The sequence below is a fragment of the Sapajus apella genome, unplaced genomic scaffold, assembly GCF_009761245.1.
Source record: "Sapajus apella isolate SASKATOON/1434 unplaced genomic scaffold, GSC_monkey_1.0 scaffold56, whole genome shotgun sequence".
In the NCBI taxonomy this organism is placed as follows: domain Eukaryota; kingdom Metazoa; phylum Chordata; class Mammalia; order Primates; family Cebidae; genus Sapajus; species Sapajus apella.
Window position 1 is genome coordinate 14,931,436 of NW_022436996.1, and position 71,701 is coordinate 15,003,136.

The 71,701-nt window shown below is 42.2% G+C and overlaps 1 protein-coding gene and 4 gene segments (V, D, J or C); all 5 read right to left on the reverse strand.

Moving 5' to 3' along the window:
- LOC116527966 overlaps positions 1-937 on the reverse strand; it is a 5,563-nt gene extending 4,626 nt beyond the window's left edge. Inside the window, 1 exon segment of the C gene segment in view lies at positions 162-937. Coding sequence covers positions 162-399 — 238 coding nt within the window.
- A 12,090-nt stretch (positions 938-13,027) lies between these two features.
- PRSS2 (serine protease 2) lies at positions 13,028-16,662 on the reverse strand. The gene is made up of 5 exons (XM_032245199.1): positions 16,545-16,662; positions 15,359-15,518; positions 14,053-14,306; positions 13,519-13,655; positions 13,028-13,232 (listed from the first exon to the last, which is right to left on the reverse strand). Exons 1-5 carry the CDS (start codon positions 16,582-16,584, stop codon positions 13,080-13,082), a joined length of 744 nt encoding a protein of 247 aa, XP_032101090.1. The 5' UTR covers positions 16,585-16,662; the 3' UTR covers positions 13,028-13,079.
- A 7,992-nt stretch (positions 16,663-24,654) lies between these two features.
- On the reverse strand, positions 24,655-26,301 carry LOC116527994. The segment is given in 2 exon segments: positions 24,655-25,536; positions 25,822-26,301. Coding segments are annotated over 2 exon segments (378 nt in total).
- A 16,016-nt stretch (positions 26,302-42,317) lies between these two features.
- LOC116527980 lies at positions 42,318-45,203 on the reverse strand. The segment is given in 2 exon segments: positions 42,318-44,364; positions 44,513-45,203. Coding segments are annotated over 2 exon segments (507 nt in total).
- A 23,956-nt stretch (positions 45,204-69,159) lies between these two features.
- Positions 69,160-70,231, reverse strand: LOC116527977. The segment is given in 2 exon segments: positions 69,160-69,844; positions 69,983-70,231. Coding segments are annotated over 2 exon segments (516 nt in total).
- Between the last annotated feature and the right edge of the window lie 1,470 nt (positions 70,232-71,701).

Consider the following 71,701-nt stretch of genomic DNA (forward strand, 5'->3'; position numbering starts at 1 on the left):
GACTCAACTAAGACACACCGAAAGGGAAGGCAGGCACAGCTCAGTGGAACCCCACGGGGTAAGAGACTTTACTCAATCTCCCTCCACCAGCGCCGGGAGGAGAAGCAGAAAACTCTGCCTCCAAAGGACAATGGCCCTACCACCCTGGTGCTGCAACTTACCTAGGACGGAGAGTCGAGTCCCATCTCCAAAATGCTGTGCCTGATTGTTACACAGTGATAATGAGTGTGGCAAACCCCAGAGGAACTGCTGCAGGCCCTTCCTTCCAGAAGCTGCTTTCTCACAGAACTCCTGGGGACCTCGCCACATGCTCCACTGACCCACATTTTCTGAGCTTTTCTCGGCTGTGTTCTCAGTTTCTGCCCTCCCCAAGGAGCCCTCCGGGAACTCCGACCTCATGATACACTATTCCCAAAGAAGTCTTTTACATACCTAAGACAGAGAGCTGGGTTCCACTGCCAAAAAACAGCTTGTCATTAGTTGCACAACATTAAAGACTGGGAGGAAAACTGCCACCTGCTGCCTTCCACTCCTGCCTCCCCAAGTCCACCTGCCAGGTCCTCTCCTGCTCCTTAGTAGAATTTTAACCCCGGGAGGTAGAGGGTGGTACAACCCAAAATGCGGTGATTAGGCCCCGTGTGATCCCCCAAGTTCCCTCCTCTGTGTCCTTTCTGTGTGAGGGAGAAAAATAGCAGGACCATGGTGGTAAGGTCAGACGGGCACCCTTCCAGGAGACAGGAGATGCTCAAGGTGACCCCTTCCAAGCTGACCTCCCATCTCTCAGTAGAGAAAACTAACTAGACACAGGCAGTCTATGAAACAGTGGAGAGGGACGCTGTCCCCTCCTTGTCTGCCTCATAGGTCTTCCTGATAAAAATACACTTTAGCCTAAGCCCCAGAGACAAGGCTCCATCTGGATTCCAGCCCCTTTTGGCAAGTTCCCAGCTGTCCAGCCTTGACTTACTCACCTACAACAGTAAGCCGACTTCCCTCTCCAAAATATACGGTGTTTCCAGAACACAGTCTCCCAGGGCCACTTCAAAACCTCCCAGTCTCTGCTGAGCACAGCTGGGATTCAGGCAGAGGGTGGGAGTTCATGGAACTCTTCCCTCACAGAGACACCAGCTCTGCTTCCAGCCCTCTGCGTTCCCTTCCAGAGCTTGCCCAAGACCCGGGCAGGTGACAGAAAGAGACACAGAGTGGCCTCCTATAAAATCCAGCACAGGAATGTACAAAGAATCCTCAGAAAACCTCTTTCAGTGAAGCAGATAGAGAGGTGTTGTGGCTTGTTAATTACCTATTAATGCACCTATTATTAATTAGGCTTTCTCTGGGCTCCCCTATCTCAGGGAACTATGAAGAGTGGCATCCTTCCCTTCCCTTTTCTGTCCCATCATCCTGGGCTCAGCGCTGACTCTGCTCAGAGCCTCTGGGAAGCTGGGGTGGATTTGCCCTCACAAGGAGCCTCCTCTGAACTCAATCCCGGGACTTGAGATGACATCTCCCTCAATCTGGCCCCAGTTCTCTTTGACATTTCCCAGGACAGAGTCCTCCCTCATCGCACCCCTCCTAGAGACCCCCAGCCTTACCTACAACCGTTAACTTGGTTCCTGAACCGAAGGTGTAGTCATAGTTAGCACATAAGAATACAGCCACTCTAAAAAGGCCACTTTGAACCCACTTTTCCCTATGATAGATCTGCAAAAGTACCTGAAAAATGTCTTACCTACAACTGTGAGTTTGGTGCCTTCTCCAAAGAAAGCTTCAGTGTTCACACAGTGACAAGGGTCAAGGTGCAAATTACATTTGAGGCATAGAGGGAGGAGAGGGCCCTGGCTAGGGTCGTGGTCACTGAGATTAGAAATCTCCTCCTGTGCTTTATGGGTATGGCACAGAACACGTTCGACGTTTGCTTTTCAGGACCATGGAGAATGACAGAGTCCATCCACAGGGACCTAGGTCCCTTTCTCAAAGGATGCCCCATTCAAATGCTCCCTCTCTGAGGGTCCATCGAAAGGGAAAGGGTGTGGCCTGCAGAGGAGGGCAGGGGCCCAGAGCCTGTGGCTTCATCCATAGCTACCCATGGCTTCTTCCCGAGTCCTCTGGAGAGCTGGTCACCTCCAGTGCACCATCCCTCTGACCTTGTCCCCATTCTGTGGGGATCGGGACCCTCCCTGAGTCCTCCACTTGTGAGGTCTCTGAGGCATTCTTCTTATGTCTGAGTTTTCTCTGCCTGGGAAGCTTTAGTTCTGATCTGAACCATCCTTGTCCACGGTCTTGGTCTGACATGTGGTCAGGAGGGAGGCAGAGGCATTCTGAACCAAATTGCATTAAGACCTGTGACCCAGGAAGAAGGAAGAGGAACTCTGGGAGCTGGAACCACCAGTGAGGTTTTTGTAAAGGTTTCCCATAGAATTGAATCATTGTGGCCCCCCTGTCCCCACAATGTTACAGCTTTGTACAAAAACAGCCCCTCCCATGAGTCCGCCCCCCAGAGCCTGGGAGAAACCACCAGAGCAGCTGCTCCTTTGAGAGGAGTGGGGGGTGGGTGACATCACCCCCATTGTGCAAGTTGATGGTGGGGTATGGCCCAGGCCAGGGGCTTCCTCCTCACTTCCAGGCACTGTCCTCAGGATGTTCTGAGCTCCTTAGAGCTGGGTGTCTTTGTAAGGCTGTTTGCTGAAGGGGCTGGTCTTCCCCAGTACCCACCCCTCTCCAAGCTGTCGTCATGTTGGGGCACCTCCCTGTCGAGAAGCCACGGCCCCCATTGTCACTACCTGGCCCTACCCAGAGGGCGTTCATCACTCAAAGGATTTCAAGCTATGACTTAAAATCCAGAAAAAGAAAAAAAGACAAGCTTCATTGCATAATGATGACATACTTGCATGATAAAATATAAACAGAATCAAAATATACATGACAATCTGGGAAAAATATTCGCAGTTCTCGCCATCAGGGCTAATCTCCTCAACATATGGTGAACTCCTAGAAATCAATAAGAAAATAAGCAGCCCAACAAAAATGGGCAACGAGCAAATTGTTCAGAGAAAAATAAATCCAAACAGTACCTATCAGGAAAACAAATCACAATAATAAATGTAAAATTAAAAAAAAATTCATCAAAATACCCGTTTCACTAATTTGACTGAAAGTTGAATTATATGCCTATCAGTAAAGTCCTGGATAAATAAACTGTGATACGTTCACATAATGGAGTAATATTCAACGCTAAAAAAGAATGAAAATATTTTGTATTGCTATGGAAAGTTCTCCATGATACATTATGAATCAGAAAAGAGGAAGTCACAGAATAGCATAACTAAATGTCAGCTTTGTCTAACAGAGTGGGGAAAAGAAATACCCTTTTGTATTTACTTGACTTTAGATGCAGAAACACTGTAAATATACAACAGAAACTGACAAGACTGATGACCTATTACGAATGAGTGTAGTAAACTGAGTGCAGTGGCTCACGCCTGTAATCCCAGCACTTTGGAAGGCCAAGCAGGACAGATCGCCTGAGGTCAGGAGTTCGAGACCAGCCTGGCCAATATGGCGAAACCCCAACTCCAATAAAAGTCCAAAAAAAAAAAAAAATTAGCTGGGCATGATGGCAGATGCTTGTAATCCCAGTCAGCTACTTGGGAGGCTGAGGCAGTAGAATCACTTGAACCCAAGAGGTGGAGGTTGCAGTGAGCCAAGATCATGCCATCTCACTCCAGCCTGGGCGACAGAGTGAGACTCCATCTCAAAACAACAAAACAAAACAAAACAAAAAAAGTCGATTGCTTTCATCCATTGGAATGTGTCAAAGCCTCTTCCCAGTACCTTTCCTAATTGAAGTACATAGTTTATTTTGATCTATTTCTGCATGTTTTCCTGGTTCACTCACCCCGTTTACCTATCAACAATTCATCCTCTAAGCGTCTTTCAATCACCTAGTGGGGGCCCTCATCCTGACTGCCTTATGAGCAATAATGCCACTCTGTCTTGGCATCATGGTTTTTAAAAATTCCGATGGAGTTTGTCCAGTGTTGCCTCTCTGGACGGTATACCCAAGCGCACATGCGGCATTTTTTTTCCACAAAAGCCCGGAAGACCAGTTAGGCAGGTATCAAGTTGGGCTCACTCATCCACGTGGGCAGCAGGGGGCAGCCTTTCCTTATTTTTTAGACCTAAGTAACTGCAATCTGGGCTCTGCCACTGGAGGGGGCGAGAAGAATGCGCAGCGCGTGGTGGGGCGAGGACGGGAAGGAAGCAGGGTTACTCCTGCGCCTCGGTGTCGGGGGCGGACACGCAAAGAACATTTTACACGTGCCATTCTTGAAAGCTTTCCAGCGTGTTCATTTCAACCTAAATTCCTTCTGGTGGTGGTCTCAGTTGAGGAACTCAAATCCGAAGAGGCTAAAATGAGTTGCCCAATGATGAAACAGCAGAGCTGACACCGCGCCCCCAAGACTCCTTAAACTCAGGGGATGCCGCCACTGTGAAGTCCGCCTCCTGCGGCCAGACTGCCCGGCTCCCAGCAGCCTCGTAGCGTGGCTAAACCTCTTAAACTCTGTCTCTTTTGTCTGTGAGTTGGGAACACTAATGAGAGCTACCTCACGGGGTTGTGAAAATTGCACCAGATAGTGCATGTCGCGGTTAATCATGGTGCCAGAAGAGTCAGTCAAAATGTTAGTGGCTGAGGCTGGGCGCGGTGGCTCACGCACGTAATCCCAGAACTTTGGGAGGCCGAGGTGGGCGGATCACCTGAGGTCAGGAGTTCGAGGCAAGCCCGACTAACATGGTGAAACCCCGTTTCTACTGAAAATACAAAAAATTAGTCAGGGGTGGTGGCACGCACCTTTAATCCCAGCTAGTCGGGAGGCTGAGGCAGGAGAATTGCTTGAACCAGGGAGGCGGAGCTTGCAATGAGGCAAGATTGCGCCACTGCACTCCTGCTTGGGCAATAGGAGCGAAAGTTCGTAAAAAAAGAAAGAAAAGAAAGGAAGAAAGGAAGGAAAAAAGAAAATAGAAAAGAGAGAAAGAAAGAAAAGAAAGATGTTAGTGACTTTTCAGAGAGATGCTATAACTGCTCAATAGGTTCACTTTGCCTGCCGTGTAGACAGAGTCCATTTATGAAGACAGGGGAATTGCCATAAAGAAAGAGTGATTCACGCAGAGTTTTAAAGGATAATTTGGTGGGTGCAGGGGAAAGCATTGAGTTGGGAGTGCTCATCAGTTGTGTTGGAGATGAAACCCCTCCTGTTTTCTTGTCAGTTTCTGAGTGTGGGCCGCAAGACCAGATGAGCTAGTTTATCCACCTGGGTGGAACCAGTTGATCCGTGGACCTTAGAGTCTGCAATATATCTCAAGCACTGATCTGAGGTTTTACAATAGTGATATTAACCCCAGGAACAATTTGGGGAGGTTTGGAATCTTGCAGGCTCCAGCTGCATGACTCCTAAACCACAATTACTAATCTTTTGGCAAGTTTGTTAGTTTTATAAAGGCAGTCTAGTCTTTAGGCAAAAAAGGGATTTGTTTTGGGGAAATACTGTTATCATCTTTGTTTCAAACTATAAACTAAGTTCTTCCCAAAGTTAGTTCAGCCTACACTCAGGAAGGAATAAGGACAGCTTAGAGGTTAAAAGCAAGGTGGAGTTGGTTGGGTCAGATCTCTTTCACTGTCTCAGTTATAATTTTGCAATGGCGGTTTTAATACTGGTGTAGAGATGGCTTTATCATACCCATTCTCAAGTTTTCAGCAGGCATCAGAAGACCTGGAAGATGTGTTTGAATGCAGGTTGCCAGCTGGGTGTGGTGGCTTGTGCCTGTAATCCCAGCACTTTGGGAGGCCAAGGGGTGAGCAGATCACTTTAGCCTAGGAGTTTGAGACCTGCCTGAGCAACACAGTGAGATCGCCATCTCTACAAATAATAATAACATTAGCTGGGTTTGTGGTGTGTGCCTGTGGTCCCAGCTACTTTGGAGGCTGGGCTGGGAGGATCCCTTGAGCTTGAAAGATCAAGGCTGCAGTGAGCAGTGATCATGTCATTGCACTTCAGCTCCGGCAACAGAGAAAGATCCTATCTCAAAAAAAAAAAAAAAAAAAATGCTGTTTGTTGGGCCCTGTCCCAGGATAGCTGACTCAGTGGGTCTGTGGTAGGGCCTAGCTTTTACATGTCTCGTAAATTCCCAGGTGATTTTGGTGTTCTGGCTTAGGGACCACTCTTTGAGAGCCATTCCTCTGGAAGGGTCTTTCTTATCTCAGCACATTTCCCTCCAGTCCTACTCCATGTTTACTCCTCCACTCACTGCGTGCTTATTACAGCCCATGCTTTGCTTGATCACTGGAGATGCCAGGATACATAAGACAAGACATCCCTCTTCGAGGAGCACAGTCAATTGCCCAGATGGACACATCCATTGCACCTGAGCACCTGAGCAGGACTAGGACAGAGGTAAGCAGAGAGAGGAGGAGGACTCCTGCCTCAGACCCGAGGGCGGGGCAGCAGCGCCAGACCCAAGGGAGGTAGGGACAAGGAAAAATCAGGAAGACTTTCTGAAAAGGGTGAAGGGGAGGTTGGGAAGGGCTTCCTGTCTGAGGGTGCCATAGTGTCCAGAGACAGAGGCTGGAGGCACATGGCTTGTTGGGTGACCATCAGGGTTTCTGAGCAGGGGAGGGGATGAGGAGGAGAGTGGTGAAGAGGCATGAGGCTGGGAGTGGAGGCAGGGGTGGAGCACCCTCCATTTCCATAAGGAGCTTGGATTCTAGTTTGATCACTGTGGGAGGTTACAGCGATGCCATGACCAGGAGCTCTCTGAGAGCAGTCGTCTTGCAGGGAGGTGCAGGGAGGCAGGGAATGGGTGATGCTGATGGGGCTGGAGAGACGTCAAAGGTCAGAGCTGATGGGCTTTTCATCGCTTCGGACATAGTCGTAGCAGGATGTGAGGTGGGGCACAGAGAGCGTGGGCTTTGAAGCCAGGCAAATGAGGAGTCAACCCCAGACCTACCATCTGCTGGGCGTAGGATGTGGGTAAACTAATAAGCCTCTCTGAACCTGTTTTCTTATCTGTACTGCTAGATTATTAACTACTCTGGAGGGGAGAGGAAACTAAATGGGGAAATGTCTATGCATAGGAATAGTGTATACATGTTGGTATTATTACATGGGAGGAAGAAAATGCCAGCTTCTCAGGAGCACGAGGAATGGAGATTTATCTTCTCTCCTCCAGACACATGAGCCCGTTGTCGGGCAACAGGGCCAGCAGGATCACCTCCAAGCAGGACATCAGCTTGCGGGGAGCACAGGCTGGGTGAGCAGGAGCCATGTGGAGAGGGGCCTCCAGGGAAGTTGAGGCCATCAGTGCTGGCCTTCCCCTGCACGTGTTTGCTCTGGGCACAGAGAGGATCCTGTGTAGTCAAAAGTGGCAGTGACATGTTGCCAAGCATGCCAGTGTGTCACACATCAGCACATGTGGAGCCCACACAATTGCCAAGGCCAAGAAACCTCTTTAAGATCACTGTCCTGGTGGGTAGAGGAGGAGAGGAAGGAGGAGGAGGTGGCCGTGCTGTGATGGAGGTGCAGGAGCAGGAGGGGCTTGCAGAGGAGAGACTTGGGGCGGTCTGTGTGTGGAGGGGCGTCGTGTGTGGTGTTCCTGGTCCTCCAGGTGCTGCCCAGCCCCTGTCAGTCAGGGGTAAAACCCCGTGGGATAAGCCTGTGTGGTACCAACGACCACACCACGCTATATCTGTGACACAGGGCACTGCTGTGGCTCTGGTGGCTCTAGCTGGCATGGGCCACCATCATTCAGCATTCTCCTGAGCTGCTGCTTTGTCTGCTGCCAGCGCTGAGCCGAGCACCGCCTTCAGACCAGGCAGGAGCAACAAGAAATCAATCCAGTCACCTGTAGAAGCACATGATTACTCAGCACTGCCATTTTATTTTCAGGGTTTTTGCCAAACTATTTACTACCTTGTTATGAGGGAGTGGTTTCCCGACTTCTAACTCTTCCCCGACCATATAGTGACTTCCAGCTATGGCATGTGGCTCTGCAGGTGGCAGTGCCCCTGGGGTTCCCAGGGAGCCCAGAGCAGCCCCTTGTCTGGGCCCAGCAGAAGCAGCACAAGACCCCCAAGCATCTGACCCTGGGGCCTCTGACACCAGCTGACCCAGCGGCCACCTAAGACCCGGGAATGGAGCCCTGTGGCTCTGTGGCCAGCCTGGAGGAATTGGACCCAGGGGCCTTCCAGGGAAAAATTTAGGATATAAGGTGGAGCTGCTGAAAGAGTACAGCTCTGAGTGTGACAGAGTATCCCCACCCTTCCCTGCTCCCCTTCCCCCCAAGCAAAGAGAAGATGCCTGGAGACATCACAGCTTCACAGGTGACCCAGGCACCAAAATGTGTGTGTGCGTGCAACTAGGGCCAACATGACAGTGGCCCCAAAGCATTTAACGCGCTCATCGGGGATGCCCTGGATGGCTCCCTGGACTTCTGTGACTGCCCTGGGCAGTCTCCTGATGATGAGGAGGAAGGCCCCTGCAAGGAGCAAGCTTGAGAGTCTGGCACTGCACCTGCCATGGCCCCCCAGTGCCTGCTGCTGAGCACCATGGATGAGCAGGACTCTCCCATCTCCAGAGCAGCAGCTCCCCAGCCAGAGGCTGCCCTTCCTGCACCCAAGACCTTGGCAAAGCAGCCGGGCCAGGAAACAAACATGAGAGTAGCTTTCCATGACTTTCAGAGAAAGTGGTGCAGCCGCTTTGTCTTTTTTTTCGCCTCTCCTATCCTGCATTTTTCTCCGTCTCCAGGTACAGTTTGGGAGGTGGATGCCTCTCCCCACACAAAAGCATTTGGGGTTCATTCCTGATACCACTTCATCCCCATTTCCCCCATTTAAAGTCAGGCCTCACCTACCTGTTTGGGTCAGAGAGATGTGTGTTTTAAAAGCCTTGAGGAAGGAGTCAGGGACTGTGCCCTGAGATGATTATTGGTGAAGTGGATTTATGCTTAATTTCAGTTTAAGAGAAAGTTGCTGTGTCTCAGCCTAGGACAGGCAGCCCGTTAGGGCCCTGGGTGATAAGGGAAGCCCACAGAGGCCCAGGGTTTGTCACCTGTGGCTGCCAGTGTCTGCAGAGCCAGAATTGAGCTAATTCTGAAAAAGGAGAGAGCTGATGGGCAGTTGTATGGTAGGTTGCTATGGTGCTTGTTGATCTCTCAAATTCCAGGTTACAAGATCCATGCATCCTTGACGGGCCCCTTCCCAGCAGGCTCTGGTGGCTACAGACTGGTTCAAGTGTGGAAGATCATACCACTTTACCTTTGGTTTTTCTTTGAAAAACAAACAATGAAAGACAGATGGAAACCAGAACTCTACCAGTGGGCAGGCCAGAATTCGCTTCTGGAAAAGGGATATTTGTAGCTCTTCTCCGCAGTGGCCTTCAAAGAGCTTGGCTACAGAATGGCCATTACTAAAAATTTAAATAATAGAAGCTACTGGTGAGGCTGCACAGAAAAGGGAACACTTACACATTGTTGGCAAGGATGTAAATTAGTTCATGGAAAAATTAATGCAGAAAGCAGTTTGAAGATTTCTCAAATAATTTAAAACAGAACTACCATTCCACCCAGCAATCCCTTTACTGGGCATACACCCAAAGGGAAATAATTGTTCCACCAAAGAGACATGCACAGTTGCGTGTTCGTCACAGCACTATTTGCAGTAGCAAAGACATGGAATCAACTAGGTGGCCATCAATGGTGGATTGGATAAAGGAAATGTGGTTCCTATACACCATGGAACACTATGTAGCCATGAAAAGAATGAAATCATGCCCCTTGCAGCAACATGCATGGAGCTGGAGACCACAATCATAAGCAAATTAACATAGGAACAGAGAACCAAATACCACATGTTCTCATGTGTAAGTGGGAGCTAAGCCTTGGGTCCACATGGATATAAAGACGGGAATAATATACACTGTGGCTACTTGGGGGAAGAGAGAAGGAGGGTGGAAAGGGCTGAAAAACTGCCTATTGTAACTATGCTCACTGCCCGAGTGATGAGATCATTTGTACTCCAAGCCTCATGCGTATATACTCATGTATCACACAATATACCCGTGTAACAGACCTGCATATGTACCCCCTGAATCTATAAAGTTGAAATTATTATTTTTTTTAATGGAGCTTGGGGCAGAAGCGGTGGCTCACACCTGTAATCCCAGCATTTTGGATCACTTGAGGTAAGGAGTTCAAAACCATCTTGACCAACATGGTGAAACCCTGTCTGTATTAAAAATACAAAAAAAAAAAAAAATTAGCTGGGCATGGTGGTGGGTGCCTGTAGTCCCAGCTACTTGGGAGTCTGAGGCAGAGAATTGCTTCACCCCAAGAGGCGGAGGTTGCAGTGAGCAAAGATCGTGCCGCTGCATTCCAGCCTGGATGTAGTTGAGCCAGGAGGAGTTGTTTTGTGTGAAGGCTGAGGTGGGGCTCTTCGGAGCCTCTGTGAGCAGGAGGCCCTAAGCCATGGCGGTGGACAGAGCTGCAGCTTTCTGCCTCTTTGCCCTTTGGTCTGGACCGACAGGTGACCAGTACCAGCCTCCGTCCCGAGCACACATTTTACAGGGCTTCCCATCTCAAAGTTCCATGTGAGCAAAAGGACTGGGAAAGCTGTGTGGCCTGAGAAATGGCAACCCCATGGCCTGGCTCTCACACGACATTTTGTCTTGGATTTTGAATAAGCATTTTTTTGCTTGTTTTGTGTTTTTGGTGGTGGTGGTGGTTTATTTTAAATGGATCTCTTGGAAGAAATCCCTCGGTTACCTGTGATTTTCATACCGTTTCTGCCGGCAACCCTTCTGAGTGGGGCAACTCACTTTTCTGTGTAAAGAGTCCAAGTGGCCCAGGTAGGAGGTGGAAGCAGCTGTCCGGAAGGCCTGTGGGATCCCTGTGTCTGCCTCTTGGCCTCAGGTAACCAGCTGGGCTTTGATAGGAATGATCTGAATGGAGACAGAAAACAGTAGAAACTAACACTCCCCGTCCAGCTCTGTTTATGTGACGCATTTGGTTCTTCCCTTGACTCTTAACTGATGATGATATTCAGACGAGGCACTGACATTATGGTAAGAAAGGGAAAAAATGTATCTGTTTGTCTGTCTATCTGTTTGGATATATATCTCCAAAAGCAGACAAATTCAAGGCTGTAAGGTAGGCTACGGTCTGCATTTGGCTTCCATAAAAACAAAATCCACGTTGAACAAAGTGATGTTTGTACACAGTGACTTTCTGGGTGGCCTGTGTGCATCTGTCCATCGTGTGCCAGCCCCAAGCCCTGCTTTCCTCTGAAGATAATGAGTAGTAGCCATGTCCCACACAAACCACACATCTGGAGCCCCGAGGGCCCTCTCAAGGTAACTGATCTTACACGCTTACTGTTTACCAGACAAGTGCCTGATGCTTGGGTGTATTCTACAGCCTGGGGCCTGCAGTTCCCTGTGTTTGCCGGGAATACTGTGCTCCCCGCAGAGGTTTTACTCTACCCATCACTGCAATTCGCATGCTGCTCTGTGGACACTTGGAGGCCTGTGCTCTGTTCCCTGTAACTGAAAATGTGCTGTGAACCCATCTGTCTTTCTTGGCTGCACCTGGCCCTTGGTACCAGCTCCCAGGGGTGTTCATAACCACTTGGGACACGAGGTGAAAGTGAGATTCCAGAGAGAAGCTTGCTTGGATCTTTGGTGACAAGCTTGGATGAGCCATGGCCCCAACATGGGCCCTGCTTAGAATTGGCAGAGGAGGCTTCGGCAGCGCCACAGATGCCACGGGTCCTGCCTCCCTCTGCTGCGTCCAGCGAGTGCAAGCAAGGTGATGTGTGGTCACAGTGGCTGGATAGTGTCACGGCCCTCAGGTGTCTTTCCTTCCACCTCTTTTTTGAGATGGAGTCTTGCTCTGTTGCCAGGCTGGAGTGCAGTGGCATGATCTCTGATCACTACAACCTCTGCCTCCAGGGCTCAAGCAATTCTCCTGCCTCAGCCTCCTGAGTATCTGGGATTATAGGCATGCGCCACCAAACCCAGCTAATTTTTGTAATTTTAGTAGAGATGAGGTTTCACTATGTTGGTCAGGATGGTCTTGATCCCTTGACCTCGTGATCTGCCTGCCTTGGCCTCCCAAAGTGCTTGGAATACAGGTGTGAGCCACTGTACTTGGCCTCCTTCTACCTTTTTTAAAAGAGTCCCAAATAACTCACTTGAAGGGTCTCTAAGGCAAGCAAGTTTTACAAAAATGAATCCTTCCTCAGTTAATTGATCAAATGGATAAATCCAGGCCCTCTCCACTTTCTTTCCCTGGCTAGAGTGGGGAGCTGGCATTAGCTGTGGGATTCACTGCGGTGTCCTAACCCCAAAGGCAAAGAAGACAAAAATGCACCATGCAGAGCTGGGCTTAATTCCCAAGTCGCAGTCTGGCTCCCACTGCAGTAGGGGGAACATCTCTCTAGCCTGCTTACAGAGATGGAACTAGGGAATTGAGGGAAGACTTGGGGGCCAGGGGGATTTACTTGAGTCTGATTTTGCAGGTGAATAGGAAGGGAGGGCTTGGCTGAGAGTTTGGTGTCGACACATTCCTGGGAGAGGCTCGTCATCACCATCAACATTTGTCATTATTGTATTTTAAGCAATAAGATTCAGCTGGTCAGATTTTGGGGGCTGCCTTGAGGATGCTGACACATTTTCTGTGCTGTGATTGTTCTGAAGGCAGAGTAGCTCTCACTGCTGTGAGAAGCCCAAATTAAAATCAATCCCCCACAAAAGACCACCTTTCTGAAACACACTTTCCTCTAGAAATCAGCCCCCCTTTCCCCCAAGTTTCTTATTACTTTTGGATTCCATCTCTTTGTATGTGCTAATCTGGTGTATCATGGAATGTATTTTGGGAGCTGAGGGCTCTGTTTATCTTTAAGGGGGACAGTCCCATCTGACCTCAGATTGGAGGATACTTTCTAGTGTGAAGGAGCATGAGGGAACAGGCACAGACACAGTCAGTGACAGCAGGGTCACTTTATTGCTATGGGGACTACAGAGGGACCAGGGGCTTTAGCTGTTGGCAGCGATGGTTTCCTCAATCCAGTCCACATAGTTGCAGACTTTGGTGTAGACTCCAGGCTTGTTCTTCTGGGCACAGCCATAGCCCCAGGAGACAACTCCTTGGAGTTCTCCGTTGCAGACCACAGGGCCACCAGAGTCACCCTGGGGAGAAGAGACAAGTTGTATGAAGAAAGAGATGGAGGAGGATATAGCCACATTCACTCTGAACCTTCAAAGACCCCTTTCCAGCCAGCTCGTGCTTCTCACGATGGCCCATTCTCTGTTCTTCCTAAGTACACAGCATGCACCCCCAAGGGAGCCTTCCTCACTTCTTCATGGGGCACTGCAGGGAGCCTCCTCAGCCCTGCCACCTTGGGAGTTCAAATCTCCTTCCTGGGTGGGGCCTGGGTATCGGTGGGAACCTCGGCATGGGAAGGGGTCAAATCACCTGGCAGGAATCCTTGCCTCCCTCGAGGAAGCCCACGCAGATCATGTTTTCGGTAATCTGTCCAGGGTAGGAGGCTTCACACTGAGCCTGGCTCAGCACAGGAGCGTCCAGGCACTGCAGCACGTCTGGGTAGTCGGCTGTGAAGACCAGGAAGAGATTGAGGAAAGCAGAAATGTGGGTCAGGCCAGAGAAGGAGACAGGAATCTAGGATGGAACCCTGAGGGCTGTCCCTGGGGAGGACTCCGAAAACGTAAGTCCCGGCAAGAGACTCTGGCTTTTAGTTCCCAGAATCATTGTTGAACCCCCCCCCCAAGAGGAGATCATAGCAAGTTCTCTATTTGACCTGTCTTTTGATTTTAGGAGCCAAGTCTTTGAGACCTTGCATCTCTCTGGTACCCAGTGCAAAGCCTGTGTGTAATGAGCACTAGCAATGTGTCTGAATCCCAGAGGCAAAAGGATTCGAGTTAAGGGGCACGCTTGGTTCTAGAAAGTGTGAGGATGGAGGGAAGTAGAAGGACAAAGAGTCCCACTCACCTCCAGAGCTCGCAGTGTTGCCCCAGCCCGAGATGAGGCACTGGGTGCCAGTGGCTGCACAGGCGTTGGGCAGAGAGATGGTGGACACTCGGGAATTGATGACAGCAGGCGAGGAGAGCTTGATCAGCATTATATCATTGTCCAGTTTCCAGCTGTTGTATTTGGGGTGGCGGATGACCTTGGCCGAGTTGATGAACTGCTCATTCCCCTCCTGGACTTCAATGTTGTGCTCTCCCAGTCTCACTTGGATGCGGCTGATGGGCAGGGCAGGCATGGTGAAGACCTTCTCCCACTGCCAGGGCACTCACCCCACCTTCCCCAGGGTCCTCAAGCTCCCTGCTCATGGAAAGCTCTGGAGGCAGGGGGTGGGGTGTGTGGCCATATCACATGCGTAGTAGAGGGATGTGGGTCAGTGCAGGTGTGAGACCCAAGATCTTTCTGCTTCAGAGGTTGGTGGTGATGGAGTAGGGAGGAGGCAAAGGGATCCCACCAGACGCTACTTCTCAAGCCGGCTTCCTAGCCTCTTCCCCACAACCCCCACAGGCACTAGCACTGTGGGCACCAGGAGCTCCTTGAAGTTTTCCCAGCATTCTTCACCCCATGCCTTTGCTAAGTGTGCACAGCACCTGTTCCTCCCTCACTCCCTTCTCTGTCTGGTGAGCACCACCCTTTTGTGTAATCTAATCCAGTGGTAGCCACAGCATCAGCATCTCTTGGGAACTTGTTTAGAAATGTCAATTCTTGGTCCTTACCCACACCTGCTGATCAGAACCTTGGAGATGGGACCCAGTGATTTGTGCTTTAACAAGCCTGCAAGTGGTTTTGATGCCTACTCAGGTTTGAGAGTCCTTGGTGCAGGCAGTGTGCCTCAGCTCTCTCTCTACACTTTACAGTTACCAGAGGTAAAATGTTAAACACTCACTGATATTAGCATCCTCTTCCTGAAAATTGAGTTAATTGCCCTGAGATAGGACACAGGCATCAGTATTTTTAAAAATACTTAGGTGGCTTTAATGTGTGGCTAACCAGCAAAATGTACTTGCCTGCTTTTCTTATAGCTCTTACCACCCCAAGATCATCCCTGCCTGTTTTTATGCCCGTAGCCCTCGCTGTTTCATGAATTTGCCTGGGTGTGAGAGGTTCCTGTCTTGTGTTCACTTTCTGCTCAGGAGAGTCAGCTGCTGTCAAGTTTCCTTCTCCACCACCTCCCATCCATCTTACCCAACCTCAGTGCTCCCCTGGGCTGAACCCAAGCTCTCCCAGGGGGCCTGGCTGGGAGTTTTGCAGTCAGGGGCCCCACACTTACGACTTGTAGCAGTGAGCTGCTGACACCACCCACTGATCGCCGATGAGGGAGCCACCGCAGAAGTGGTAGCCAGAGTTCAGGGACACCTGGTAGGGGACAGAATTCTCCTCGCAGGTGTAGCCCCCAACGATCTTGTCATCATCGTCAAAGGGGAAAGCAACTGGAGTGGAGATGGGAAGGGAGAAACCAAGTCAGTAGCATGTTAGGGTGGCACTCCCAGCCTGTGGTTGCTTCCAGCTAATTAGAAATCCTTAACAAGCACAGTGAGGCTAGGCAGGGGAGGAAGAACTGCTACCCCCTCATGAGCATCATGGGATGTGGCTCCCAAGTCTCTGTGTCTTCAGGGTACATAGCTAGGTACCCTGCGGGGGCTTGGATCTCTCCTGGGGTCACCAGGCTGAGGACACAAGGAATGTCCTCACAGTGCTTCCGGTGGGATAGGAGTTAGGATGTGGTTATCTCACCTACTGAGTGCTTCTCTCTCTTATTCATCACCTGTGTACTCCCCCTGGCTATCTGAGCCCCAGATTGTCAGGATATTCTGGCCAAACTAGGAAACCCCCTGGTTGCATAGACCTGGCCATGACCAGCTTCCCCACAGCTCAGATCTCTGCAGTGGAGTCAGAGTTGAGGGCAGCCCCCAGGCTCACTTCAGCAGAACAAAGGTAGACCTTGTTATGGGCCAATAGAACAGCAATTCTTAACCTTGGCTGCATGCCTGGAAATGTTAAAAATCACCTGGGAAGCTTAAAAGCCCAGGACACAGGCTGCACCCCAGATAAATGAAGTTAGAATTTCTAGAGTTGAGTCTCTGGCATGAGTAATTGTCAACCTCCCCAGGTGCATTCAAGGTTAAGAGTAGCTGTAGAGGTGCTATTCTGGTGCTGTGGGAGCCAAGCCTGAAGCCTGCTGCTTCATTTTGTTGGCCAGCCCCACCTGGTCTCTCTTCCCAGCTTCTCCAATCACATCTCGGATATGGATGAACGGCAGCGTGGGAGTAAAATCAGGGAGAAGATGAAACAGGTGAGGCTTAAAGAGAGTCCAGGGAGGATGAGAAGGAGAGATGCCAGATGGAGGAAATAGGATATCAGAGCATAGGCAAAATAGGAGAGGTGGCAAGAATGGTAGGACACGTGTCTGCCAGGAAAGGGGGTGGGTGGGGCCTGAGGCAGGGCATGAAACTCACCAGCAGCTCCCACAAAGGCAAGGATCAGGAGTGGATTCATGGTGGTAGAATGTGACTGACTGGTGGTGGAGGGCTGTCTTTATACCTGCCGAGGATCGGGAGAGGAGGTGTCTGTGAGGTGAGGGTCACCGCTCCTCCCAGCACAAACACACCTGCAGCTTTCCCCTTCTCAGGGTCTTGCATCAGCTTGGCTATGTTTGGCCACTCTGTGGGTTTGTGATTCACAGGTGATAAGGAAACTTGCCTTCGGAGGGCTGAGAGGGAGACCAGCTGTTTCCTGGAAGGATGCTGGGACAGGGAAGGCAGGGGAAGCCAAGCCCCAGATCACACAGCTGGGCTTTGTTAGGGTGAGGAGATGAGAGTTAGGAGGGAGAATGGCCTGGCTGTTTAGGAATATTTTTAACTATTGGGGATTTATTTAATGTACTTTAAGGAAGGGCAAGCGCTGGTGGCAAGCTTGGCTTTTCAGTGTCCTGGAGCCCCCATGAGAGGAGCGAAGTCTTATCTAAGGCGCATTCCTGTGAATATAAAGACGCTTCTCTCCTGTCACTGTGCAGGAAGGGCAAATCCAAGGCTTTGGGGAATGAGAATTCCAACACAGAGGGATAAGAAGGGAGACACAGCATTCCATAGGATTCTGGACTTCCAGATGGCTCTCCTTCCTACAAAGGCTTAAGGATGGGAAGTGTTTCAAAGAAGGAGGGGCACAGTTTAGGTAGGAGCTTACTCAGTGCATCTGGAGGGTGGAAAACCAATGGTGCATGCCTCCCCTTCTTCAATGTGAAGACATTTGTCTCTCTCATGTGCATCCTGTCATGGATTCTCTGTGCAGCCTCACGGTTGCCCTGGCAACCTGCACACAGGGTGATGCAAACTGATCCACCTGCTCAGGGCTGACAACCTGAACCCGAATGACATGCCCCAAATCAAATGTCAGAGTTTGGAATATGGTAAATCTGGGTTACGATCTGATTTGAGAATCAGCAGGATGTAGAGATTTTAGCACATGGTAAACGAGTCACATATTGAGTTCAATAACAAAGACGTGGAGGGGTGGGTCTAGAATTTTCCATTTTAGATGCAGTGAGATTATGCTGGGCTCAGTATGAAGCGCATCTTCCCAGAGAATATACTGATTTTGGCCCTACCAGTCAAATAATTGTGTGATTGACTGAGGCACATCCTGGCAGAGCAGTGTGGAGATGTGTATTCTGTCTGCACTCGAGTCTAATGATGTAAGAAAAGGAGGAGCTTCCTTATGAGGGTGCTTTCCCTCCTCAGCAACTCTGAGCTCAGGTAGGTGATGGACAGGAGTGAGCAAAGTTCATGATTGAATTTTTTGAAAGGTAAAAGAAGCAGGGGTGTTCCGGAGATGGTGAACAAAGTGAGAAAAGCTCAGAAACTTGGTGGTGAAATTAGACATGGCCAGGGGGCTAAAGGGAGGAAGTAAATGGAAACCAGAGGGAATTGAGAAAATGCCAAAGTGGGGCCCATGGAGTTGGGAGGACACACACTTCAGGTTCAGCTCCTGGCATGACCGCCGAGCCAGGAGACCTACTGCTCAGAGACCCCCTCTGCACCCAGTACCCCCTCTAATCACTAATGGGCTCATACCCAACTCTGCTATACTTAGACGGTGCATGATGCCTGACAGCTTTATAAGAGTTTTCACATAAGCAACAGTGGTACATTGCTTTTTATTTATGCTGAGTTTCACAGTTTATCTTCCCACAAACATGCTAATTATGATTTGTGCAGAGCAAAATTATTTCTATTTATAGAGGAAGAGACTGAGATTCAGAAGGGTTCTGTCTCGCCCAAGAACACAGATCTTGGCAGAGCTGACCATAGGCCAACAGAAGCTATGGAGAGTGTTGTGAAGTGTGAGAATTGCTGTAAGTGAAATCGAAAAGGAGGTTTATTGAGGATCAAGGCAGAGGTCTCCAGAGGACAAACTGTACATTTTTTCTTTATTTTGCCTTTTTTTTTTTTTTTTTTGGAGACAGAGTCTTGCTTTGATGCCAGGCACCAGGCTAGAATGCAGTGGCATGATCTTGGCTCACTGCAACCTCCACCTCCCAGATTCAAGCAATTCTCCTGCCTCAGCCTCCCTGTAGCTGGGACTACAGGTGCACATCACCATGCCCAGCTAATTTTTTTGTATTTTTAGTAGAGATGGGGTTTCACCATATTGGTCAGGCTGGTCTTGAACTCCTGACCTCGTGATCCTCCTGCCTTGGCCTCCCAAAGTGCTGGGATTATAGGCGTGAGCCACTGCGCCCAGCTGGAAAAGAGGATTTTTGGATCAGTGCTTGTGGCTTTGACCCTCTGTCTGAAGGGAAACACTCAAGAATATGAGAATTTTCTGTATATACAGCTTGAAGACTAGACTTCTCCAGTATTTTACACTCTTCCTTTAACTATCGCAGTAGTCTGAGGTCAACTTCCTTCAAAAAGGAATGACTTTACAGACAAAGAAAATAGCTACAGGTAGAGACTGTTACCGTATATTTTAGACTCAGAGTGTAGGATAAGTTCAGATCCAGCTGCCCAAGCTCAATTTGGAGGACATGCCATTCTGGGTGCTGTTCATTCGGAACTGTAGATTTGTTGGTCTCCTTCTCCAAGACATCTTTCTGGCTTATATTTAGTACAGAGCATACAAACCACTGTTCTTCAATTATGATAACAGTGAATCATTTCTGTGTGCTTACTATATATGATATAACTTACTATACACCATATAACTTACTATATAGCTTGTAACTCATGTAAGTTAAGAATTTTTTTTCATTTTACCATCGCAATCACCTATGAGATTGTCCATTTTACAGATGATCAAATGAGCTTTCTGGAGCTGAAGTGACTTGCTCAAGGCCACACAGCCAGTAGGTTGTAAAGATGGGATGTAAGTATGGTGGTCAGAGTCTAGGACATACTTGCTCGGCCATAGGGCATTCCGCTTCGCCTCCTTTGAGTTGATCACTGGTGCAGCCTCACTGAGGAGGTAGGCAGCAGATATTGTTCTCTCCTTTTTACAGGTGAGCAATCTAAAGTTCAAAGGTCAAGGGACGTCTCCAGGGTCACTTGTCTAAGGAAAGCAGAGATCATACTAGAACCTTCCCTATTCAAAGTTCATTCCCCTTCATTTTGCTACATAGTTGAGTCTTTCAGACCTCCTAGTAGTCTGAAAAGTGTTAGATTCCAAATTTACTTTTTTAAAAAAATGCTTTCTTCTCCAAATCCCACCAGATCTTTCTCCTAAACTGTTATTCATCTCCTCCTTGGGTTCTGGTATTCTTTATCATTCTCTAACTGGATTGTCAGATTCTAGGCTGTCTTCCCTGCGAACTTCCAGCTCCTGTCCTCATCCATTATATATATTTTTAAGCTACTTAGAAATTTCCCCCATGGCACAATTTCTCTTTATCCAATAAAGAATTGTTTTCATTACTATCTCATCCCAGGAATCACTGAATCTGGAGTGTGAAAGGAGTGCTCTGTGTGATTCAGAAAAGTCTGACTTGTAAGATGGAGGCACAGAGAATGAGTGGGTCAAGACTGATCAGCTAAAGGGAGAAGCGCAGTCCTCCGCGCCTGCCTCCCGCCCCTTCTCTTTCCTGCCCCCCACTCCTCCTCCTGTCTGCCCAGCTGCTCCCCACCTTGAATCCATGGAATACATGCAAATTTCATGCCCAGAGGAAAGTTTATAGTTCTGTTTATTCTTCAGGCTTCCGTATATCAGTAAATGGGGAAGCCTCTAGCACTTGAGACTAAACCTAAACTATTTTAAGGATAGATTGATTGCTGTAATATAATGGTGAGTCTTTCTGTTCACATTTCAGCTACTCCTTGACCATTCTCCCTTGTTTGGCCTATTAGAGCTGCTAAAGTGAGTCCAGGCTCTCTTAGGAAGCAGAAGAAAGCCAGGACAGAGTGCAGGAGAAACACACACGTAGGCTCTTATTATTGTAACATCTAGGATCTGTTTCATGATACTCAGAGTTTAATATATGATGTGTGTATTTATTTTTCTAAATTAGACTAGCTCTAGTTTGAGGCCCACAAGCTAGGTTTGGTGATAAATCCAGTCCATTGGGTTCCTTCTACTCATTTAGCTTATAAAAAGTCTAAACTGTGTCATCCATTTGGAAGGCAGTCAGCGGGTCAGTCATTTCCTCAAGATCATCTTGCCCAGGAGGACATTCAAAAGGCTCCCAAGGCTCAGAACTGAGTGCTCCATCCACACAGGCACCAACACAATTCCAGTGGAGAACCTTCCACCCCAGAGCCGCTGTGGTTGAGCAGGTTCTGCACTTTTCCTCTCTCTAGAACCTGTATCATCTGTTCCATTTCCCAGTCTTGAGTAAGGCAGCAGAGGGGGTTGGCACATGTAATATGTGCCTTTCTATTCAAATATAAAGCTTGTTATCTACAGCCCTCCTTCAGTGCTGTAAAATGCTGGAACTTATTCCTCCTATCTAGCTGTAATTTTGTGTCCCTTAATCTTTTCTTATCCTTCCTCCCAACTAAAGCATACATTTAAAACAAGAATAAGAAATACAAAGTTTGAAGTGCTCATTCCTTTCCTGTTAGAATAATCTAGTTAATTTTTTATGGGCTTAGATTATCTAAACTCAAATGCCTTTGTAGAGTTTTCCTCCAGGGAAATCCACTGCAGCTGTATAAATTTTCCTCTTTTTTTTCATATTTATTGATGCACAAATATTGACTGAGTTCTTGCAGTGATATTCCAGGAGTTGTTCCAGGCTATTTGGAAGCAGCAATGAAGAAGATGGAAAAGGTTCTTGTTTTCAGGGCATTTGCGTGTGCATGTGGGTGCATTTATGCACGTGTGAGGAGGTATAGAAATGGGATGCACATACATTGTTTTCAGTAAATGATGAGTATATACTACTAAAATAGGATAAAGTGGTAATATAATATAGGATGACTGCTGAAGTGCTGTTATGTAGGGTGATCAGGAAGGGTCTCTTTGGGGAGTTGGCCTTGTTAACACCTGAGTAAAAAGGAACCAGCCATTTGCAGGTAGAGTTAGGAGGGCTTTCATAACTTCCTTCTGAGTCTATAACAGAAATAATTCAACACACACAGCCAATTGCTATTTAAAATTACATAACCCTGTCATCTAGCCTATGGATATATACCTTGTCATGGGTTTTGATTGTATGAAGGATGGTCATCAGTATATTGAACTATTTTTATTAAAGTTAATGTAAAATATTTTTGACATGAAATGGCATTCGTGAAATATTGTTGGGTTAAGGGACTAAATTCTAAAACTATGTATTGTATGATCTAATTTTATTAATTGAGTGATTTTGACTTTTTAATTTTGATAATATGCATATTTTATAATAATGTGAATTTTTTATGTAATTAAAATAGCTAAAAGAAAAGCAATTGTAATAATAAAATTTTCTGAGAAAGGGCCATACTTATTCTTGAGGAAGGAATTGATAATGGTAAAATACGTTTTTACAGTGAGAAATACATTTAGGTAGGAACTACATTATTTGCTTATTTTATATCTGTGCTTCTTATACAGATAATTGCATCGCTTTCTTATTTAAAAAAAACCCCTTCATTAAAAAGCTTGCTATTATTCTTATTTTCTAGAGAAATTAAGGCGTAGAGAAATTGTGTAACTTGTTAAGGTTACACCTGGAGTTAAAGCAGAAGAACCAAGTTTTAAACTTAGGTTTCTCTCTTGACAAAGTTCAAGTTCCTAGCCACAGTGCTTTACTGCTGTTAAAGAGACTATTTTGTAATATGGGAAGGTGCTTCATAATCCAAGGCTTCACTACAGGTAAATTTCTCAACTTCATATGGTAATGGGAGCATGAGGCAGGAAGGTAAGCTAGCACCGCACCCATGACATAAAACGGGTGTACGTATACATTCCTGTGACCTGGAGAATTAGTGCACATGGAAACTGGAGAAGGCCCATGGGACCTTACATGAACAAGGAACTAGATAGGAATCACTCCTTTATAAAGCTAGGTACACAAAGAGCTACACTGTTAGTGAGAGGACGAGCTAGAAAACTAATCATAGAAGCAGTTAACAAAGTCTGATCTTGGCTTTGGGTGAAGGATTTAAAAAAATTTTCTCTGAATATTCATGGTCACTGAATAGTCAGCCAATTGGGGTTTGAGACAGATATTCTATGACCAAGAAGATGTGTATTGAGAATTACAAAATAAAATTATATTAGGTCTGTAGCACCCCAATTTCTTGACAGAGGCGAGCATGAATATTTCCTAGAAAACCCACTTTCACTCCAGTATTTAAAGAATTCTGAAAGATAAATTTATATCAAATTACATAATGCACAAGGAAATAAACCACCCTGAATGAGAGCCAGCAGACTACTGAAAACCAGATGTAAAAAGGCATCAAATGCTGGCATTGTCAGATAAAAATTCCCAATAGATGCTTAATATACTTATAAAAAGAAAATAATTTTAAAATACACAAGGAACAAGATGAATGGCCACTTATATTTGTAAATGACCCAAATGGATTTTCTAGAGATAAAAATTCTATACTTTAGATGAACAAAGTCAGTTGAAAAGTCAAATTAGAGGCTTATTGGAATTGAGGTGTGAATTAGTAAACTCAAGAGCAGTTTTAAAGAAATTACCCAGATTGCATCACAGAGAAGCAAAAAGAAGAAAAATATGACTGAATAGGGAAAGAGACTAGATGATAGTATGAAAGTGAACACAAGCTATAGCTATACCTCTGGCCATCTCTTCAATAAAATGTGGACAACAATCAGGTATACTAATTTAAGGTTTGTCCCTGAGAGGATTTCCCTTCAATATTATCTTTTGGAACCATATTTGTGTTAGAGTATAATGATCCTTCCAGGGTAACATGAAGACCCATCTAAAAAATGAGCCCATGTTTCTCAATTGAAAATATGGAATTTCCATAAAACCTTGGGTGTGGTTTGAAGATGAGGAGAAAAGTATGAATGAGTACCAAGAGATTCTGAGATGTGCTCTTGAAGTTGAATTGTGCCTTCTTCCAGCTGTGCTTAAGTATGGTCTTAATGATATACTTTCCATTTATTAACAGAGAGAATTCTCTGGGCACAGCCAACTTTACAATTTTGCAGATCAGATAATACCTTGTTCTGAATGCCATTATGAGGCATTCATTACAGAGCCAGTAGCAACTTTTCAAAAGAAGAATGGTCGTTGGCAGGTAAGAGTGTGGCTTTACACCAAAACTCTGCACCTGTCTGCTGGGCAGTTTGCCTGGTGGCCTTGGACCAACTCAGTTCTCCCCCATTTATTGCTTGTAGTTCTCAAGAATAACTGTAGAATGTGCTGGGAACGTAACATCCTGAGATAAGGAGGTACAGAGCCTGGGCTCTGTTCCAGTCCCTCCTAGAAATAGGATGTCCTTCAATGCTTTAGCAAACATGTCAAGTTGCTCTAGGATATAAAACCCAGGGTGGCTGCTCTCTGGGTCCCTCAGTGGCAGTGCAGGTAGGGAAGGCACAGTTAAGATTTCATCCACCCTGGCAGCTTTCCTGAGCCCAGTGGGACTGGCTTTCCCTAAATCTTTGGCATCTGTTTTCCCTTGTTGCCTATATGTAGGTAATAAGCATTCTATGTAGTTTGTGTGTGAGAGCATTCTTTCTCTCTGGAATCTGGAAAGCAACAAAAGTACAGCCCAAGATGCAATGGTCTGAAGTTGCAAATCAAGGCACAGTGAACTTATTCCACACTGCCTTGTGGTTCTCTTACTGAGGAATGCCAGGAGCGCCATAGAGCATCCCTATCTATCATAGGCTCTTTAAAAACAACTGGGTCTGCTTAGTCTATGGCCCAAGTAGCAGGAAGCTTTCATCATGGGCTTGTTCTGCCACAGAACCCTCTCTTGCACTGGCCCCAGCTTTGCAAATTACATGCTAAAAGGAATAGAGTAGCACAATCAAATGCAGCATATCCAAAGTTCAATTCAAAGTCCAAAGAGGACTAAGCATTGCACCTCTTCCTTTGTGGTAGATGACCTAAGGCACGGCAGCTTACTTCTCACATTAGAGGAGATATTTCAACATGCCCCAAACCTGCGGACCACTCCCAAACTCACCATTATAGAAGGTTCCTGAACTTTGAAGATTTTATATTGACTTGGGATGCATGTGTCATATCAAGGCATCTAGAGGACTTTATAATTCCTATTCACTGAGAACAACCAGATGTCATCAATGTAATGTACCAGCTTTGTTTCAAGATGACTAAAGTTCTTCCAAAATATATTGTGATCAAACACCAGCTAAACAGAGCGTGGAGATAAAACAGTTAAAAGCTATGACTGACCCTGCCATTTGAAGAAAACTGTATCTGATTGTTTTTGTTGGGTATTTCTGAGCATTCATCTCGAAGAAATTTTACCCTCAACTTTCCAGGAGCCACTCTTCCTGCTGTGGACAGAACTCTCCAGCTAGTCCTAGAGATGCTCTTCTTATCCCCAGTCTACCCATTCATACCCATGCTCACCCGCAAGCACAGAAACAGCTGTGTCTGCCCAAGAGCTGTGGTTTCCTCCCTCCGTTTCACCTTGGCAGGGCCCTCAGGCTCATGTGAGGGGAGCTGGGTAGGAGGGAGCTAAGGTTCTTGCTCAGATCTTTGATCTGTGCCCAGCACTGTGTCTCCAGCACTGCAGAAGTATATGCCGCTGTCTTCGGGACTCATGTTGCTCACATTCAGAGTTGAGAATGTTAGACTTGGGCGGCTAATGGGAAACTTGTCTCCAGCAAATCCTTTCTCATATGTGGCCCCAGAGCCCTGATTTGCAGTTGCAATCAGTGTCATGCTCTGTCTGGGGAGCTGACGGTACCAGAACATCAAGTTGACTTGGCTATCAACATGACACTGGATTGTCATGGAGGTTCCACGTTGACAGATGCCCCTGCTTGGCTTTTGAGAGACGACAGCACCAAACACAGAACCTAGTTCCAGAGAGGTATTCATGGGAGCCGACAAGCTTGGGGTTAGATGTCTCCCCAGGCAGGAAGGTCTCCTTTATCTCTCCAGTACCACCTCAGCTCCCAAAGGACCCCAGGGCACTGCCTCCTTTTTGTTGTGCCAACAATTACTCTGTTTTGGTCCTTTAATCAAGCATATCCCTTTCATCCTCTGTCTGGTGGCTTCAGACTCTCTAGAGAGAAAGTCTTTCCACCCCTCCACCCAGTGTTACCATTAATCCCAGACTCCTCACAAGACAAGGCTCATACCTTGTCCCAGGAGAAGGAGTAGGAGAGTCAGCATCTTAAAGTGATGGCCTCTTCCCTGAGAAAAGGCACTAAGAAGACAAACTCAAGTTGATCTTTCCTTCCCACAACATATCTCCTTCCTGCTCTGTTCTCCTCCTCTAACAGGTGGTTGAGTTTCTGCAGGGTATGAAAAAAATCAGTTCCCCCTAGTGGAACTGTGTGGTTCTTCACTTAGGATGAGTCTTCATGCACAAGCATCGCAGCAGGCACTGGCCACTCGCCACGGTTCTCCCACCCCTTGTCCATCCGTCATTACTGAACACCGGTCTGTGCTACTGTCTGGGTATAGAGCAAAGAGTGGGGTGCAGAATTGACTTCAAAGAACTAAAGGTAACATTTTAGAATGTAAGGGAACCTCATAACAGTATCTTAACTGTCTGCGGGGTCTTCATGGTTGTCCCAAACTGAACTCATTCATTTTCCAACACATACACACACCAATAAACAGGCTCTTATTCCTCAGTTCCCCTCCCCCAACAAGTGGCATCCCCACTCTTCTTCCACTTTAGGCTCAAAAATTCCATAAGCCTCTTTTTCACTCACCTACCTTGTCGATTCACACATTAAATGCATTGTCTCTTATATCTCTTTCCTTGTTTCAGTTGTCACAGTCATAACTATTTTTTTTGGTTCTGTTTAATTCCTGGACATTTGCAATATGGTTTTTTAAAATTTCAACTTTTATTTTAGATACAAGGGTATATATGCAGGTTTGTTACATGGGCATATTGCACACAGGTAGCGAGCCAATGAAAGCAACAAGCCCAAGAGGAAAGAGTTAAATCTTTAATTATCTCCTTCAATAGTGTAAGCAAGAGTCTAAAGGTAGAGAAATGACTGACTCCCGCTTGTTCCATTTTTCCCCATGGAAATAGCACTGGTCAAGGGTTAGTTGGATTAGTACAGACATGGGGTTGTCTCACCGTTGGGGGGCCTTGCAAGGTGAAAGTAAAAACTCAGTGGATACGGAGAGTGGAGAAAACTGTCTTTAAGCTTCTCTCTTCCTCTCCTATTAGGAGGCCTTGACAGAGGTACCTAAAGAAGACCTCTGCATAGGCCTTGAATAAAGAGACCTAAGAATGAAGGATCCTGAGCTGGGAATATAAACATTCATGAGGGTGTGACCAACTGGGGGTCCTTGAATGCAACTCCTTTCAAAGACTGCAGTGTATTAGCTGTGCACCAAGTCTGGGGTGGGCAGGACAGCCTCCCATACCCTGTAAGCCTGCCAGCTAAAGCCTTTGTAATTAATTACCTGTGGCCTGAAACATCATACATAGGCTTCTAACCAAGAGTGGGACCTCTCATAAATTCTTTGTGTGTTCATATACCTTCTAGATTAGCTTTTCAGTTTCTTTGAAAAAAACAATAACAGTTGGGATAACAATTGAGATTTTAATGACTGTAGATAAAATTTAGAGAGTACTCATTTTAATATATTTAGTCTTTTTAAAAATTCCCACTTTTATTTTAGATGCAGGGGGTACATATGAAGGTTTGTTACATGGGTATATTGCATTCAGGTAGCAAACATAGTACCCAAAATGTAGTTTTTCAATCCATGTCAACCTCCCTTTCTCTGCCCTTAGGTAGCACTCAGTGTCAATTGTTCCCATGTTTATGTTCATGTGTGCTCAATGTTCAGTTCTCACAAGTGAGAACATGTAATATTTGGTTTTCTTTTTCTGCATTAATTTACTTAGGACTATGGCCTTCAGCTTCATGTTGCTGCAAACAACTTGATTTCATTCTTTTTTAGGGCTGTGTAGTATTCCATAGTGTATATGTTTCTTCATCCAATCTGTCATTGATGGGCACCTTGGTTGATTCCATGTCTTTGCTATTGTGAATAGGATGGTGATGCACATATGAGTGCATGTGTCTTTTGGTATAATGATCTAGTTACCTTTGGTTATATAACCAATAATGGGACTGCTAGGTGGGATGATAGCTCTGTTTTAAATTATTTGAGAAATCTCCCAACTGCTTTCCTCAGTGCCTGAACTAATTTACATGTCCACCAACAGTGTATAAGCCTTCCCTTTTCTCTGCAGCCTCATCAGCATCTGTTGTTTTTTGACTTTTTAATAACCCCACTCTGACTGGTATGAGAATGGTATTATTAAAATGAGATATATGATGTCTCATTGTGGTTTTGATTTGAATTTCTCTGATGATTGGTGATGTTAAGCATTTTTTCATATGTTTGTTAGCTTCTGTCTTCTTTTGAGAAGTGTCAGTTCATGTCTGTATTCAGCCATTGTTGCATTGCTATAAAGAAATACACAAGACTGGGTAATTAATAAAGAAAAGAGGTTTAACTGGCTCATGGTTCTGTAGGCTCTATAGGAAGCATAATGCTGGCATCTGCTCCTGGAGAAGCCTTAGGAAACTTACAATCATGGCAGAAGGCAATGCAGCAGCAGGCATGTCACATGGCCAGAGCAGGAGCAAGAGCAAAAGGTGGGGGGAGGGGTGCCACATACTTTAACACAATCATATCTCCTGAGAATTCACTCAGTATCTCAAGGACAGAACTTCCCCCCATGATCCAGTCACCTTCCACCAGACCCTACCTCTAACACTGGGGATTACAATTCAACTTGAGATTTGGGGAGGGACAAAAGCCAAACTACATTGATGTCCTTTGCCCATTTTTGATGTTTTTTTTGGTTGTTGTTGTTTCTTCTTGTTGAGTTGTTGAAGCTCCTTATACCAGAATGTATTAGACCTTTGTCAGATGCATAGGTTGCAAATATTTTCTCCCATCCTGTAGGTTGTCTGTTTACTTGATAGTTTCTTTTGCTATATAGAACCTTTTTAGTTAATTAGATCCCACCTGTCTATTTTTTGTTTTTGTGGCTATTGCTTTTGGGGACCTGGCCAAAAATTAATTGCCAAGGCTGATGTGGACAGGGATATTTCCTAGGTTTTCTTCTAGGATTTTATAGTTTGAAATCTTACATTTAAATATTTAATCCATCTTGAGTTAATTTTTGTATAAGATAAAAAGTACGAGTCTAGTTTGATTCTTCTGTATATGGCTATCCAGCTATACTAGCAGTATTTATTGAACAGAGTCCTTTACCCATTGGTTTTGTCAGCCTTGTAAAAAATTAGATGGTTGTAGGTAGTTGTGGCTTTATTTCTGAGTTTTCTATTCAGTTCATTCTGTTTCATTAGTCTATGTGTTTGCTTTTGTACCAGTACCATGCTGTTTTGGTTACTGTAGCCTTATAGTATAGTTTGAAGTTGTGTAGTGTGATGCCTGTAGCTTTGTTCTTTTTGCCTAGGATTGCTTTGGCTATTTTGGTTCTCTTTTGCTTCCGTATGAATTTTAGAATAGTTTTTTTTTTCTTAATCCTGTGAAAAAATGACACTGGTAGTTTGATAGGAATAATGTTGAATCTATAAATTGCTTGGGGCCGTATGGTCATTTTAATGATACTGATCCTTCCAATCAATGAGGATGGAATATTTTTCTGTTTATTTGTGTGGTCTCTGATTTCTTTCAGCAGTGTTTTGTAGTTCTCCATGTAGAGATATTTCACCTCTTTGGTTAGTTGTATTCCTAGGTATTTCATTTTGTGTGTGTGCCCATTGTAAATTATTGATTTGACTTTCAGTCTGGGCATTATTAGTGAATAGAAATACTACCAATTTTGTACATTGATTTTTGTATCCTGAAACCTTGCTAAAATTGTTTCTTGGTTCCCGTAGCCTTTTGGCAGAGTCTTTAGTATGGATTTTTGCATCTCAATTTCATTAAGTTCTTCTCTAATTTTAGTTGTTTCTTTTCTTCTGCTAGTTTTGGGGTTGGTTTGTTCTTTTTTTTTCCTTCTAATTCCTTTAGGTACAAGATTATATTGTTAATTTTTAATCTTTCTAACTTCTTGATGAAGGTATTTAGGGGTATAAACTTTTCTCCTAACAATGCATTAGCTGCATCCCAGAGATTTTGATCAGTTGTGTCTCTGTTTTCATTAATTTCAAAGAATTTCTACATTTCTGCCTTAATTTCAAAGTTCACCCAGGAGTTATCTATGAGTAACTTATTTAGTTTCTATGTATTTGTGTAGCTTTGCAAGATCTTTTTATATTGGTTTCTTGCAGTATGGTCTGAGGGGGTGCTTGAGATGATTTCAATTTTTTTTTTATTTTATTAAAACTTGCTTTATGACTGAATGTATGGTTAATCTTAGAATATGTTCTGTGTGCAAGTAAGGACAATATATATTCTGTGGTTGTTGGGTGGAGTGTTCTGTATTTGTCTATTAATTTCAATTGGTCAAGTGTTGAGTTTAAGTCCAGCATTTCCTTGTTAGTTTCCTGCCTCAGTAATCTGTCTAACACTGTCAGTGGGGTGTTGAAGTTTCCCACTACTATTGTTTGGTTGTCTAAATCTTTTCATAGGCCAAGAAGAGCTTATTTTATGGATATGGGTGCTCCCATGTTGGGTGCATATATATTTAGGATTGTTAGATCTTCTTACTGGATTGTACTATTTATTATTATAGTAATGCTCTTCATTGTTTAAAGTCTGTTTTATCTGATGTAAGAATAGCAAATTCTGTGCTTTTTTTCATTTGCATGGTAGATATTTCTCCTTCCCTTTATTTTGAGCACGTGGGCGTTGTTACATGTGAGATGGGTCTCATGAAGGCAATGATGGTTGGGCCTTGTGTTTTTATCCAGTTTGCCACCCTGTGTCTTTTAAGCAGGTGTTTAGCCCATTTATATTCAAGATTATAAATAGATTGATATGTGTTATTTTGATCTCATACCTGTGTTCTTAGCTGGTGTTATGTAGACTTGATAGCATAGTTGTTTTATAGTGCCTGCGGGCTATGGCTTAAGTGTTTTATGGCAGCAGGTTCTTTAGATTCTGTATTTAGACTCCCTTAAGGACTTCTTGTAAGGATGGTCTACTTAAAAAAAAAATCCCTCAGCATTTGCTTGTCTAAGAAGTATTTTAATTCTCCTTTATTTATGAAACTTAGTTTGGCAGGATATAACATTTTTAGTTGAATTTGTTTTCAGGATGCTGAAAATAGGCCCCAATTTCTTCTGGCTCATAAGTTTTCTGCTGAGAGGTCTGCTGCTAGCCTGACGGGGTTTCCTCTGTATGTGACTTGACCCTTTACTCTAGCTGCCTTTATAATTTTTTTTCTTTTACACTCACTTTGGTGAATCTGATGATTATATGTCTTGGGGATAGTTGTCTTGTATGGTAGTTAACCAGGGTTCTCTTTATTTCTTGGAATTGAATTTTAACCTCTCTAGCAAGATTAGGCAATTTTTTTGGTGTTTTTCAAATATATTTTTGAAATTGCTTACTCTTTCTCCTTCTATTTCGGGAATGGCAATGAGTCATAGATTTGGTATCTTTACATAATCCTATATTTCTTAGAGATCTAGTGCATTTTTTTTTTTTCTTTATTTTTGTCTAAGTTGATTCAAAGAACTGGTCTTCAAGCTCTGAGATTCTTTCTTCAGCTTGGTCTATTCTGCTGTTAATACTTCTTATTGCATTATTAAATTCTTGTAGTAAATTTTTGAGCTCTAGAAATTTATTTTGATTCTTTCTTAAAATGGCTATTTCATGTTTCAGTTTTTGGATCATTTTACTGGGTTGTTTGGATTCCTTGGATCGAGTTTCAATACTCTTCTGAATATCAATGAGCTTCCTTTCCATCTAGATTCTGAATTTTGTGTGTGTCATTTCAGCCATTTCAGACAGGTTAAGAACCATTTCTAGTAAGCTAGTGACCCATTTGGATGTAAGGGGATGCAGTGGCTTTTTGAACTGCCAGAGTTCTTGTGCTGATTCTTCTTCATCTGGTTAGGTTGATGTTCCTTTAACTGAGGTGTAAGTTGAGTATGGTTGGTTTGCTTTATTTCTGGATGCTTTCTGAGGGCCAGGGCTTTGTACAGAATCCATATGTGTGGGTGAATTCTTGCACCTGGTTTCACATCCTGCATATATAAGCAGGATAATTTTTAGTTTTGTAGTTTGTGCTGCCGTGATCCAGTAGATGGCGAATAAGAGTAATGGCCGGTAGTTAGGCTAATACCCAGCTTGTGTGGCTCTTGCACTTTCTTGTTCATAGACATGTTCTGAGGTGGGTGGGGGAGAGAGATGGTCCCCTCACCAGGTTTGCTTCTAGCACTTGTGGGGAGCCACCTCCAATCCCTGGCACTGTACCTGCATTTCTTTTGTTAGGTGTTCGAGGTTGCAGGAGACTCCCGAGGCAGAGGCTGCAACAATCCCTGGACATGATTTATATTTCCATATTTTAAAACTGTCTTTCATTTTCTTTAGCAATTACTTTTAGTTTTCTGTATACAGGTCTTGCATGTCTTTTGCTAAATTTAAATGTTCTATTTTTTAAATTTAAATTCAAGTTTTAAAGTTGAATTATCTAATTGTTTACCATTAGTATACAAAATATAATTGATGGTTGTATATTGCAATAATAAATTAATGTATGAATTTATTAATTTGATAGTTAATATATAGTTTTTAAAGAATATTTGAATGTAAGTAGTCCTTTCATCTCTAGAAAAGTTTTTTCTTATCTTTTTGATCTTTAGCTTTTTAGTATTTTTCTTGTCTTTATGCATCAGCACAATATGGAATAGGAGTGGTAAGAGTGAACATTATTGACTTGTTCGTGATCTTGAATAAGTTTCATATTTAAGAAATAAAAATGAGAAGACATTTAATATTTCTGTCATTAAGTGTGACATAAGTTGTTGGTTTCTTTTAGGTGCCTTTATTAGATTGAAGAAGTCTCCTTTTTCTAATTTTCTGAGGGTTTTTGTCATAAACAGGTTTGGAATTTTACCAAATTTTTTTTTTCTATCTGTAGGTATAATCAAATAGATTTTAAAAAAGGTGTTAATAAGGTGAATTACATTGATTAATTTTTTAATATTAGATTAAAGTTGCTTCTAGAATAGACTATTTAAATATTTGAATAATGTTTTTGGATTCTGTTCTGATTTTTATTTGTTGGCTTTTTGCTATACCTCTTTAATATTTTTAGGGCTATTCTAGAAAATAAAGTATGATACATTTAAAACCATTTGTCTTCTTACTGTATTGTAGAAGTTTACTTAAAATATAAGAAATTGGCAACTAATAGATCTTTTTTTCCTACTTTCATCCTTTAAGTTTTAGTATCATTCTGTATTGTATATATATTTTATATGTCCTGTAATACAATGATGAAGTTTTTGCTTTAACTAGTCTTACATATTATGTAGAATTTTTAAGACTCTTTAATATCTGACTACATTTCAGTACTTCTTGTGTTCTTCATTTCTTCCTCATATTCCAAGCTTACATCTGGTATTATTCTTTTTTCCAAAGAGAGTTTCATTGCCACTTACTATTGTGTAGTTCTATTGTCAATGAATATTTTAATTTTTATTTATCTTCAGATAACTTTACTGTGGTATTTTCATTTTTGCTGAATAATTTTATGTCAAATTCTGGGTTGACTTTTTCTGTTTCCTGTAACACTTTAAAGCTACAGTTCCCCACCCGCCTATGAGTGAGAACAGGTGATGGGAGGAAGGCAGCAAATCACACTGCCATGTGTGTACCTATGCAACAGTCTTGCATGTTCTTCACATGTACCCCCAAACCTAAAATGCAATAAAATAAATAAATGGGAAAAAAATAAAATAAAATAAAAGTGCTCAAGGTAAAAAAAAAAAAAAAAGCTACCGTTCCCTTCTCTTCTGGCATCCACTTTTTTAAAATAAAAAAATTATTATTCATGTCGTTGTTCCTGGTATGTATGATTTCTTGTCTGGCTGTTTGAAGATTTTATCTTCCTTTCTAGTTTTTCACAATTTGTGATGTGCCTAGGTAGGTTTTTCTACAGATTGTTTTTTTTTTTTTTTTTTTGAAGCTTTTATGTCTTTCAATATTTTTAAAATTAGGCTGTTTTATAAAATATTGTTTTTTATTCATGCTTTTTATATCTCCTCTTCTTTCACTCTTAATCCAATTATACACATTTTATACCTTCTGATATTTTTCTAAAGATCACTGAGGCTATTAATATTTTCATAATTTTTTATCCTGTTCTCTAGATTTTGTAATTTCTATGGATATAACGTCAAGTTCCTGAATTTTTCTTCTGTTGTCTCTAATCTGCTAGAAATTTTATTTAGTGTGATTTTAATTTTCAAATATTGCATTTAAATTTTAAATTTTTTATTTTTTATAGTTTTCATTATTGTTATAAACATTCCTATTTTATTCATTATAAGAGCATTTTCATTTATGTCTTTAAACATGATTATAATAGCTACTTTACATTTCAGTCTACTAATTCCAGCATCCAGGAAAACTCAAAATTTGTATCCACTAATGGCCTCTTCATTCAAATTAGGTAATGTTTTTCTTCTTTTCACATGACTAGTAATTTTTGCATTGTATCTTTGACATTGATATCTTACAATGTTATATATAGATTTTGTTTTATCCTTCTAAGGATGGCTGGATTTTTGTTTTAACAGACATTTAATTTGATTTGATTTATACTTCGAATTCTGTTTCCTACAGCGGGCAACAGCTGAAATCTCTATTCAGTTATTTTAGGTTTAGCATGGCTGATTACAATATTCCTCTTACATGCATAGTTTAGGCATCAACCAGAGATTCAAACAGAGTTTGTATGGAGAACATTGGGTTGTTCTTTTTTGGGCTTTCCTTTTCTTCAATGTCTTTTCTAATTCTACAGCTGGTTTTTAAATAGGTTTCTATTTGGGACCTACTTTCCAGCAAAAAGCTACAAAAGCAGAAAATGTAACAGGAAGTGTTGACTTCCCTGTAGTTTCTACCTGCTATTTGATTGCTTTGCTGTGTCTTAAGGTAGGCTTTAGAAATGTTTATTCTGAGTTTATATTTGTTATTTGTGGGAGGATGGGTCTTATAAGAATTATGATGCCATTACCAGAACTGCATCAATCTTTTAAATGGCTTGGAAAAGTCAGCATATTTTTGTCTTTTGGTTTCTACCTGTATTTGATATTGCTGAATAATCTAGATTCTTTTTAATGGGATCACCTTCTTCAGGATGGATGTGGATTTTTGACAGGCCATGCAAATTCATGCTAGAAAATTTTGGATGAGTTACTCAGATGTGTCATTTAATAGATCCATAGTCTTCATTTTGGCACTATTTGAAAATGCAACCCTGGAATCCTTCCGCTTTAGTCTGGGCCAATTAGTTCCGCTGCCCAGCTTTTATCCCGGCTCTTTTCTTTGTTGTTATTCTTGATTAGATTTTCTACTTCCTGGATACCTTTTTTTTTTTTTTTTCTTTTTGGTTTGTATTCTCTGTTTGCTGAGATACACTACCCAGTACTTTTCTAAGAAAGCCTGAGATGGAGGTAAAAGTTTTGGATCCTAACATAATTAAAAATGTCTTTTTATTTGCATTTTATTGATATCTTGTTAGTAGAGAAATCTAAGATTAAAATGATTTTCTATCAGAATTTTATTGATATTTCTTGTACCTTTTTAAAGAATTCAGTGTTGCTGTTTAGAACTGTGATGTCATTCTACTTTTGCACTTATTTATGGCTTCTCTCTAAGTATAATTTTGATTTTTAACATTTTCTTTGCCTTTTGTAGTTTAAAATCATTTAATCCCCAGTGTTCTAATATCATGAAGATATGCCTTAGTTTCAGTTGTTTTACATTAATCATCCAACAACAGGCATTTTAAAATATGGGGGCTCACGTTTTTTCATTTCTCAGAACTAATTTTTATGGTATTATTTCTCTGATAATTAAAAAAATTTGTTTTAATGTAATTTCTCTTGGACAGCCATTGACTCTCCTGTGTTCATCCTTCAAGTCACTTGTATTTTCTTTCATATTTTCTGTTATTTAACTTATTGAACTTTTTGTTCTATTTTCTGGGATGTTATATCTAGTTTTCTTTTGACTCTTATTTTAAAAATTTATTTTGGCTTTCTTAAAGTATATTCACCTATATACTATTTATCTTATTCTGTTTTAAGGATGACGTATTTCTTATATCTGTCTGGGATAGAAAGAAGCATTTACATGATTGTTACTTAGAACTCCACTTTTTTTCTTTATTTTATATGCTTGCCTCAGTTTTCTTTGTTCCCACTCTTTAATTTCTTTTCCTTTTTCTGTTTCTTGCTTTTTATTTTGCTTTCTCTTCTTTCTTTTAATGTCTCTCTCCTTTCTTTTTCTTTGTGTCTTACAAATGTTAGAAACTTTGTATACTAATGATCTTTGATTGTATATTGGTTTTTAAGAAGAAAGCACTAAAAACCTGACTGGAAGCCTGGTAATATGGATGGTACTTGTAGGCTAGGAGATTTTACTTGAGGAGATTTGGTGGGGAACTAGTCATTTTGTAAGGAACACTGAAATATCAGTATTTGTAAGTCTCTTTTTTATGGGTGCTCAATTTCTTCAAATAAAAATATATTATTATGTTACTGTGGGTATAGTTACCTAGTTGTTCTGTGCCAAAGGCAGTGGAGAAGTGTTGAGAGTTAATTCTTTCTGGGTCCCTGACATTCCTGCACATCTTATATCAACTTTTCATTTGGGCCACCTTGTCAAGAATGTTTGTATAGCAATCAGCCTGAAAGATAGAGATAACATCTTCTTCTGTATCTGTTTGCTATACAGCATAATAAACATAATGTACCCCTGTGGGACAAAGATTGATCAAGTTTGGGAAAAGCCACAGCATCCAGAAGCTGCTGTGTGTCACTGTTGGGAAACTGAGCAGAGGGGCAGGCACAGGTCACTTATAGACATATGAAACTCATGCTGCCTGCTGTATTGAGAGTGTTAAAAATACCTTGTCTGTGATTCAGTAGTCTCTTGTCTTCTGCTAGCATTCATGGAATGGAATGTTGTCGAGCTAACCTCTTAGCTTACAAGTCTCATATAGTCAATTTTCCAGTTTCTCTTGTTGAGAACTGTTAATGGTATGAGATTTTATATCTATAAATAGAATATAGACATAAAATCTCATACCATTAACAGTATTATATTTATCTATAAATAAAATATAGCTATAAAATATCATACCATATATATATATATAAATTATTCTCTTTGTCTTTAGCCCTGCATCTCATATCACTCTTGATATGCCCTGTAATTCCAGGGCTCAAGATCTTATTTCGTTTCATAGAATAAACTTTTAGTTTCCCATCAGAAAGGGGAATGTTGGCTACTAGCATTTGATGTATTGCTTAGATGGTCTGTGAAGGGTGAGGGTAAGGGATTTCTGTTTAATTTATAAGCTAGTCATCTATAATTCAATTTTCTGCTTTGGGTATCAACTACACACACTCTCTCATCATAATTTTTAATAAATGGAAGAGAGAGTATAATCAAAATTCAAAGAAGGGCAAATACAGCTTTAATATTCAGATATGAGCAAGCAATAGTTATATACCTAGAAACTATAAGTTAGTAAATTTAACATCAGCTCTCTTCTTACCCTACAACCCTACACATGCGTAAAATATAACTGATTATTAAATATATAGATTTTTGAGCATTTGTAAGGCAGAATGGCAATAATTAATAAGTAATATGAGTTCATTGAGGGCAATGTCTTCTGAACACTTATCTATTATTTTTAGACAAGAATGTAATATATGAGTACATCACGTCAGAGCATCCCAAGGCATGAATTCTAACATTACCATGTAACCATTTGTCTGTCTAATGTTACCGTTAATAGACTGTAATTATTGGCTTCTTTTGTTAGGCAGGTAGCTGTATGGTGTCTGGTGATGTGTATCTCATCCAAGTTACTTGACTACACATTTTCAATATATACTATGTCATATGGTCTGGCTGTGTCCACATCCAAATCTCAACTTGAATTGTATCTCCCAGAATTCCCATGTGCTGTGGAAGGAACCCAGGGGGAGGTAATTGAATCATGGGAGCCTGTCTTTCCCGTCCGTGCTATTCCCATGATAGTTAAGTCTCCTGAGATATGACGGGTTTATCAGAGGTTTCCACTTTTGCTTCTTTCTCATTTTTCTCTTGCCACCACCATATAATAAGTGCCTTTCACCTCCTGCCATGATTCTGAGGCCTCCCTAGCCATGTAGAACCGTAAGTCCAATTAAACTTCTTTTTCTTTCCAGTCACAGATATGTCTTTATCAGCAGCATGAAAATGGTCTAATACAGTAAATTGGTACCAGTAGAGTGGGATGTTGCTGAAAAAATACCCAAAAATGTGGAAGCAACTTTAAGATTGGGTAACAGGCAGAAGTTGGAACAGTTTGGAGGACTCAGAAGAAGACACAAAAATGTGGGAAAGTTTAGAACAACGTAGAGAATTGTTGAATGGCTTTGACACAAGTGCTGACAGTGATGTGGACAGTAAGGTCCAGGCTGAGGCGGTTTCAGGTGAAGATGAGGAAGTTGTTGGGAACTGGAGCAAAGGTGACCTTTGTTATGTTTTAGCAAAGAGACTGGTGGCATTCTGTCCCTAGAGATTTATGGAACTTTGAACTTGAGGGACATGATTTAGAGTATCTGGCAGAAGAAATTTCTAAGCAGCAAAGCACTCAAAAAGTGACTTGGGTGCTATTAAAAGCATTCAATTTTAAAAGGGAAACAGAACGTTAAAGTTCAGAAAATTTGCAGCCCAATGATGCAGTAGAAAAGAAAAACCCATTTTCTGAGGAGAAATTCAAGCCAGCTACAGAAAGTTGCATAAGTTGTAAGGAGCCTTATGGTAATCCCCTAGACCATGGGGAAAATGTCTCCAGGCCATGTCAGAGACCTTCATGGCAGCTCCTCCCATTACAGGCCCAGAGGCCCAGGAGGAAAAAGTGCTTTTGTGGGCCAGGCCCAAGATTTCCATGCTGTGTGCAGCCTAGGGACTTGGTGCCTTGTGTTCCAGCCACTCCAGCCATGGAGGAAAGGGGCCAACATAGAACTCAGGCTGTGGCTTTAGAGGGTGGAAGCCTTGGCACCTTTCATGTGGTGTTGAGCCTGTGGGTGCATAAAAGTAAGAACTGGGGTTTGGGAACATCTGCCTAGATTTCGGAGGATGTATGGAAATGCCCAGGTAAAAGTTTGCTGCAGGGGCGGGGCTCTCATGGAGAACCTCTGCTAGGGCAGTGCAGAATGGAAAAGTGAGGTTGGAGCCCCCACACAGAGTTCCTGCTGGGGTACTGCTTAGTAGTGCTGTGAGAAGAGGGCCACTGTCCTCCAGACCCCAGAATGGTAGATCCACCAACAGCTTGCACCTTGTACCTGGAAAAGCCACAGACCCTCAATGCCAGCCTGTGAAAGCAGCTAGGAGGGAGGTTGAACCCTGCAAAGCCACAGGAGTGGAGCTGCCTAGGACCATGGGAACCCACCTCTTGCATCAGCGTGACCTGAATGTCAGACCTGGAGTCAAAGGAGATCATTTTGGAGCTTTAAAATTTGGCTGCCCTGCTGGATTTTGGACTTTCATGGGGGCTGTAATTTAGCCAAATTCTTCCATTTGGAATGGCTGTATTTACCTAATCCCCATACCTCCATTGTATCTAGGAAGTAACTAGCTTGCTTCTGATTTTACAGGCTCATAGGCAGAAGGGACTCGCCTTGTCTCAGATGAGACTTTGGACTGTGGACTTTTGGGTTAGTGCTGAAATAAGACCTTGGGGGACTCTTGAGAAGGCATGATTGGTTTTGAAACATGAGGACGTGAGATTTGGAGAGGACAGGGGCAGAATGATGTGGCTTGGCTGCGTGCCCACCCAAAACTTTACTTGCATTGTATCTCCCAGAATTCCCACATGTTGTGGGAGGGACTCAGGGGGAGGTTTAATAATTGAATCATGCTTTCTCATGGTAGTGAATAAGTCTCATGAGATATGATGGATATGATGGGTTTCTCAGAGGTTTCCCCTTCTGCTTCTTTCTCATTTTTCTCTTGCTTCCACCATGTAAGAAGCACCTTTCATCTCCTGCCATGATTCTGAAACCTCCCCAGCCATGTGGAACTGTTAAGTCCAATTAAACCTCTTTTTCTTCCCAGTCTCTTGTGTGTCTTTGTCATCAGTGTGAAAACAGAGTGATACACTATGCAATGATTACACATCCTTCATTACATTTTCTCTCTCTTTAAAGATATCTTATGGCTTGCTTTTTAATGTTTTCATTAGTGAATAGTACCCCTTCAGTGTCCCAAGTTAAATAAGACAGCATCCATTGGACAGAACAGGTACCAGTTGATTCTACCAAAAGCTTGAGCATAGAGGAAATCTCCCTCAACTTTCTGCCACCAGTGTCTGAGTGAACTGAGCCAGTTCTGATGTCCTCAACAGAGGGCAGAAGAGATCTATGTTATATCTAGGTACCTGTCACTGCCTTTTATAGGGAATAATGGGATGAAGAAACCCCTTTGACTGTTAGTTTCTTGCTATTTCTGTTTTAATGAATTGACATTAATTGAAGAAGATCTAGCACAGACAAGAAGACATTTCCCAATTTTTCAAGCCATACAAAATTGGCTAGGTCAATTAGGAGGATACTGGAAATTGAGATAATTTAATTTTACAAAGCCTTCAATATTAATCTTGGGATGGGGACATGGAAGATAAATGATGAAACAATACATCTGCAGCTGGATTAACAGGGATTATCAAAGAATGTTGTAAAACAATTAATATGACTGTGTCCACTTGTCCATTACTAACAAGACCCAGTTTCTACTCTTAAGCCTTCATCCATCTACTTCAAAATGGAGGTGGTTAGAAGTTTGTGCTAAGACATGAAAAATGTCTTTGGTGCTGTGGCTATCCTGCTGGTCCAAAGGAAGGAGGTCCAATTCTCTGGCTGTGTGGACTACATCTTTGCCCTAATGGTTGGATTTGGGACCCATTCAGATGAGGACAGAGATTTATCTATATTGGATTCAATTATCTTATTATTTAAAAAACAATATAGAAACATGCCTTTTCCACTAACTTTTCAGCTATGTGGCTATAGGCAAGTCATTTAAATTTAGGTTTAATTACACTTAGCTTATTTAAATGTATTTTTAATTAGGAGAAAATAATGCCTGTATGTCAGGACTGTTGTATGTTATATGTATAAACTACCTGTGATTACCCGGTGCTCTCTAGAGAAAAGAAATGCTTCTTTCTCTAAATTTTCCTTGTTCCCTGCAGGAGGAGACTATACCTCTTCCCAGCTGTGTCTCAGCAAAGAGCTCTGATAATACTCCTGTTCAACAAAAAAATAATTTATTTTGTTTTTATTTTCCCAAATCACATAATTTAAAACATTGCTTAAAAGACATGGAATGAACCCAAATGCCCATCAATAATAGACTGGAATAGAAAATGTGACACATATACAACATGGAATACTATGCAGCCACAAAAAGGAATGAGACCATGTCCTTTCTAGGGACATGAATAAAGCTGGAAGCCACCATCCTCAGCAAGCTAATACAGGAACAGAAAACCAAACCCCGTATGTTCTCACTCATAAGTGGGAGTTTAATAGTCAGAACACATGGACACAGGGTGGGGAACAACACACACTAGGGCCTGTCAGGGGTTGGGGGCGAGGGGAGGGAGAGCATCAAAACATAGAGCTAATGCTTATGGGGCTTAAAACCTAGATGACGGGTTGATAGATAACAGCAAACCACCATGACACATGTATACCTATGTAACAAACCTGCATGTTCTACGTATGTATCCCAGAACTGAAAGTAAAACTAAGTAAAAATTTTTAAAAAATTGCTTACTTGCAGATTTAGAGTAGCGATTCTTATGTTCTGTGAATTTGTTGGCCTCCTAATGTGATGTATGTTTAGTGAAATAATGGTTTACATTTTCTGAATTATTCTCTGTACCCTCATGGTAAACATCTGTGATCAATTACATACCTTTAAACGTCTATTCTGTGAGCTTTGAACTCCCCCTAGTAAACATTTTTTCATTTGTTTATCTAAATTCAAATCTTCTATCCCAATCTATAATCCTTTTGCCCACTTTAGATGTCTTCTGTTACTCACTCTATTGTTTGATACTCCATCTCTGCCTATTTTCCATTCCTCTCTCCCTGGGCTACATTTACTTAGCAAAGTGAGGCTGTGTTGAAGGGAGCAGGTGGTAACCATGCCAGAAGAGTCTGGCATAGCACTCTTTCTACCAGGGACTCAACTGAGGTGATGATCAACATGATAGAAATGGCCCCACATAGCCCTGGGAATGGACACACAGTGCTGGTACCTGTTCCCATCTCTTGCAGTTGATCGGAGTCTGGGCAATACTTGCTATAAGAAATCTATGGGAAAATGTAGGACTCTCAGAAACCCTGAAGGTTCACTGAATATAAAGTTTGTAGACATGGTGTTCTGTTATTTAACCCTTTTCCTGTTTAGTAAAAAAAGTGCAGCTCGCTGCCAGCATTCATTTAGTTTGACATAAACATGCTCTTTGAGGCTGAAGCAAATTTGACTGATTATCAAGATGAAAATAAAATATAAAAACTGTTCTTGGAGTTATTTCTGAACAGAACTGTCTCCAATCCTAATGTAACATAAATATATATAATAATCAGTATTCGATAATTTTTTATGGGGGAAAATTGCAAAGCACAGAACAACAGAAATCGGAACATCACATTCCACACGAAAACATTGCCTTTCTCTACAGATCTTCTTGCCATCCTTGTCACGGGCAAGCAGCAAAAGTTGCAATGACCCGTTGTGTTTTGTTTCTTTGATGTTGGTGGTAATGCTTTTGGGGAAGTCTCTTCCAGACAGGCAAAGACGTGTGACATCATCAGAGCATGGACGACCTCAGAGACGTTGCTGTCCTGGGTCGTGATGTTTTTTCAGCACCCTTTTAATCAATGTCAGTCTGAAGCTTGTATGGCTAATCAAGTGCTCAGAATTCTCCTTCTTGAACAGGATGTAGTTGTTAAGGACTGTAATTTTTAGAAGGTGGTGAAAGAATTTCTTCTATCAAATCTTGTATGTTATCTCATGGTAAACGCTGCAGCCTGAAGCACCGCTAGCTTGTATCCTTGGGGCAAAAGAGAAAGGATTTAATCATATTTTAGGAAGATGTGCTTTCTCTGTTCTGAATGTTGACCTCAGCCAGGAGAATTGTGATTCCTGCCTTTTCTCAGGGAAAGAATCTTCCTCTTCATTCCTGTAGAATCTCTCACAGAAACATTGCAGGGTATTTCTTCCTTTCAGTAGTTTCTCTTCCCTCATTTACTTGTATTCAAAATCAGCTCAAGTCCTATCTCATACAAACATAATCTTGAATATTGTGATACATATTGATTTAACTTTTTTCTCTGACTTCTTCCACTTAAAAATTTAGCACTGAATCAAAATACGTTTTCACATGCCTGTTTTGTCTTGCCAATAATAATTGTGTAAGTGCTCTGCAGTTTGGGATTTCTAATACCCTTTACATTTACTTGTATTTCCAAAGCACCGTTAATTTTTACTGGCAGAAGAGTATGTGTTTTATTCTTAAAAACAGACAAATACACACTTTTTCCAGAAGATAGTGAGTATAGTTATAGCCTAATTCCTCCAGCTTCTGCAGCGTGGTTTGAACCTTCTGTGATCAGAATTTTTCCCAGCAAAATAAGATTGATCAGAGAACCTGGAGGAAGATTTGTTTTAATCAGTTTTTCTCTTTCTAAATTGAATAACGGAATTCAAATTCCATAAACTTTCTCTTGAATCAGCACATGGACAGTAAGAATCATCTAAAGAATCTGGAATATGTTAATGTCCTCTAGTGAAATATCAACCAAGAGGAAAACACTAAGCAAAGTAGAAAATGCACAGCAAGAGAGACAAGGTAACATTAATTAAAGAAATGGTAGAACCGGGCTAAGTGTGAATATGCAAGAGGACTTCTCCTCCTTGTTGGGACTCGGAAATTTACAACACATTGGATTGGGAGGACTAAATCTAGAACAGTCCCTGACTTGTAAAGGGGTGAGAAATAATACCTCATTTTCTCCTTGCAAAGAAATGTGCTTATGGAGCTAGTTTCTCTTTAGAAGTCCCTTTTTTCTATTGATCATGAATGTGCCGTTGGAGCCAGCATCAGTCCTGAGTTAGGGGCTCTTCTTTCCAATGTCTGCTCTTTTTGTGCAGAGAGGATGTGGCGTGCTGCGCTGTGGGTGGGTTGCTGGCACAGAGATACACAGATGTCTGGTTGGTGCGGGCAGACCCCAGAATCAGGATGAACTGCTTCTTCTTCTCTCTAGAGACACTGTACCCATCAGGAACATCTCCCTTTTCATCGTTTTTAATATCATATGAGAAATAGATCAGCTGTAGCCCCAGACCTGGGTCTTGTCGGTACCAGAACATTCTTTCATGGTCCATATCCTGGGCACATTCCAGAGAAACTTTCTCTCCTATCCTTTTGACTAGATATCTCGGGTTCTGGGTTACTTTCACTTCCACGAGGCCTGTGAGAGACAGATAGCAAGGGTGAAAAAAAAAAAAAAAAGGCCACCAGGAAGCCTGAGGAGAAAAATATCTTTGTATACAAGGCCTCAAAACAGTAGGACAGGGGTTGCCACCAACTCCCCAGACCCAGCTACTCCCAGGACTCACCTACTCCCAGGAAGCAAAAGGCCACACTACAGAGAAGCCTGATTCCCATGGCTGTTCTGAAGAAAGAATAGGTCTTCTCCCAGGACCAGGCTGTGGGTTGACGGTCTGTGATGTCATTGTCCCAGCCCACACTCATAATCCCTCAGGCATTGTCTAGGCTAGAAAAGATATAGAGGTGCTAGAGAGTGAAGGGCATCCCTTGTTCTCATGGAAGTCACTGTGTGTGTGTGTGTGTGTGTGTGTGTGTGTGTGTGTGTGCACATATAGAAAAGAGTTAACACAGCGGGCCTGAGACAGCTGTCCTTAGAAGGGCCAGCTTGCATGGTTGGCTCTTGATTTGCATCTGCGAACTTGAATTTGGGGAGTGTTCCCACCATCGGTAACTGGTAAGCGTGGCTTACTGTGCCTAGACTGCTTGCACAAACCATGTGGGTTAGGCCGAATACCTGCTTCACTTCAACTCTGGAATTCTGCTGCATGATAGGCAGAGGGTGCTGATGTGATCAGCTGAATTATTTTGTGAGGGCTGCCATAAGTCACCCCAGACCGAGTTGTTTAAACAACAGAAATTTATTTTCTCACACTTCTGGAGAGTAGATGTCCAAGATCAGGGTGTCAGGAGGGTTGGTTTCTCGTGAAGCCTCTCTCCTTGGCTTGTAGATGGCTTCCCCTTGTGCCTGCACATTGCTGTCCCTCTGTGCATGTTTGTGTCCTAATTTCCTCTTAAAAGGATAACAGTCATGTTAGTAAAGACCTCATTTAACCTTGACCACTTCTGTAAAATCCTTATCTCCAAACATAGCCATATTCTCAAGTACTGGAGGTTAGAATTTCAACATGTGAATATTTAATGACACAATTCAGTTCCTAACACCAGCCACCAAAAGTTCTGGAGGTGCTGAGTCTCTAATGAGCTTCCCTGGGCAGAAATGTTGTTCTTACGTTGCTGCATTGTCAGTGTTGGGATAGACTGTGCTCTCTCCGGGGAGCAGAGCACATGAGGACGTCTCATGTGAATTTCTTCAAACTCCACCATGTCTTTGTTCCTTTTGATCATAGTATTCTTACTACATCCTTGTAACACGTCTTTGCTATGGGTACAAGGACACGCCGGGTCCCATGAATCCTTCTGGTGAGTCTCAGTCTTTGAAAGTGAAGGTAATTTTTTTTTCCTGACCAACTGTGATTAGCAAAACCTTACCATTTTCTGTCTCTCTCCCTCTCTCTCTCTCTCTCTGTCTCTCTCTCTGTCTGTCTGTCTGTCTTCTCACTTCCAAAATATATTTTCTTGACAGCAGTCTTAGTTTCTCATACAATATACTTAATAATTACTGCAAGTTGCATATGGGTTAGATGGGCAGGCTTTGGAACTATGCTGCCTGGGCTTGAACCTGGTTCAAATCCATATGTGTACGTTCCTGTAGGTGCTCACATGTGTAGGTTTACCGGATGGGGTTGGGGAGATGGTGGTGGACCAATAATGGGGTGGTAGAGGTAGATGTTTAGCCCCAGGTGCAAGCCATAAAGGGCGTAAAGCATTTGAAAATAATCATAAAATCCAAGTGAAACGATTTTGCTTTTATTATCACCACGTGCCAGAAATTCGAAACAGTTTTGGTGATAAAAGACTCCTTCAATGCAACATCTGTCCTTCTGTGACAGGCTTATTAAACTCAGCATCCTGTCAGACACACAGAAGCAGAGAGTAGAAGGATGATTGCAGGAAAATGGGAGAGGGTAGTGTTGAGTTGCCATTCAACTGGTGTAAAATTTCAATTATACGAGATAATTACATTCTAGAAATCTGCTATACAACATCACCCCTAGAGTTAACTATATCATACTGCACACTAGTTTTGTTTAAAGGTTAGGTTTCATGCTAAGTGTTATTCCCACAATACAAGGAAATCTCACCAAGTAATTCTGGTACACATTGAGAACCACCGATCAAAACAAAAGCGTCAGATACAATTGTCAGTGCAATGCTTATACTACATTTTCCAGTAACATGTTACTTGTGGTTATTTTGCTAACATTTTTCCTTAAAACGTTCTAATGGTCTAAACACTCTTTGAAACTGTATCTATGCACAATACACATCAATCATAGTCGCACAATACACATCAATCATAGTCATACAATAGTTTTTAAGTTGTTTGCAATAATATAAAATAGTTATAATTATTCAGACTATATTCCTCAGTTTTGACATTACTGTGAACATCTAATATCTAATCCAACAGACTTGGCCTTACCATAAATCAAGCATGCTAACACAGCTACCCAACACAAACACCCTTTGAACTTCAGTTTTACTAGACTATTTGCTTACACAGAGTTTTACATCCGTAAACATTCTTATCTTTATTACAGTTTTTTTTTTTTAATTTTACAAGACACGAAGTCTCAAAGCTTCTGCTGGCGAAATATGTAAGTGCATAGTGTAGTCTGACCTACTTAAATGAAAAGTGTTAGACTAAGATTCAAATTGTCTCCGGCACACAGGTGAACATAAAGGGGCCCTGGAGAGGACCCCGGAAGACTGTACATAGAATGCAGCCTTCTCTCGTAGGTAGTGTGAGGGGGTACTGGATTGATGCAGGTAAATTCTAATAAAGAGCCCAGGCTGAGGAAGCCCTGTTGAGACAGCAAATGAGAACGAAGGGAAAGAGGACATTGACAGCTCAGTCTACAGGTGCGTTGTTACCTGGCGTTCGACTTTTTTTTTTTTTTTTGAGATGGAGTCTCACCCTGTCACCTAGGCTGAAGTGCAATGGCTTGATCTCGGCTCACTGCAACCTCTGCCTCCTAGGTTCAAGCGAGTCTCCTGCCTCAGCCTCTCAAGTAGCTGGGATTACAGGTGAGCGCCACCATGCCTGGCCAGTTTTTTGTATCTTCAGTAGATAAGAGGTTTCGCCATGTTGGCCAGGCTGCTCTCAAACTCCTGACCTCGTGATCCACCTGCCTCAGTCTCCCAAAGTGCTGGGATTACAGGCATGAGCCACCGCACCTGGCCGGGGACAAACTTTTACAGACCAGGGCTCCCAGATCTCTGAAAGTCTCAGTGCAAGGAGCTGGGAAAGGCTCCTGAGAGCTTCTGTGGTGGCAGTGGCTTCCTCTGGTAAGGGCAGGCTCAGGAAGGTAAGACCATCTCTCCCTGTGGCAGCCTTTTCTGTGCAGAGAGGAAGTGGCTGTGTAGTGCTGCAGGTTAACAGCCGGGAGGGCTGCGAAGGGCTGGATGTCTGGAGGTTGTAAGAAATGCTCAGTCTTATCTCAAGAGACACAGGTCTATTAGAGACTTTCTATTTGTTTGTTCTCTAAGCACCAACTGAGAAATAGATTACTTGCAGCTTCATTCCTGGCTCTTGTCTGGCTCAGCACATATAGGTCATAAAACATATTCTGGTTATATTAGAAAACTTTCTTTTCTGACTCTGAAGCTTGATAAACTGAAATTTCAGTGACACCAGCATTCATGGATATTGTGGACAAAAAGAGAGAATGTGGGAAATATCCTGATGTGTAACCACCAGGAAAAGGCTTAATGTAGGGTCCAGCAAACCAGGTTCAAGGACATCATACCTCTACCCGTGACCTACCTATTCCAAGGAGACAAAAAGCTATAGAACAGAGAAGTCAACGGCTGGTGAGTTCATGGTGGTGTCTCAGTGCTGGTGTTAGCTCTGTTCAGGCTGTTACAAGAACCCACAGCAGAGAAACGACGCAGTCAGTGATTCAAGGAAATAGTCTTGGAGGAAGTGACTTCTAAATTGGTCTATGAAGGAGAATTTCCCCCTGATCCTGGAGTCACCCAGTCCCAACCAGACCTCTCTGTATGTCTGCACCAGGAGTTTCTTCACAGGGCTGCACAGCCAACTGCTCTCTGCACATAAAGGGTAGCTGCAAGAACAGATGAATACCAGACACAGAGATGATATTCTAGGTAGAGTGACTGTTGTAAATGAAGATCCAGAAGTGAGTCAGCAGTGGACATATTTGGGGACCTGTGAGAAGTGGAAAATTTCTGGAGTAGATGCAGGCAGTTGTGGTACTTGAAGGATGGGGAAGTCAGCGTTAGACTGGTGGGCGGGTGTGCAAAGGTCACATCATGCAGAGGGCTGAGGGATTTGCAAACTAAGATGAACTTGCGACTTTAGCTAGTTAATAGAAATAAGTCAAAGGGTTTTAAGCTTGAGGGAGTGTTTGTGGGTGGGGGCAGGTCGCAAGCTTGCAGAGAGGGCAGCTACTTGAAAGGTGGCTAAAGGAATCCAGGTGAGATCAGTGAAGTTAGATAAGTTAGTAAAACTTTTGAGGAATTTAGTACTTAGAAAAATGCAGGATGTGGGAGGGGTGGTGGATTTGGTATGGAAGGAGAAAGTCAGAGAGACGGTGAAGATCAGTCCTGCGTCTCTGGCTTGGGCATTTGGATGGATGGTAGGACCGTCTGCTGAGAGGAAGAAAATAGGAGGTGTTGGATTTCGTCAATAACCCCAAACATGGTGTTCCTCCAAGTGACAAAACCTCCTGAATAGGACCTGGAATACAGGACCGAATATCGTTGAGAGCCATTAGATTGGAAATGGAGTCTTCAGTTTGGGCAATAGCTTAGTCGAATTTAAAGATTTAAGCTCCACAAGAAGAAAGGATTGGAGAGTGTACCCTGGCACTAGGCCTAACGCAGTTAGCTTGTCCTGCTGAACCTTGAAATCTCATTGGGACAGCAGGTAGAGGATGGACCCCTGGTTCTGCAGAGCAGCTGCACTGCAGAGTCCCTGAGGCTGGGGAGTGGGGAAGAGCTTCTGTGCGATGATGGAGGAAGTTTTTCCTGTTGGTTGGAGAGGGGTCTCCTGAAGGAGGAATCTTCTTGTTCTTGCAGCTGCCCTCCGTTTTTGTGCAGAGAGCAGCTGGCTGTGCAGTGCTGTGGATAAACTGCTGGCACAGAGGTACAGAGAGGTCTGGTCGGGGCGGGGCCGCTCCAGGATAAGGGGGAAATTCCTCTTCTCTTTTCGAGAGACGTTGTACCCTTCAGGAGCATCTCCCTCATCAACCAGCTCAACATTATTTGAATAGTAGATCTGCCTTAGGCCCAGCCCTGGGTCTTGTCGATACCAGGACATATATTCATGGTTCATATCCTGAGAACAAGTCACCGTCAGCTTCTTTCCAGTCACTGTGATGAGGTATCTTGGGTTCTGGGTCACTTGGGCTTCCAAGGGGCCTGTAAAGGAAGGGGACAGAGTTAGAGGCAGAGCTGAAGGGGAGCTCCAGTGCTGAAGCCTTTAGGAGATGCCTTGGGCTGAGATCTACAAAATAAGGCCAAGAGTTGCCCATGTGTTCTGGGACTCACCTGTTCCTAGGAGCCAAAGGACCACATAGACAAGGAGCTGGGAGCCCATGGCATCATCAGGCAGGTGTCTGCCAGTTCTGGGGGCTCCAGTTGGTTTCTGTAATGTCTCCACCTCTTCAGCTATTTGGGCCTCAGAGACATTTTCAGGAGAGAAACCACTCCCACTGCAGCTCAGAGGGCTGAAGTGTACAAAGGCAACATAGCCAACTCAGGCTGGGGACATTCGTAATCAGTGTCATTTTCCTTAATCTGTGTGAGGCTGCTACTCTTTATATACGTGCCACATTTTCTTATTAATACAGTCTTGTACAAATTGTCAAATATTTGTGTATTTTGGATCTCAGGGTATAAAGTGGTATAACACATTTGATTATCACTTAGAAGTGTGAGAACATAAAGCTTATGCTATAGAAAGCTACATCATCTTTTTTTTTTTTTTTTTAGACAGAGTCTTACTCTCTCACCCAGGCTACAGCGCGGTGGTGTAATCTTGACTCGCTACAACCTCCGCCTCCTGAGTTCAAGCAATTCTCCTGGCTCAGCTTCCCGAGTAGCTGGGATTACATGAAAGCTGCGTTATCATATTTTTGGAAGTCATTTCTACTCTGGCAGAAAAAATTACAAGTATATCCCTGACTTCATTTATCCACTGGTATAGATTTTTAGTCACTACCTTTTAAAAGAGCCTAAGGTATAACGTCTCAGATTCACATCATGGATTAGTTTGCTAGTCTACATGCTGTTTAAAATCCAAGACACACAGCTTCTTTGCTCTTTAGCAAAATTGACTTAGTCATCGTCGCTAGAGCTAGCAGCTGCTTCCACCAACAATGGCATCTGGAGCACCTTTCTTCTTTTCTCCTTCCCTCTTCTTCCCCAGAAGAAGCTGGTGAAAGACAAAGGCAACATCTGCTTCCTGCAATAACCTCAGAGTCTCACCAGCCAGCTCGGCTTCCTGCCTGCTTTTGGTATGTGCTTTGCTTTCTTGCCACGCCACAGCTTGCTGCACATGGAAGGTTTCTGTCCCTGGATATTGTGTCGTAGCCAAGCAATGTTTGGGCCCAGGAATGTCAAGCTCCTCTTAGCTCTTCCAGAAGCTGCTGGTACTGCTCTCTTTTTAGCCTAAGTATGTTCTTCCTGCATGGAGGTGTCTTTCCTAGAGTTCCCCAGAACGTCTTGCTCCTGAAACACCTTTGAGCTTTTCTTAATTTTTTAAATTAAGTATATACTTACAGTGCTCAGCGTGATTTTTGACACATGTATACTTTTGACTCCTTGTACTTTGTAGGAACCAATGTATTTTTGGATGGTGGAATGGAAGGAGGCTAGCTCATTCTTCCCATTGGCTTCCTAACACAGGTAGAGCCTCACAGAACCCGTCATTGTTTTGCCAAATCATTATCATCTCCAGACAAGAAGGGGTCCCCCTCCCAGTTTTCAGGGCTACCCTCAAACCTCAGAGATGAGTTCCTTGCCCCCAGACCCCTTCCTGGTGAGAGGTGCAGCTCTAACAGTTTCCATTGCATGCATTGAGGATGGAGTCATTCCTATCAGGACCTTACCTCTGATCTAAGGAGGAGTATTCTCTCTTTTTCTATTTCTGCACCACTCCTTTCTGGAAAGAAATATAGGGAGAGAGTTTGGTTCTACTTCAGCTATAGGTGTTTGCATTGTCCTGGCAAATCCTCCGTATGCTAGCTGTGAGTTCGGGTGTTCTCGAGACAGGGAAAACAGCTTTCATTCTAAAAGCCCACCGCAAATAAATAGTTACATGTTACTTAGTAAACTTTGCCATCCCAAATAGCAAAATCTTTCACAATTTACTTGCACCCACATACCTAAGCTCACTCTTAGTGGATATTGGATTTCCCCACATGCTGTGGGGGTTTCAAAGTCGGAGAGGTGCATAATTACACTTCAGAGTATTATAATTTTCCCAATCTCTTTTCATATTATTAAGATTTAGGAGGTAGCTAATTCTATATTCTATCCCTCTACTAATTCACTCCCCTCAGCTATGTGGCTTCTCCCTCCCTGTTCCTTTGACTCTGAGGCCATTCTGTTCTCTCTTCCTTTTCTACATTAACTAAAGGTACTAAAATGATGCGGTTAACCCTAGGCCCCAATAGCCTGACAGCAGCAGCCATTGTTTGACTTTGTCACCCCTCCTCCCTGCGACATTCCCTCTCATCTTTTCTACCCAACTCCCCCACATTTAAGAATTTTGGAAACTTACTCTATTCCACTTCCCTAATGTAGGGCAGACTCCTGTGTTCCTAACAGCAGGAATGGAAAGCAAACAGAGCCCTCTAGACAGCTGGGCACTCGGAAACATCTCCTTTCATCTTTGCATTTTAATGGAAAGCATTTCATTTTCCGCCGTGCCGTCCCTTCCTCTCCTTCATACTTTTTCAGTGTTTGCTCTCTTTCTTCTCCTTTTAGAGATTGCTCATTCACCCATCCGGGGCAACAGTATCCTGACAAAAGCAATTAAGCTTACACCTACTAAACTGAGGAACTCTTTCTTAAAAACCCTTGTAAGAGAACCTATGCTTTGTCCCTTTAAATATATAGCAACTTTTTTTTTTCCGCATGATTTTGGGCCCAGGTATTCTATAGAATTCTCACCACACTTCAGATTCTATTTCACTGATGCTCAGGCCATTTCAGTTCTGAGGAAGTCATTCCAGTCTATGTATTTTCTTGTACTATATGATAACTTTTGAAAGACCCAAATGAGAGATATTTATATATTATGGTTTTTTAAAATTGATAATACAGTATTCAATTTTATCAGACTTTCCCTCCCACCATTATCTGCATTTTAATGTTTCTATTACAGGAATATGTTAGTGCCCTCTAGTGGAATATCACAGTGGTAGGCAGAATGGGCCCTTAAAGATGCCCAAGTGCTGATAATCGCTGCAACCCGTAACTATGTTCGGTTAGATCTCAAATGGGAATTAAGGCTGCAGGTGCAATTAGGGCTGCTAATGAGCTGACCTTGTGATAGGGAGCGTTTCCTGGATTATCCAGGTGGGTCCAATGTAATCACGCACGTCCTTAAATGTGGAGAACCTTTCCCGGCAGTGTTTAGAGGGAGCTGTAAGCATGGAAGTAGGGTCAGAGCAACAGAACACGCTGCCTTTGAAGATAGAGAAGGCAAGCCACAAGGTAAGAAAATTGGTTCTTCCCTAGAGCCTTCAGAAAGGAAAGTAGATCTGCCGGCACCTTGGTATCGGCTGGGTGAGACCTATGTTGGTTTCTGAAGTACAGAACTGTAAGATGATACATTTGTATTGTTTAAAGCCGCCAAATGGGTGGTAATTTGTATAGTAGCAAGAGAAAGCTAATACAACCACCAGACCAAAAATCTGTGGCCAAATGCGTAAGAGAGTAATTAGAATGAGAATAGTAAAGGAACAAGTAATATCGGGGTCCAGGGTCTCTGGGGCATCCTGAGCGTGTGGGGGGCTCATAGGGCAGGTCGCTGCACCCCAGGGGTTTGACATATCCACTCGGTGAGGATGTGGCTGCCTGAGAGGCTGCGCTGCAGAGGGATACAGATGTCTGGCTAGTGCTGGATGATTTAAGAGTTGGGAAAGAGATTATTTTTTCCTTTTTTTGGTTGGAATGACTATGCTGACTCAGGGCATCTTTTTCAAAGCTGCCAACTTCAGAGGAGTAATTAATAGACTAAATTTATCTTCAGCCCTGGATCTTATGGATTCCAGAACGTTTGATCTGGTTGATAATCTGAAAACATTCCGATAAAAGTTTCCCACTTCTCTGACCAGGTTTATCCACAGCACTGCACAGCCAGCTGCCCTCTGCACAAAGGGCAGCTGCAAGAACAGATGAATACCAGAGACAGAAATGGTATTCTAGGTAGAGTGACCGTTGTAGATGAAGACCCAAGAGTGAGTCAGCAGTGGAGACATATTTGGGGACCTTTGAGAAGTGGTGTTACTTTGTTACTCAGGGTCTGTGTTACTTTGACATTCGTGAGCCCTTAGAAAATGGATGCAGAAAGTGACTACATAGCCCACCAAGAACCCTATGTGAAAGCCATGTGGAAGAGCCTGTTCCCAAAGCCCGGACACACCAGGACCGTGATGTTCCCATGTGCTTTCTGAAAATACCTGCCCCTGTGAGCCACAGGCCACACACAGATGAGTGCTCCAACAACTTCTCTGCAGATTAGGTCTTTTCCTCACAGAGTCTTAGGAAGATATGCACTTTTGGACCAACTCAGTTCTAGAAGAAATTGTTTTTTTCTGTTCTACATATTTTCTAACACAGTTTTGTTCTCCAAAAGACATCTTTTAAAATTTGTCAAGTTGGTTTCTTCTGAGGCTTCTCTCCTTGGCTTGCAGATAATGATTTTTTTTTTCTGTATCTTTTTTCTGGTTTTCCCTGTGTGTGTGTCTGTGTCATAACCTCCTGATGAGGACACCAGACATATTGGATCAGGGCCCACCTTGATGACCTCATTTTAACTTAATTGTCTATGTAAAGACCGTATCTTCAAATATAGTCAGTCACATCATAGGGCACTGGGGTTTAGGACATCAACATATGAATCGAAGAGAGTAGCACAACTCAGTCAAAAACAATGGAAATAATAAAAGTACTTACCTTAATGGCTCATGCCTGTAATCTCAGAACTTTGGGAGGCTGAGATGGGTGGGTCACCTGAGGTCAGGATTTCAAGACCAGCCTGACCAACTTTTAGAAACCCTGCCTTTACAAAAATACAAAATCAGCCAGGTGTGGTGGCACATGCCCATAATCCCAGCTACTTGGGAGGCTGAGGTAGGAGAATTGCTTGAACCCTGGAGGCGGAGGTTGCAGAGAGCCAAGTTCACGCCATTGCACTCCAGCCTGGGCAACAAGAGCGAAACTCCGTCTTTAAAAAAAAAAAAAAAAAAAAGTACTTATCTTACATATTTGTTGTAGCAATTAAATGAGTTGCTGTGAATAAAGAGGTGAAAAGATCGCACACAGCTGTTCAAAATATTTTCTCTACTGCTGCTTCTATCACAATACTTTCTTGACTATCATGTCTGTGCCAGTCTCTGTGTTGAACTACTCACGTACTGTTTTATTCAACCCTCACCCCACTTCTGAGAGGCTTATATTATTTACTTCATTTTATAGATGTGAAAACTGAAGGCTTAGAGGGCTTAAGTCACTTTCTAAAGCTACTAAGTGCCAGAAACTGTCTGACTGCAAATTCTGCACTTTCAACCATGATGTATAAATATTTCAGTTTCTCTACATGCTTGATGTTAAATATGATGGTGAATTTACCGTTCAGCAATTTGACTTTTCAATTTCTTTTAGGAATTGTTTTCCAATCACTCCAATTTCTACACCTAAAACAGAATTAATACACTTTCGAGTATCTGTGTTGTCTCTTGCTGTCTGTCATACCCCAGTTACTGGTGGAAGGTATCTGAGTTATCAGCTGGTCTGCAACAACCTCAATTCTTGCCTCCTCAGAAGAAAATTCCGCTGAGGGGCACACTGCAGCAAAAGAGACCAAGGCAAGTTTTACAGCAGGAGTAGTTTATTAAAAAGCTTTAGAACAGGAAAGAGAATAAAAAGTACTTGGAAGAGATCCAAGCAGGCGACTTGAAGAACAAGTACGGTGTTCAGCCTTTATTCTAGGACTTCATAGGCTGCCATCCTGTGCCCTTTTCTCATGATTCTTCCCTTAGGACAGGCTGCCCGAATGCGGTACCCTCCTTACCCTTGGGAAGTGAGCATGCGCAGTGTGTTTAGGAAGTTGTTATGTGTGCACATCTGAGGCTTTCTTTCTTTTTCTGAAGAAGTGCCCCTGGAAGGTCATAACGCCACCATTGTCTCTCAATGTGCATGCCTGGGTTCACTTGCCAGATACCTGAGATTTTATTGGCAGCCCTATATGCTTCTCCCTGGTGCCTGCCTTCAATTGCCATGTTAACGTTAACAGCTGTGGATCAGCAGAAGATTGTCTCTCCCTGGCTCAGGCTGCTGAACTATCATTTTTAGAGAGGCAATGTGATTATCTCTGAATCAACACCGGATCGTCTGACATTCCTGGTCCGTGAGGGAAAGGGAGCCTTCTCCTGCCCCACTCATACCCATCTAACTACCTGTAACATCCAGGCGTCCCATACTGTCTCCCCACATTTCTTGCAGGCTCAGGGTGAACCTCCCAAGCAGGATTGGCTTTGTTTACATGCTAAAAGTGCGATTTCCATATCAACAGCAGGAATTTGTTACCTTTAGTATTCCTTTTAGATTATTACATTATTACAGCAATTTTAGTCAAACTGCATGTGTACTTGTACACGGGTTGGCATCTTAAATGGAAACAAATATTGTTCTAAATGTGTTCATTTTCTAAACATTCATGTTTCCTCTATAGACTTTTGTGAATGGTACATGGTTTTAACTGCTTATCTAGATGCTCCTACAGAAACAAACATCATAGGATATAATTCTTCTGAGGGGCAATGTGCTAATTTCTTATACAAAATGGCTTTGCATTTGTGTGCTTCCATTGTGTGGGAGGGAAGCTGCACAGTGAGTGAGCTTCCTCTCTCAAATTCCTGATGATGAGAATGGTTTCTACTCTCTTGCTGTTCTACATTTTTTTGTTACAACGTCCTTACTTTCCTCAGTGGCAGCACCTTTATGACTGAGTGCTACTTAGCTGGGTCCATGCACTTTATGATGCAGGAAAGGAAGGAGTTATTCCCAAGATGATGAATACTCTCTCTGAGGATAGAAACAGCTCTAGGGCTCTCTACTGGAACATTCTAATCCTAAACCTGTACAGATGAGGAATTTGTAGAAATGAAACCTGCAAGAGCAGAAACTGGTAGAATCTGTCACAAGTAAAAGGTCCCAATCAGACTCCAAGACAGGGTTCTTGGACCTTGTACAAGAAAGAATTCATGAGGAGTCTGAGTAAAGTGAAAGCAAGTTTATTAAGAAAGAGGAATAAGAGAATGGCTACTCCAAAGACATAGCAGTCCTGAGGGCTGCTGGTTGCATATTTCTATGGTTATTTTTTGATTATATTCTAAACAAGGGGTAGATTATTCACACCTTCCCTTTTTAGACCATATAGGATTACATCTTGATGTTGCCATGGCATTTGTAAACTATCATGGTGCTGGTGGGAGTGTAGCAGTGAGGATGACCAGCGGTCACTCTCATGGCCGTATTGGCTTTGGTGGGTTTTGGCTGGCTTCTTTACTGCAACCTGTTTTACCAGCAAGGTTCTAAAAACTTGTATCTTGTGCTGACCTCCTATCTCATCCTGTGGCTTAGAATGCCTTAACTATCTGGGAATGCAGCACCTTAGGTTTCAGCCTTATTTTACTCAACGCCTATTCAGGATGAAGTTGCTCTAGTTCACATGCCTTAGACATTTCCCCCTTCCCTTTTATAAGAGAACCCTTAATCCTACGGTTGTAGAGGGACGAAGATCCATCTACCATAACTTCTTCAGGCTGAATAGGGGCAATGATATTCCTTCCTAACTATTAGGGTCTCTTGTGTTCAGAGTAGAGAGGAATGCAGTCAGAAAGCTTCAGTATGGTGAGGGCCATTCAGAACTCTTGAGTCCTGACAAAAGGTGGTATCTGAAAGATTAATAAGAATTCAGTTTAAGAAAATGTTTAGTAAGCCTGGTCTGCATTCCTACATAAAAAGTAAAACAGCAATATAACCAAATAAGCAAAATTATTCCAAGTAAACTAAATTAGAAGGCTCTTCATGAACTGGGCAACTACTGGAACCAAGCTGACATGAGGTGACTATCCAATTCTAATACATGCCCAGAATTAGAATACTGATCCAGATTTTTGCATTAACAAAATGTCTTGTTTTTTCAGAGTAGCAGGCAGAGATCACTGTTTGGTTCACAGAAATAAGCAGGGTTAGCCTAAACTGTAGAAACAAACTTAACAACTGATGAGACTAGAATTTAATAACAAGTGTAACATAGTTCTTGAAACATATTCTCTTTCCTGTTTCCCATTTTTACAAAAACAAGTCATAGTAAGACCACTTTGCTCTATTATATTTGGCCTGATTATTTGTATAAAGTGCAGCAAGAATAATTATTTTTCATATTGACTTTTAACATTGGGTTTGATGGAACTTTGCTTCTTAGAAGTAATCTTAGATACGACTGAGCCCTACCATGGGTTTATACCCTCAAATATCTATGAGTTGAGTAAATTCCTCTCCTCTTGGGATCCCAAGATAACTTGGGGCTCCTGGACCTGTTAGAAAGTGACATTGTTTACTTACCACAGGTCAGAAATCATGTACAGGGACTGTTGTAGCAAAGCTCTGAGGCCAGTTCCCCAAGGGCCTTTTATTGACTTGGCAAGTCAAGTTTGATTCCTTAAAGGAGAGCATACCATTCTATCGAAGTCTTGTTAAAACAACCAGTTGCTCCAATTGTGTCCTATTACAAAAGAAAGCAGATTCTTATTGCACTCATGCAAATAACTATATTGCCATAAATGAAGAATACTCACAACTAATTCCCAAAATCTGGAGAAATCAGGTAAAGAGAAAAAATATGCTCTCAATTTTGTTCACACAGGTATATTTTACTTGATTGCTAAAAGCTATAGTAGCTCAAAAGAAAAGTTTCTTTGACTTTGAAACAAAAAAGATCAGCAACATTTTACTCAAAAAGTTAAAAATATTACTTTAGACTTTTGCTAATTTAGTCCATGAAGTTAACTTCTGTTCTGCTTGATATTCATGAACATTTTAGCTCTCCCTGAGTGCTGAAAGGTTTTCCTCTGTTCTGATGTCACAATGTCTGAAGTTATCAGAAAACCTGCATTTCAGAGCACTATAGAGTCCTACAGTTAATTCTAAACCACCTTTTAAGGGGACCAAAATGAGACAATTGTCTGTGGATGACCAAAGTCTTAGGACAGCCACAATTAAAGCCAAAATTGACTAGAAAAATTTGGTTGCCTCTGTGGCACACAATGATTTTAATTAACAATTATTAATAACATACACTAAGACGTATCAGAATTATAGAAGTTTTTTTATAATTGTGGGACATGTACCAATAACACATTTATGCAAATACAGCCCCCAAAAAACCAAATACCATTTTGTATTTGATAATGCTTTTTGTATGATTGTAATTTTAAATAAGCCAAATGTCACTGTTGCATTCATGCATTATTGATGTCAAACCCAATTCTTAGTAAAACTTTATAGACAAATGTATTCAATCTTAATTATGTTGACCATAAGGTAAGATTTTTATAAACCTTTTGTAAGCCTTTACAAGTTTTTGTTAAAGAGCAGATTAGTGCTTTTATTCCACTGTTCAGTTTCCAGAGTAACTGAATAATACCCTTTTAATTTTAGCCAACATCCACACAATCTCTTTTACAATTATTTTTTCACGAGATTTCCACAGCTTGCTTGAACACTCAGCTTTATCCTAACTTGAAATGATTCTTTAATACTTTAATCTAGACAAAAATCTGAATTCCCATGACTCTCTCTCTCTATATATATGCACACACACACATATACATATATATACATATGTATAAAGTCTAAATTTATATATATGTTTTATCAAAAATACATTTCACTTTCTTTACACAAGTTGCATATAAAACTTTTGCTTCAGTAGTATCAATTATATTTTATAATGTTAACTCTTAGCAACTTTTACTTTTGGTGAAAAACCTTGGTAAGTTCAGGATTTTAATTATGTACTAAGTGTGGAGCCTAGCCTGGGACACACCAGGCAAAAGTGCAGATAAAGGCTGACTCCAGTATAGTTAGGGGGTGTGGCTAATTCCACAAGTCCCCAGGTCTTATCTAGAATCTAATGGCTTCAAGGTAAGTAAATGGAACAATTTTCAAAAGTTAAAGAAGCCATTTATGACCTTCAAGCATTTAGCAGTTTAATATTTGACCTGCCTAATTTAAGCCAAATGTTTACCTTTTTGAAGATATTTTTATTTTACTGATAATCTTTATTTTTTTATTATTTTTTGTTTGTTTGTTTGGTATTTTTTGTAGATATGGGGTTTTGTCATGTTGCCCAGGCTGGTCTAAAACCCCTGGCACAAGCAATCCTCCCACCTTGTCCTCCCAAAGTGCTGGGATTACAGGCATGACCCACTGTGCCTGGCCAAGGCTGCATCTCTACCTTTGTTTTTGTTTTTGTTTTTTTTTTATCACCTTGGTTAAATGTATTCCTAGGTGTTTTGAGGGTTTTTTTTTTCGTTGCTATTGTAAATGGTATTGAGTTTGAGATTTGGTTTTTGGCTTGATCTTTATTAGTGTATAGAAATGCTACTGGTTTTTATATGTTTTTTTTTTTTTTTTTTAAAAAAAAAAAAAGGAAGAAAAAAAAATAAAAAAAAAAAAAAGAAAAGAATGAAGGAGAGGAAGAAAAGGGAAGAGGAAGAGGGAGAGAGAACAGGGGTGATGCTTTATTGCCCAGGCTAGAATGCAGTCTAAAATTGGGTATGCCTGTAATTGTGTTTAATAATAGAGACATGAAAAAAAAATAAGGGAAGGAAATAACTAACAAGCAGCCAACCAATATTTCATTTAAACCTGTAAATAGGTGTGATGTGGTACTGATAAGAGTGTATATTTTGTAGATTTAAAGTGGAGAGTTCTATAAATGTTAATTAAGTCTACTTGTTCCGGATCTGAGTTCAAGTCCTGGATATCGATGTTAACTTTCTGTCTCATTGATCTGTTTAATATTGATGTTGAAGTCTCCCACTATTACTGTGTGGGAGTCTAAGTCTCTTTATAAGTCTTACGTATCTGGGTATTCCTGTATTGGGTGCGAATGTATTTAGGATCTTTAGCTCTTCTTGTTACATTGATCCTTTTATCATTATGTAATATCCTTCTTTGCTTCTTTTGATCTTTGTTGCTTTAAAGTTTATTTTATCAGCAAAAATTGCAACTCCTGCTTTCTATTTATTTATTATTTTTGCTCTCCATTTGGTTGGCAAATTTTTCTCCATCCCTTTGTTTTGAGTCTTTGTGTATCCTTGCATGTGAGATGGGTCTGGATATAGTATACCAATGGGTCTTGGCTTTTTTTTGCCTGTCTGTGACTTTGGATTGGGGGATTTAGTCGGTTTAAATTTAGAATTAATAATAATATATGTGAGTTTGATATTGCCATTTAATGTTAGCTGGCTGTTTTGCCCATTAGTTGATAAAATTTCTTAATTATGTTGATGTTCTTTATTTTTTGGTTATTTTTTTTTTTGGTATTTGATAATCTTTAAAATTGTCTTTATTTCAGAAAACTACTAAGTCACAAGAATGAAAAGGCATTACACTTTTTACTTTTTTGACAAAATATTAGATTTAAGCTCTCGTTAAATCCATTAATCAATGCTCTATTAGCAATAAACATCACACACGTAATACACATAAATACACACAGAAGAAGATACAAAAACTCATCCCCTGAGACAGGACTAGAACCCTGAACACAGACTTCCATCGTGAAAAGAGAAAACGTGGCCGCATGGTTACAGCTTCAAGCTCCCAAGGACATATAAGACAAGAAGGAAACCTCATTCAGTTTTTTTTTTTTTTTTTTTTTTTTTTTTTTAGGAACCTGCAGCGAAGTTTGTAACTGGCCAATTTGCTGAGTTGTCTTGAAAAGCGAGTTTACAGGTGTCCTAAGCCAGTGTTCTTTCATAAAGTACCCCTCTTTATGACAGAACAATACAGAAAAACACACAAAGCACGCCAGATTCACTACAACTTATGTCTAGCCTCACAAATCCTTTTTTCCATTAATCAAAACTTTACAGGAGATAAGCAGTGATTTTTACCATTCATTCAGCCAGTTTGCACAGAGAAAGAGAGACAGATGGGGAGAGAAGAAGAAGAGGAAAGCATTGCCTGAGGCAGGATTGGGAAGGCAAGGCACTCAGAGAGGCCAGAGAAAGACCCACCCATTGCAGTGACACTGAACAGTTCAAGTGGCCGCTTGATGGTTGTGAAGGGACGTTTTCCATCGGCTCTCAAGTTTTCCCTTTTAGGGAGGAAATAGTTCCCCATGTCCCATCCTATACATGCCTAATCCTGTCACCCACAGCTGTCAGCAAGGAGTTCAAGGCAGATTAATCCAAAGATAATAGCAGTTAACATCCCGTAGTGCAAAACCTATTCTTAACTGAGAGGGATTTTACGAAGAGGGATTTTTCTGAGAGGGGCCACTAACCCCCTAAATCTTAGAAAGGGTCTCTAACCCTCTTAATTTGAGCCTCTAACCCAAAGTCCTTCAAGTCTTGCCTTTTATTAAGAAGGGACTTTAACCCATTTTGCCTTAGGAGAGACTCTAACTTCCCTATTGGGCCTCCATCACAACCCCATTCTTTACCTGGGTAGGTTCTCCACCGCTTACCCAAAGTCATCCAATCAGTGCTACAGTCTATTTCCTTGGGTTGTGGGGAGGTCTTCTTAGTAGCTTTCCTTCAGGATTTGCCAGGAAGATGTTATGGGACCCCAACACTTACCTAAAGTTATTTTGATTCCGGGGTTTCCTCACTGTAGTCCCTTCATCATCACCAGAAAGCAGTTACAGGAAAGGCTCCTTATCCAGACCCCAAGAGAGGGTTCTTGGATCTCATGAAAGAAAGAATTCAGGGGGAGTCCATAGGGTAAAGTGAAAGCAGGTGTATTAGGAAAATAAAGGAATAAAAGAATGGCTTCTCTATAGATAGAGCAGCCCTGAGGGGTGGTGGTTGCTGATTTTTATGGTTTTATCCTGTTCATATGCTAAACAAGGGATGGATTATTCATGCTTCCCCTTTTTAGACCAAGAGGGTAACTTCCTGATGTTGCCATGACATTTGTAAACTGTCATGGTGTTAGTGGGAGTGTAGCAGTGAGGACGACCAGAGGTCCCTCTGAGGCTATCTTGGTTTTGGTAGGTCTTGGCTGGCTTCTTAACTGCAACCGGTTTCATCAGCAAGGTCTTTATGACCCGTATCTTGTGCTGACTGCCTGTCTCATCCTGTGACTTAGAATGCCTTAATCATCTGGCAATGCAGCCCAGTAGATTTCAACCTTATTTACCCAGCTCCTGTTTAAGATGGAGTTGCTCTGGTTCACATGTCTCTGAAAAATCCACCCTTGAAAGTGGAATCATCTGATTCAAACTCCTATTTTTGTACTTTTGCCTTTCAGGCTACTTCCCAGCATGACTTCCTTCATCAGCTGCCTTTTTTCAGCTGCTTGGAAATAGAGCCTTATAATAGTTTTCTCTTACTGCTGTACCCTATTACTGCAAGCTTAGTGGCTTAAAACAACACAAACTTCTTATCTTATAATTATTTTGGTTAGCAGTCCAGGATGGGTCTCATTGGCACTTTGCTTTTTGGAGACTCTAGGAGAGAATACATTTGTTTGTTTTTTCTCTTCCAGCTTCTAGAGGCCTCCCACATTCCTTGACTTGTGGCCCCTTTCATTATTTTCAGCCAGCAACAGCAGGTAGAAGTGTCACATCGCTCTCACCATAGTCACTTTTAAGTACCTTTGTGTTTACATTTAGCCCACCTGCAAGTCAGGATAATCTTCCTGCCTCAAGGTTAGCTAATTAGCACACTTAACAACCTACAAACTTAATTATCTTCTATTATCTATGGTAACATAGTTACAGGCTCTGAGGTTTAGGACGTAGACATCTTTCAGAGTTATCCTACCTACCAGTAGCCCTTAGACAGAAAACGAAGGCAAGGGTGGTTAAATTTAAGGAATACACTTTGGAAGAAGAAGGATAGAAGAGGCAAACCTAGAATCAAATCACTGTAGACATTGCTGATTTTTTTTTTCTTTTTTTAACAGACACATAATGAACACCTGTTAAATATTAGGTGCTGTTTCACACCCTGAGAATAGAGGCATAAACACAAAGTCAGCATCCTCACCCCTATATTAATTGTGTCTAATCATTCATTAAACATGGGTGCCGTGCATAGGAGAAGATTCTAGGGAAGGAATAATGGAAATATATGTTCTTTGACCACAGGGATTTTGTAGGCCCATGGTAAGATCACTATACCAATAAACATGATGATCTGGTATTTGCAGAAAGGGAAAATTGTGTAAGGCACGAAGAATACAGAGGAAAGAGTCTACAATCTTCTTGGGAAAATGGCACATTTCATGTAGTGCTGTTGTTTTAAGTTATATTTGAAAGTGCAGAATAAATTTGCAGATGTGCCATGTAAGGGAAATACTATGCACAGCATGTTTGGAGATAGGGTTCAGTGTTGCTTACAGTGAGTGGGATTGTGTGTGGTGGGTGTGGCTGGATTTCATACTAGGATTGTAATCATAGAAACCTTTGTATATGTAAAACAATTTTTTTTCACCCACCTATCTCCTTCCTAGATGGATTTAACCCCTTCCCACTTTCCACCACACCCAGGGCTCTCCTTGTCTGCCACAATGTAGGAAAGTAGAAAATGATTTAACAGATTGAAGAAGATAGAGAGCTTGTCAGCATACTAGACACAGGTGTACTTGAAGAGCTGGTGAAGACATAGAGACAAAGGGGCGATTATATTGTGTGTGTTTCAATCAAGCTCGATATGGCCTGGTCATTTGGTTTTCTTCATCTTCTCCTCTGGATGTGTCTGAGATTCTGAAGAACTGACCCATTCTTCCTACTCATAAGAAGCAAATTATTTAGAATATGAGTGTTGTTATTATGGATCAGGAGACAGCTGCCACTGAAAATACAGTTTGTTTGCTACAATTCCCAAGAAGAAGGGGCATGACACTATGCAGGGCCATACAGGCCTAGTTTTTTTTTTTTTTTTTTTAAGGTGGAGTCTTGCTCTGTCACTTAGGCTGGAGTGCAGTGGCATGATCTCAGCTCACTGCAACCTCTTCCTCCTGATTTCAAGCAATTCTCCTGTCTCACCCTCCCCAACAACTGGGATTACAGGTGCATATCACCATGCTTGGCTTATTTCTGTATTTTTAGTAGAGATGGGGTTTTGCCATGTTGGCCATGCTGGTCTCGAACTCCTGACCTCAAAGTGATCCACCCGCCCCAGCCTCCTAAAGTGCTGGTATTACAGATGTCAGCCACTGCCCCCAGCCCCAGTTCTTTTTTTTTTTTTTTTTTTAGGTCTGAAACAAATTATTTGAAACCCAGTCATACCTTGTCACCTTTGGCCCAGTTGAAACTTCCCCTCCCTGTATGGTTGGTGGCTATATGGTCTATTTCTCATTCCCCTGACCTAACACACTCCAGAGCTGCTGACCATGATAAAACCTATGGCAGGGCTGGGCACAGTGGCTTGTGCCTGTAATCCCAGCACTTTGGGAGGCCAAAGTGGGCAGGTCACGAGGTCAGGAGATCAAGACCATCCTGGCCAACATGGTGGAACCCTGTCTCTACCAACATACAAAAAATTAGCCAGTCATAGTGGCGTGCGCTGGTAGTCCCAGTTGCTTGGGAGGCTGAGGCAGTGGAATCACTTGAACTTGCAAGGTGGAGGTTGCAGTGAACTGAGATCATGCCACTCCACTTTAGCCTGGTGACAGAGCAAGACTCTGACAAAAAACACAAAACAAAACAAACAAACAAACAAATGATGGCTAATGCTACTGCAAGTAAGTTTCCTTTTTCTGGAATGTTTTCTTTAAAGTAGCTGACTCATGAACTCATAGGAAAGCCTAAGGAATAATGCCCATGGACCTTAATAAAGGCATATTTCCACAGGCCCTCACTCACCCCCTCCCGCCTTACCTGCCCCAACAGGATGAGCTCCCTGCCATCTTCACAATTCCCGTAGGCCTCTCTAACCTCTTTGGGTTCTGTGAGTAATAAATTTCTTCTCTTTCATGCAGTTTTGTTTTCACTTTCTCACTGTGCCTCACTGACACTCACACCTAAATCTAATTCCCCCTCCGCTGAGACAGAGGTCTCTAGAGAGTGGCTATGTTGGTTTAGGGCTAGTCTAAAAAGAGTGAGCTCAAGACCAAGCTGGAAAAAAAAGATAGCAATAGGAATCCCAACAGTTGGACAGAAGAAAGAAGGAGAGACAGGCAACATTGGCAAGAACCTTTATTGTGGCTTTCACTGAACGAATGAGTGAGGAAGGGTAGCAGGCTAAGTAGGTTTAGCATTGGATAGTTTGAAAAATTTGAGCAGGCTCCAAGGTGCAGGGATTATCTCAAGTTGTTTAGTATGTGGCCCTGTGGTAATTAGGGTAGGAGAACAGGTGCTCAGAGTATGAGAGCCCAATCAAGGAGGTGGTTTGGATTGGTTGATATAATATGAAAGGCATGCTCTAGGGAAAGTAGTTTGCTATCCTTAGGAATTAGCTAACCCTGAGAGGGTCAGTCCCTCCAAGATCAGCAAGTTCCCAGAGGTAAAAACACCAGAAAATATGGATATCAAAACATAGAAAATACAGAAAACAAGAAGGCATGATTAATACAGTATGCCCTCCTCAGTACCCAACTGATATGATTTGGCTCTGTGTCCCTACCTAAATCTTACCTTGAATTGTAATCTCCATAACCCACAGGTGTCAAGGGTGGGACCAGGTGAAGGTAATTGAATCATGGGAGCAGTTTACCCCATACAGTTCTCATCATAATGAGTGAGTCTCAGGAGATCTAATGATTTTATAAACATCTGGCATTTCCCCTGCTGCCACTCACACTGTCCTGCCACCCTGTGAAGAAGGTGCCTGCCTCTCCTTTGCCTTCCGCCATGACTGTAAGTTTTCTGAGGCCTTCCTAGCACTGTGGAACTGTGAATCAATTAACCCCCTTTGCTTTATAAAGTACCCAGCCTTGGGTATTTCTTTGTAGCAGTGTGAGAACAGACTAATACACCAACTCTAATGGTCTTACTGTGGGAGGATATCAAAGTGACTCAAGAAGAAAAATATAAAGCTCTTTGTCACCATCCTAGACTCTAGTGTGAACTTGACATTATTATATATTGCTATTTTTTCTGGTAAAGGACTAATTTTCCTTTTTTCGAAATATTAAAGTGATAGTCAAAATTTTTTTTTCATTTTAATAAACTTAGATTGTATATATTGTAGACCATGGGGGAGCCGCTGAAGGATGCTGCAGAAGGAGTGATAGAAAGAGATCTTTGTACTTTGGAAAATTCTACTTGGGTATAATACTAATACTAAATTAGATGGAATGAAGATTATTAAGGAGCTAGAAAGATTAATGAGACCTTTTGTATTTATTTGGTAAGCTAGTAAAAAGGGCATAAACATGGCAGTGGTTGCAGTGATTGAGATAATAAATGAAGAACTAAGATATTTAGGAGTTAGAAATGAAAGAGCTTACATACAAATTGGGTGTCCAAGGCAAATAAGGCCTAACTCTCTGTGTTCATATATTGTACAGATAAATAATCCATCAAGTTAGGAACTCAGAGGAAATACAGCTTGGGAGGGAAATATGATATGAGTTTTAACTTTAAGTGTTCAGTTGGTGTCCTGAATAATTTTAAGTTCAAATATGGAATCAAAATGGAAGGTACAGATCTTGAATTCATTAATCCATGAGTGGTGATTCTTGTGTTCCCAGTCCCCATCACAGAGCTATGAATAGCAACTATCTCATGGGAAGAGAAAGGAGAAAGGACTGCTACCTTCTCAACAATTCTTCTCTCTGAAAGTACCTTTTCCTTCCTCATTTTCTTATCTTTCTCCATCAGTGGAATTGGGTGGCAATTCATTTCTGTGAAGCTCATCGGTATTTAAGGTACCCTGAGTTATCTCTGTTTAATTGTGAAAGGGTGAATTAATTCACGAGAAGAGAAACTATTTGTTGTTCTGAGACTTTAATCGGTTTCTGGATCATCCCATATTTCTTCTTCAGGAAGTTTTCACCAGCTTGCTGATAATAAAATCACAGTAGATGTTCTCCTGTTAACTGGATTCGAATAGACATTGCTTTTTCGAGGCTTCATCTTGAGGTTGAGCCTAATTTTCTACTCACTGGAATTTCGAAGGATTGTGCTACCTCCCCCCAAATTAATCAACTGATAAGAAAAAGTATTTCCATAAGTTACCTCAAAATTTGTAAGGACAAAGCTAACTATTTATCTCTTTTCATCTGACAACTAAGTTTATTCTCTTCAGAATGTGCTCTCCACCCTCACTCCATTCTGCCTTTCCACTTCACTGCTCTTTCATTGACAAAGGTTCTGGTCTCATCTTTCTTCTCTTTTGTTAATTCAGGGACTAAGACAATTCCGTTTCTTAACTGGAATCTCCAGTGTCCTTCAAGTAAAAGCCAGATCTATTCCACCTTCTTGCCTTTTCTTTTTAAATATGGTCTTTGTTCTGTTTTGATAAAGACTAGTTCATTCTACTTTTGTACTGTGTCCTTGGTTAAGCAGTAGTAAGAAAATTTGATCCACTACATGGCCAAAACTCTGAACCATCTCGAGTAGTTTTGAATTCTAATTTAGTATATTTGATTGTATGCTTTCCAAATTTCTATTCCTGACTTTCCTGGCATTTGATCTCCATTGGTGTGATAGGCAGAATTCCAAGAATGACCTCTAATGACTCATACCCATGTATAATCTCCTTCACTTGAGCATGAATGGAGCCTAAAAATATAATAAGACGTCATTCAAGCACTTATGTTACATTCTTTGATAAAATAAATATTATTCAGGTTAGCCTAACCTAATCACCAAAGCCCTTTAAAAGCAGAGTTTCTCTCTGTCTTGAAGCAGAAGTGGAGATCAGAAGGATTTCAAACATGAGACAGATTTGATGTGTATTTGAATTCAGATCAAGGGAATCAGAAAGAGACTGTAAGGAGCTAAGGGCAAATCTCATTGTTTCTCTGTGACAGCCAATAATATTAAAATGGAGACCTTAAGAGTGGTAAAACAGACACATTGTAGCAATAAAATATCAATATGACCGATAGCAGGCTCTGAAAAAAAAAAAACAAAATATTTTACCCCAAAGTATATTTTTTTGACATATTTTTAAATGGCCCTGCAAAGCTGTCTATTATGGGGAAAATCTACATTCTATAGATAATTCTCTTTCCTTTCCAGGTCTTTCCCCTGATCCAGAAGAGAATTAACTTATGAGTCTAGTACCTTTTAAAGCCTGATAAGAAACACAGTCTATTCTCGCTGAAGCCTGGTCCCTGGAGGCTTCATCTGCATGATAAGAACGTTGGTCCCCACAACTCAGACACTCCTTTATATTGATTCCACGTCTTTAGATAATAACTCTTTCAACCAACTGCCAGTCTGAAAAGTCCTTGCCTCCACCTATGACTGGAAGCCCCCTCTTTGAGTTGTCCCACCTTTCCAAACTGAACCAATGTACAGCTTACATGTATTGATTGATGTCTGATATCTCTAAAAAGGCGTAAAACGAAGCTGTAGCCTGACCACCTTGGGCTCATGTTCTTAGGCCCTCTTGAGCTTCTGCCTCTGGCCATGCTCACTCATGTTTGGCTCAGAATAAATCTCTTCAAATATTTTACAGAGTTTGGCATTTTTTGTCCAATACTTGTGAAGAAGCTTCTCTTATTTGGGGTAAGGAATTTTGTGGGCAGGCTTTTCCTCTTTGGCCTGCACCTTTTTTGTGCAGAGAGGATGTGGCTATGCAGTCCTGTGGCTGAACTGCTGGCGCAGAGATACACAGATGTCTGGTTGGTGCTGGCAGACTTCAGGGTCAGGGGAAAGTATGTTATATTATTTCGAGAAACATGATACCCCTCAGAGACATCTCCTTTTTCAATGCTGCCAGGGCCAGGTGAATAATAGACCAGCTTCAGTCCAAATCCTGGGTCTTGTCGATACCAGAACATCGCAACATGATTCATATTCTGGGAACACTGTAGAATGAATTCCTTTCCTGTCCCAATAATTCTGTGTCTTGGGAATTGTGTAACTATAGCATTCTTGAAGTCTGTTTGGGGGAAAAATGGATGATCAAATAAAGACAGAGCCTGGAAAAGAAGACTAATGTGACTTTCATGAAGAAACATTTTATAGTTAGATCCTTGAATTCGGTGACAGGGACTCCTCACCTGTGCCCAGGACTCACCTGCTCTCAGGAGACAAATGATTACACAGCAGAGAAGCCTGCTGCTCATGGCTGCACCAGAAGCAGGATGCTACAATGAATTTAGTCTCTGATACCAGCACATTTCATTTATTTCCTGGCCAGAGAAACAACACTCTTCTCCCACACTGCCAACAGCTACATAACTGCAAGTCATGTAGACCAGACATGCGCAATAGTAAAATCTTTGACTTTTAACAATACCTAGAACCAAAGACTCCTCCCCTTAGAAACAAGACCAAGACATGACTGAAACCTGAAAGCCAGACCTCTTTCAATAGTGAAGGGTCCACTGGCCCAGATGATCCCAGGTTAAAATGTATCTCAACACACCTTACCATAGATAGTTATATTTGGAGCCCTCTAATCAGACCCTACCAAGTCAACATTTCTAAATCCTTTCCCTTGCTCTCTGATCCCTTAAAACCTCCCCTACACCCCGAATCAAGGAGACAGATTTGAGCCAACTCCTTTCTTTTTGCTGACTGGTTTTTCAATAAAGCCCTTTCTTTTCTCAAAAGCTGATGCCATAGTTATTGGCTTCTGTGTGCAAACCCATTTGCTTGATAGCAAATCTTGGTGCCCAATGCGAGGCCAACGCCAGCCAAGGCACTATAGCCCCTCAGTGGGGACAAAAGCTTCTTCGCCGACCCTGAGTGGTACTACCTAGACTAGTTTATCCAGAGGCTCAGCTGTGGGGTCCTTATTCTCTGTCATGACATTTCAAGCTCCTTGAGTGCTACTTTCTCTTTTGAGAAAAGAAATTACTTCTGGATAAGATGTCTTTTGGACTCATATGTTGTTAATATGTGCTTACACCTTAAATTGTCTTTGGTCTAGGACTATAGAGTCCTATTTTTGTGTAGCATCATGGGTTTGAATCCTACCCTAGGGAGATCCTGGTTAGATTATTACAGTCCTGGCTTTGGGGTAGGATCCCAAAGAATAAGTGCAATACTAAGATTCAGTAACTGCTAGAGTTCTCAGTTTGGCTTGGTTTTGGTTTTCCTTTGTCTATGTGTGTGAATTTTTGATTTGCATAATTATTTGTCCTAATAGAGGTTAAAATTTTTGGTGGTTGTGACAAGAACCTCATTAGAAGTTTGTTTAAATGAAAGTCCTTGGATTCCAAAGATGAAATACATTGCTTCCTCCTGCCCTTTTAGAGTGTTCCTAAGAGACTGGCAGAGGTGTTGAGGCTATTTGCCTATGACATAAAGTAATTTTATAGGCAGTCCCACCAGAAAAAACATTCCCCATTCCTGGGTTAGAGAAAACTTCAACAGCTCATCCAGGAGGAGCACATAAGGGGCCTTGGGAACACTAACATCTCAAGCAATCCAATACCATCTGGTGTTAAGGACCCTCTGACACATGAAAGAGGGCATATCTAGCCCATTGGTGATTCTCTGAAGAGGAATGCCTATAGTCACCACACCATAGACCCAGAAAACCTTCTTAGTACAGGAACTTGTTCCAGTCATTTCAGATAAACTTCTACAAAATGGAAAACTTTAGTAACATACTTGTCTATGGACTTTTAAGGTAAAATTCCCCACAAGTCAACCCACCACATGCCACAGCTTACTAATAGCAACCAGTAATGATGAGACCCAGAGACTTTTATACACTCAATTAGCTCTGTCAACATTTCCCACAAAGAAGTGCAGATGACAATTGCTGTGGAAAAAGAGATGCATA

Coding starts and splice junctions, on each gene's coding strand:
- PRSS2 (XM_032245199.1), bottom strand. CDS start 16,584: ATGAATCCACTCCTGATCCTTGCCTTTGTGGGAGCTGCTG. Junction 14,307..15,358: donor GCAGCTCACTGCTACAAGTC/GTAAGTGTGGGG, acceptor CCTGCCCATCAG/CCGCATCCAAGTGAGACTGG. Junction 13,656..14,052: donor CAACACTGCGAGCTCTGGAG/GTGAGTGGGACT, acceptor TGGTCTTCACAG/CCGACTACCCAGACGTGCTG.